This window comes from Euleptes europaea, chromosome 3 (genome assembly GCF_029931775.1).
Source record: "Euleptes europaea isolate rEulEur1 chromosome 3, rEulEur1.hap1, whole genome shotgun sequence".
NCBI classification, from domain to species: domain Eukaryota; kingdom Metazoa; phylum Chordata; class Lepidosauria; order Squamata; family Sphaerodactylidae; genus Euleptes; species Euleptes europaea.
Genome location: NC_079314.1, coordinates 41,804,433 through 41,876,322, shown reverse-complemented (window position 1 = coordinate 41,876,322; position 71,890 = coordinate 41,804,433). Strand labels below are relative to the sequence as shown.

Below are 71,890 nucleotides of genomic sequence, written 5' to 3'. Positions count from 1 at the left end.
GCCCCTCCGCCCCCCCGGAGGGTGTTCCTCCCAGCCGCCCTTCTCACTCCCAGCAGCCGGCTGGCCGGCTGTCCCCCGCGGCCCTCTGGAGGGGCCCACGTGGAGGAGTAGGGTGCGCGCGTGCACACACACACATGTGTCAGGGGGGCTGGACTCCCCGCCTGCCAGAAGGCCCCCCACCCCTCTTCAGTTGGGCCGGTTCAGGGGCGTCTGCCCTTTTTGCCTTTGGGGAACCTGCGGGGGAAAGGTAGGTGGTGGGGGTCGGCTCCTGGCTGGGGATGGTGTCGTCGTCGCTTCGCCCCCCTCCCCCCCGGCCAGGCGCCCAACTGTGGAGGTTTGTCGGCGGGCGGAGGAAAGGACGGGTGGGAGGGGCTTTTATCCTGCCGTCCTGACCCCTTTTCTCCCCCCGCGGGTGGTGGCTAGCCCCCGCCGGTGTCTGGGAAGTCCCGAGGTGGCCCTGGGAGGCCTGGGCTCAGGACAGGGGTTATTAGCCATTTGTGAATGGGAGGTTTTGCCTTGGACTTGCCACTGAGATGCACATTTACCCCATCCAGAGTCTCAAAACTGCATGGGGGGGTGTCTATTTGTGAAAGAGAGGTTTTGCCTTGGACTTGCCACTGAGATGCACATTTACCCCATCCAGAGTCTCAAAACTGCATGGGGGGGTGTCTATTTGTGAAAGAGAGGTTTTGCCTTGGACTTGCCACTCAGATGCACATTTACCCCATCCAGAGCCTCAAAACTGCATGGGGGGGTGTCTATTTGTGAAAGAGAGGTTTTGCCTTGGACTTGCCACTCAGATGCACAACTCAACAATAAGCCCCCCTGCAGAGTTTTGAGAATGCAGATGGGGAAAATGGTGTTTGTCAGTCATTGCCATGATTTAATTTTATGGATGACAAAGGATAGTACAGTTAGTTCTGAAAATGAAATCCTTAAAGTGTGGAATTCTCTGCCAAATAATTTTAAATCAATTAAAGCACTTGGGATTGCTTTCCTTACTTTGTTTGAATCATTTTATGCTTGTGAGCATAAGATGTTAACGTATGAGTTTTTTTTTTCTAAACTAAAACCTCAGTATTCAGGTTAAATTGCCGTGCTGGCACTTTACGATGAATAAGTGGGTTTTGGGTTGCAGTTTGGGCACTCGGTCTCTAAAAGGTTCGCCATCACTGATATAGTGCAAGTATAATAATACTGTTCAGACAGTTGCTGTAGCATAGCTGTTAACAGCACAAGTTATTAGCTAGAAAGTTTATGGTTCAAATCTGTCTTTGACCATGAATTCATTGGATAGCTTTAAGTGAGTCAGAGGCTAGCCATTTTAGCCTGATGTAGCAAAAATAAACAGGAGTCTTGTGGCTCCTTAAAGGCTAACAGGATTTTATTCCTGCATATGCTTTCATGGACTAAAGCCCACTTCATCAGGTGCATGTATTAGGTCCCCCATTAGGCCTATATTTATATATTATGTTAGAATAGCCACTGTCTCTAGGCCTCCACCCTTCCCCTGGCTCCAATCAATATTAACTGGTCTAAGTTACATAGGTGTTAATAAGGATAATACTTTCAGCATTTAGAAAAAACTGCTCTTAAATGAAGTTGCAGGTAATTACATCAGTCCAAAGGAAAATCCAAAAACGAAATACATGGAAAACCTTTTATTAGGCACAAAACAAGCCCTGTTCAAACGTTACAGTGAATGCATGCATAATCTGTGTACACTAGATTTTTCTTTATACATCTGTTGAGTAATTCTCATGTTAAATTCAATCCATATACAGTGGAGTGTATGATTTGAAACCCCATGTTTATCCAGGTACTGGTCCCCAGTTCCATTTGTAAAGTGAATGAATGTTGAGTCTTTCTTACAGTGTGCCACTAATCTTTATAACCTTTACAATATGGACTTCAGTGTATATGATATACTGATTCTACTCTATGCTTTTATCCTTTTGAAGATTGGGATACTACTCTCTTCTCCCCATTTCCCTTTTCTCGCCCCCCACTTCCACCCCAAAAGGGTAAATGTTATTAAGAGTAGAACTTTGAAGCTGTAAATTAGTCATGCTTAATACGCCTGTTTGCAAGTCTTGCTCCTTTGGTATATTAAAATGTGTTTTGTGATGTAATTAAGGATACCGTTCCTGAAGTCAACCAAATATTACAGTGCACTTTAGCATAATTCATTATTTGTATGAAGCTACTAAAGGTAGCTGTACATTATTAGGAAAATTATGTCATTGGTAGTAAGCCCAGATTTATTTCCGATATGTGGTATATGCTGTTGTGTAAACTGTTTTAAATTAAATATATGTTTTTTAAAAATAGTCTTTCTTAAAGGCAGGTATACACATGCACATGCAGGCTGTATGTGTGTTCACTATAATGAGTGACCAGGGTTACAATGTGCAATCTTTTGAGGTCTCCGGGACTCTCTCTTCATCAGGATGGATGTTTCAAAGGGGTGAGAGGGGATGTCTCATTCCACAATCAAGATTAAGATCATAGGTCACATCTCTCCCCCTCCCTCCTTTTTACACATCCACCATGATGAAGAAATCTGGAGAGCTTAAAAGCTTGCACATAATTTTATGTTATTTTGGTGGGTCCTAGTAAAAGGTGTGACATGGTTTTTGTTTTGGGGTTTTGCTCTCAAACTCTGACTCTGTTAGGCCTTTTATGTTCTGAGTAAGTTACTGTTGAGAGCCAGCATGGTGTAGTGGTTAAGAGCAGTGGACTCTAACCTGGAGAACTGGGTTCAATTCCCCACTCAACCACATGAAGCTTGCTGGGTGACCTTGGGCCAGTCACAGTTTTCTCTGAACTCTCTCAGCCCACATGGAGGCAGGCAATGGCAAACCACCTCTGAACCTCTCTTGCCTTGAAAACCCTACAGGAACAGCATTTTCCTCTACCACCAAGTTACTCTCATAACGTAAAACCTGGACATTTCTTTTAAAATTAGGTTCACTGCCTAGATTCAGAATGTTCCATTAATTTATTTACCATTATTGCTATGTAATTACCATATCGTGATTTTAAAAAGGAGCAAAGCAAGTGCTGGATAAAACTCATTTGCCATTCTGATCACAGATCCGGATTTTTTCCCCTTTCCAGATTCCCTCTTTGAGCAGTAGAGGGCAGTGTAGACAAGTCTTGGAAGGTATTCTGTGACTCAGCCAATCTGTCCCAGGGAGGTGATGGTTCTTATTATTAGCCACTGAGTATGTAGGCTTGCCACTCTCCTCTCTCCTGATGCCTCATTCAAAGAAAGCATTTGAGATAATTACTGTGAAGACAGTGCCGAACATTTACCACTAGCGCTGGCATTTCAAGCATTATTTTTAGATCAAAAATCAGTTGTCAGATACTCAGTATCAATTTAAAGATTTATTTTAAATCCTCTCTACTTGCTCGCAGTCCAATTTTTGCCTACTCTTCTGAGAGCAGGTTGTAGCTTGTGTTGGAATAAATAGTACTGTTTTAATGCGATCCATAGTCCATTAAGTTGTCAACGTCTTTTCTTTGGGCCGCTTACCATTTCACTCAGATTTCTGGGACTCCCCCCCCCCCACTGAAAATTTTAAACAGTGAAGTTTATTACTGAATGGGACAGGGGACCGGGACTGTCATGGGGGCCAAAGGGCTGGATCACTTAGAACCAGCAGGGACAGTGGGACGACCCTACAGGAGCAGGGAGTATGGCCAGGAACAGCTACAGCCAGAAGAGGTTGGCTGATCCATGCCGCTTCCATATGGGATAAAGGAATTTCCCTGGTTCTGTGGGCTCATTGGGGCCACAGGCCAGCAGGGCGGAAACCGAGGGAGGGAGGGTGGGGCCAGTTAAAAACCTGCCACCCAACTTTTCTATGTGTACTTTATATGTTTACCTCAGTTTGTGTTTCTTTTTTGAATAACGGTTGTTCTGGTCCCCGCCAGTTTGGCTAATCCCTCAATTATTAATCCAGGCTTGGATGGGGTTTATAAATCTGGATTCCTTGAGCCTTTTTATTTCCGCTGGAAATTCCTCAAAGTAGTAGGGAAGGTGGGATCATGGCAGAAAATTCTTCGGGGTATTGTCTGGAACCAGGAAACTGTTACACTGGCAAGGGAATGGAAATAGACCATGATTTTTGTCACAAGTTGGAATGGAAATGGAAAGATTGCTAAAGAAAGACTGTGAGATTGCAGAGAAGCTGAATGAATTTTTCACCTCTGTCTTCACTGTGGAAGATGTGAACAACTACTCACCCAGAACTGCTGTTTTCAGAGAGGATGTTAGGACAATTTAATCAAACAGAGGTGACAGGAGATGAAATTCCAGGGTTAATCAACAAACTAGAAACTGCAACATCATCAGATCTAGGCTGGCACAATCCCAGGGTTCTTTCAAATGTGAAATTATTGATTTCCTGAAATTCAGCTTGTCACTAAAACCAGCATCCCTACTACAGGATTGGGAAAGTAGGCAATGTACCCTTTGGATCCAACCTAGACAGTCCTAAAACCAGCATCAAAAGCCTATTACCACAATACAAGGTGTAATGTGTATGGCTATGGTAGTTTAAACCGTCTGTAGCAGGTTTAAAACACTTAGAGAAATTTTTTAATAACTCTTTGCCTGGATGGAATCAGAGCATGGATGGCTGTGGTCAAATCTTGGTTCTCATTATAGGACTGCTGGGACCTGCAGAGGAGATCTGCTTTGGATTAAAAAGCACCCCAGTTGCACACTTGCTCCCTCCAGAACAGATAAACTTTGTAACCCTAGTCAACAACAGCGTTTCAGTCGTGTACAAATTAAGCTTGAACTCATACATATGAAAACGTGAAGATGCCTTATTTTGAATCAGACTCTTAAGTGTATCAAAGTTGATACTGTCTACTCCGACAGCTCTCCAGGGTCGCTGACAGGTCTTTCACATACATGCTATCTGATCCTTTTGACTAGAGGTGTCAAGGACTGAACCTGGGAACTTCAGGATATAAGGAAGATGGTCTACCACTGAATCACAGCATCTACCCTTGAGTTTATTAGTCCTCATCCATCCCGTTACTGCCTTCAGACACTACATCAGGACATCCACTATCTCACCTGATCCAGATGAAAAAATTAAGCAGTGCTGCATGTCATACTGGTGTGACCTCATTCCAAATTTTCCAACTGATCTTTCCAGCTGGTTTCATATAGATATTAAACAGCCTGGGGGACAAGTTAGACCCCCATGGGACCCCGTATTTCAAATGCTAAAAGGATCAAGCAGTGCTCCCCCAGCATCACCTTCTGAACTGATCAGATAGGTAGGAATGGAACCACTGGAATATGGTGCCCCTGCTACCAGTCAGTCCAGGAAGATAACACGGCCAATGCGATTGAGGGTTGCCAAGAGATCTAGGAGAACGGTGAGCGGTGGAGGCTAATCTGGTGAACTGGATTTGTTTCCCCGCTCCTACACATGAAGCCAGCTGGTTGCCTCGGCCTAGTCACACTCTCTCAGCCTCACCTACCTCACAGGGTGTCTGTTGTGGGGAGGGGAAGGAAGGTGATTGTAAGCCGGTTTGATTCTTCCTTAGGTGATGGAGAAAGTTGGCATATAAAAACCAACTCTTCTTCTTCTACTACTCCCAAGAGCCAGCTATGCAGTCTGCTTTGGCAAACTGCTGTAAGCCAAAATGGGCAAGGTTCAAGCACAAGTGTGATGGAATGCAACTCCCCAAGCCACAAAAGCATTTTTCCCTATCTGAAATTATATTGTGTATGAGCTCTCTATCTCCTCAGAGCCTGAAAAGGGAATTTTTTAAAGATCATAAAGACCGGACTAGGGTTGTCAACCTTAGGGTTGCCAACTGCCAGGTAGTAGCAGGAGATCTCCTGCTAATTCAACTGATCTCCAGCCGATAGAGATCAGATCACCTGGAGAAAAATGGCCGCTTTGACAATTGAACTCTATGGCATTGAAGTCCCTCCCCTCCCCAAACCCCTCCCTCTTCAGGCTCCACCCACAAAATCTCCCGCCGGTTGCGAAGAGGGATCTGGCCACCCTAGTCCACCTCCAGGTGTTGTCTAGAGATCTCCCAGAATTACAACTGATCTCCAGGCTACAGAGATCAGTTCCCCTGGAGAAAAAAAAAGGCAGCTTTGGAGAGTGGACTCTTATGTCATTATAGCCTGCTGAGGTTGCTCCCCTCCCCAAACTCCATTCTCTCCATGCCACATCCCCAAACCTCCAGGAATTTCCCAGAGGGGCATAATGCCATCGATTCCACTGGGTTTGATTCCCCACTCCTCCACATGAGCGGCAGAGGCTGCCATGAGCAGAGGAAGCTGCCATTTCCTCCAGGGAAACTGATCTCTGTTTTATGGAGTTCAGTTGTAATTCCAGAAGATCTTCAGACCCCACCTGGAGGTGGGCAATTCTACTCAAGGGGCAACTCCTCAGGTCTCATAGAATCTCCTCCATTTGGCCTACCTCCAAGAGTCTGATTTGACCCATCAATGCATACAGAGTCTTTCTCTGTGGAATTTCCCCTGAGTCTCTCTCTCCCCCTCTCAAATCTAATCTAATTTCCATTCTAACTTCCTAAGAGATATTTATTTGGTTTGGCTTCTTTCTGAGCTTTGTCTTTCAGCTCTTCCCTAGATTTTCCTGATGAGTGAGTGAGTGAGTGAGTGAGTGAGTGAGTGAGAGAGAGAGAGAGAGAGAGAGAGAGAGAGAGAGAGAGATGCCCTTCTGTCCCAGACTCCTTCTGCTGGCTTATTAATTCTACATATAAACACCAGAGCATTCCTCATCTTCATCAAGAAAAATACTTTCACTAGCATGATCCTGAGTATAAGACAAATGAGGGCCAATTATGCATGGCTGTTTCCTTCCAGTCACCCTGCTGACTACTTCAGGGCTTTGCCTTGATTATGCATGAATTTTCCGATCATCAGAGGTCGCCTTTGCTTTCCCCTCACATTTCCGCGCATTTTGCCCACGTTTTCTGGATTTGTGCTTCGCCAGGAACAATGTAGCTTTGCATCACTTCCTAACTCTTGCCAGAAAACATGCTCCAAGTGCCTCCTCTGGCAAGCCAAAAAAGTTTGCCTGGAGATGACAAGGATAAGTATTCATCATGCCCCAGGGAGTGATGGCTCGTTCATACTCCCAACTTCTGCAAAAAGCTATTGTCTGTTTGCAGTCTTGTTTGTTGAAGGAAGAGACAGTTTTGGGCACAAGAAAGGAGAGAAGAGAATTGGCCACCCTGCTTCTAGGAGTTGGAAATGTCACCTTTGCTTTGAAGTAGCTATAAGGGGGTATGAAGTGGCATTAATACACATTGTCATGGTTTACTACTTTACCCTTTTACCGTGAGCCACCTGTGTGAGATCAGTTCCCCTGGAGAACATGGAGGCTTCAGAGGGTGGACTCTACGTCATCACATCCCTGCTGAGCTCCCTCAACTCCCCAAACTCCGCCCTCCCCAGGCTCTACCCCCAAAGCTCCAGGAATTGCCCAAGCTGGAGTTGGCAACCCTAGCAGGACCTCAACCCTTGTGTAGGGAAGAAGACTGGGGAGTCCTTTTGGATGTAGAGGGGTCAGACCTCAAAGAAGGAGGCCAAATAAATTGTGGGGAAAGAGAGACACAGGAACAAAAACTGGAAAACTTTAAGATCATTCTGCCTACCTCTTAATTCCCCTTCCTAAGGGGTAAATTTTAGACCACAGGAGGAAGGATATTGTCAGTTTTTGCTCAACTATATGCTTTTCTGTTTTGTAACCAGTGACTTCCTATACAAATAAAGTTAAATGTTTCTTTGTCTGAAGCCGGTGTCCTGGTGGTCAGTCTGTACCCACATAACAAACTAACTTGGCTCGCACTGACCAAGATACAAAGGCAAAGAAACACCTGCCCAGGTCTGAATTACTCTGCTAAGTGGAATTTCCAAGTTTTCCCTACTTCCATTGTACTTTGGAGTCGGAGGATGACTCTTAATTCGATGAAAAGTCCCTTAAGCGATAGCGGTAGTGTGTCTGGGATGCAGTTACTGCCAGCAAAAAGGAATCCTATGAGTATTGGGGTGGGGTGGGGTGGGGTGGAATAAAGCTGGAAAGGTCAACTCCTGATTGAGGTCTAGTGGCATGGGACCTGGGCCAGAGCAGTAAATTCCACATTCCCCATGGTAGAACAAGGACCTATTTTGCCCCACTCCATGGAACTAAACTTCCCTGGACTTCTATGCCTATCAAACCAATTTAAGCCTGTGGTATTAGAACCTACTTAGAAATACTCTCCTGAAGCATTTCAACTGGAACACTAAACAGAAGCTAGATTCCGTTGCAATACAATTTACCTGATGGCGGCACCGTTGTTTTGTGAATTGACCAAGGCTTGCATTTGTCACTGGGAAGGAAATTAAACTCAGCACACTTATGGAAGCCAAGCCACACACAAGAATCTGCTTAAAATGGCATTCACACCTGCCAGTGCCCCAGTCCACTATTTTCCAGATTTGCTGTGGTTCTTGGGGTAATCAAAATGACAGATTTATGCAGAGTTGTCCTTCGGAAGAGTATGTGCCCTTGGGCATCACTTTTATCATTTTTTTTTAGTAACTCCTAAGCAGAGGGATCCAAGACTTCTGAAAAAGGCAAAGACTCTGCTTTTTTAAGAGTTTGCAGCTGTTCTTAGCAGCTGGGACAAATTTAGTTTCACTTACAAAAAACTTCCCCACAGTTGGGATGATTACTAATTTTGGTGTTTTCTCTCTCTATGACATACAGCACACCCCTAGCTGAAACAGAGGGGAGGTGGGGTTGGGTTAAGACCAACTGTTCTGTGGTTAAGTCAAAGACAAAAACAACAAATGTGTACAAAAACCATGTACAAGTTCCCATTAGTGCAACCAATGTGTTAAAAAGCTAAGCATGTGTGACGCGGTATGTTTTGCACTTACAATGGCTACCACAAAAGTGTATGAGGTCTGAAAAGCAGGCAGATTCGGGGTGCTAAAACACCTCTGGAGCATACTGAGCCAATCGCCCCACTGCTGTACTTGGTTCAGACAGGTGTAACAGCCACGGTAAGAGCAACATAGGGTGGTGAGCGTAGCTAATATGGACAGGAAGAAAGTAGACTCTTTTGAAATGTGGTGTTGGAGGAGAGTGTTACGGATACCATGGACTGCCAAAAAAACCCCAAATCAGTGGGTTATAGATCAAATCAAGCCTGAACTGACCCTAGAAGCTAAAATGACTAAACTGAGGCTATCGTATTTTGGTCACATTATGAGAAGGCAGGAGTCACTGGAAAAGACAGTCATGCTAGGAAAAGTTGAGGGCAGCAGGAAAAGAGGAAGACCCAACAAGAGATGGATTGACTCAATAAAGGAAGCCACAGCCTTCAATTTGCAAGATCTGAGCAAGGCTGTCAAAGATAGAACATTTTGGAGGACTTTCATTCATAAGGTCGCCATGAGTCGGAAGCGACTTGACAGCACTTAACACACACAGCTAAGATGGAACCATTTCGTCTCAGTGTTCAACAATCTCCAACCAGAAGGCACAAGAAGATACCGACTGATAAAGTAACACTCCATTCTGCCCATATTTAAGAATTTATGAAACATTTTGAGTCTGCCACTGATAGAGTTGCCAGCTCTGTTCTTCAAGAAGGCTTCTGTGCATTTAAGACTTGTACAGAAGACAGACTTTCACCAGGTGCAGCTTTTCTCATTACAGTGGCCCAGCAATGTGAGAAGCCCTCCCAGGTGATACCCACCTTTTTATTAAATGTTTAAAGGAACAGAAGCTTTCTCTGGGGTCGTTTATGCATGGTTAGTATGTCCCTGGTTCGTCCCTCTCTTGTCTCACACTTTTATATCTTGAGATTGGGGGAAAAAAACTATGCATGGGTGTTGCTTATTGTGAAGAAAGTCCTGGGAGTCTCAGGAGCAAAGCATAATCACATGCAGAAATCAGGAAGCGCCTGAGTCCCTGCCCCTTTAAACACTGCGTTGTCATTGACAATAGTGCTTATTCTGACAAAAAAGCCAGCCTGCCCCCTCCCCCCCCCCGTGAGGGGTCATTTCACAACCCCTTCTCGCAAAATGGAGTACAGAATTGCATCCACAAAAGTAAAAAGGGAGTGGGGTGGGAGATTCTCCATCGTATACACACTGCTGAAACTGACGAGAATAGATGGTATATAGAGGCAAGTTCTCCTTTCGTCCCTGTGTCTGTGAATCACACACAAAAAAAGGAAAGGGGGGGGAGATTCTCCGTTGCACACGCACACTTATACACACACTTGCTGAAACTCACTAAAAAGAAGCCTCCTTCACTGGGCTCCCTCGCCGTGATTTCCCCCCCGTTCCACTTTGATTTAATATCAATATATAATCAAATCACCCAGAAGAGTATTCAAAATTGTAGAGAGAGCCATGCGAAGCCTAGGATTGTGCACTCACCCCCCCATGGATAAGTCATCACCCAAATGCGGGGTGGGTGGGGAAGGAGAGAGCAAACGTACAATCTTAGGCTTCACATGGCTTTCTCTGTGATTTTGAATAGTATTTTGGCTGGTTAGATAATATATCGATATTACATCAAAGCTGCAGGGGAAAAATTAAAAATGCAGTGAGGGAGCCCAGAGAAGGAGCTGCCCATGGCTGCCTCCATCTCTGATATGGCTTCTTGGGGCATTGTGGGGGCGGGGGGGGGTAGGTGAAGGAGGAGTTGGAAGGAGTACTTGGAAGGAGTACTTGGAGAATGGGGGCCTGTCAGGATGTGGGAGGAACTGTGGCTCAGTGGTAGAGCATCTGCTTGTTATGCAGAAGGTCCCAGGTTCAATCCGTGGCATCTCCAGTTAAAGGGACTAGGAAGGTAGGTGATGAGAAAGACCCCTGGAGAGCCGCTGCCGGTCTGAGTAGACAATACTGACTTTGATGGACCAAGGGTCTGATTGAGTATAAGGCAGCTTCATGTGTTCAAAATCGACCTTTGGCTGAACTATGCACCTACTCACATCCGACATAATCTCGGAAGAAAACTTAATTGCGGGATAAAATAGGGATTGGAAAACCCTAGGAAATCGTGGAAAGGAAGTGAGCTGAGCCCCAAGGGAGGGGAACATCATGCATAACCCCCGTGGAGAACGGAGACAATCGTGGGAGAACTGTGAGATAAACAAACCATGCATAAATGAAATGGGTCTCCCCCTTACAACTACAATATGAGGGCACATTAGGGGAGAGGCTGTGGCTCAGTGACAGAACATCATAGCATGCAGAAGGTCCCAGGCTCCCCTAGCCTCTGAAATCTCTGCACCAGCCTGTTTCCCCTCTACAAAATGGCAAAACAGCGTCCACTAGCCCCTCTTCTTCTACCTTCCTACCACCACCTTAATGCCAGAAGTCTCACTGCTTGCATTCCCCCTTCTGGAAAGCTACAAAGCAAAAAGACCACCTAGGCGTAAGCATTTCTTCTGGGGTGGGAGGTTTGTTCTTCCCCCGCAGGGCTTCTGGCTTTGCCAGATGCAGCCCTCCTCTGAGGCCCCATGCTGGACTCCCCCTCCCCAATCCCCTCCTGGAGTACAAGAAGGTACCCTATACTCCTTTAGGGTTGGCTGGAGGTTCTTTTGGATCCTGCTTTTGCTCCAGACAGAAGGGACATTTTAAAGCAGTCGGTGAGGCTGGAAAAACTCTCTCAGACAATGTACCCAGTTGACTCTGAGGCAGCTGGAATTCTGGAGGGGTAGCAAGAGATTCTGATGGACAGGGGGAAATACCTGGCCAAGCTAAGGGGGTAGCCAGCAGGCTAACAAGTGATCCCACCTGGGGTACTCACATGGGTGAAAGTAAACAAAGCAATGCAGAGCTGCCCGCCTCAGCCAGGCACATGTGGTGGAGAGGGGGTGCCCCCAAATGGGGGGATCATTCCCCCCAGGAGCCTTCTGAAACATTGGCAAAGGAACACCATAAGGCAGCCCTGGCTCTGTAATTTCAGCGCAGACTTGAAAAAAAGCTCCTAATTAAAGGGATTCATACATCAAGGTTTTTTTCTAGGGCAAGGGGGGCTTCTAGTAGCTGCTCTATGTGGGGAAAGGCCCACGGTTTTTGGTCTTGAGAAGTGTTGAACCTGAGTCCAAATTGCCAGCCAACTCATGTTTAACAAGCTTCACAAATCAAATCGGCTGAACTTCTGCCAAGGAAAACAACTCGGAGGTTTGAATGTTACCTTTATAGGCTGGCAGAGGAAGAAATATTTTACAGTAGAGGGAAATCACCCTTCTTTTTGTGGGTGATAAAAACATCACAATATGTTAATCATTTTGTTTGCTGTCCTACATTAATGTAACTGTGGCTTCCTGAATAAGAGGCGATATACTTTCTACTCCCCGAAACAGAAAGATGTTCTGGAGGGCCTCACTGGGGAGTTTAATTTCCTTTGGCTGCAAAAGACCAGGGGGGGGGGTGGCTTTTACTGTGCTCTACTGGCACATTTATAAATAAACAAAGATTACGGACTCCTTCAGCAAGCAGACAACTGCTAATCCTTCCTCAGATTCTCAACGAACAACTGGAGTTGAAGGATGCATCATGCTTTAGCCAACTACAGCACAGAACTCCCAGCTCTCTCTGCCCGTGTGTGTGAAAATTCAAAGGCCAAACGAGTCCCATCTCTTCATCCCTGACCCAACCTCCGATGGCTGTGACACCCATAAAGCCAGAGGGACACATTTTGGGACATTAAGAATCATCAAGCTCCTTTTCTTAAGTCTCTGAACACCATTCAGCTTAATGACTGGCTGTCTTGTAGGTTTGCCAGGTCCCTCTTTGCCACCGGCGGGAGGTTTTTTGGGTGGAGCCTGAGGAGGGCAGGGTTTAGGGAGGGGAGGGACTTCAATGCCATAGAGTCCAATTGTCAAAGCGGCCATTTTCTGTAGGTGAACTGATCTCTATTGGCTGGAGATCAGTTGTAATAGCAGGAGATTACCAGCTATTACCTGGAGGTTCAAATAAGACAGTAGTAGGCTAAAGAATATAGCATAATAAAGCAATAGGCAATGGAATGCGAGCAGCAAAAACAGCAAAAGCTGTCACTATATTACAAGTGAAACGAAGTACAACGAAGCTAAGCAACTGAGGTTACAAACAGGAGAGTGACAATAAGAAAAGGAACCAGCACGGTGCTGATAACTAGTTACGAAAGTTCATAAGATACGTTGAGTGACTGTCTAGTCAGTTTCAGTTCGTCTTCAGGCAACAGAGATGCAGGTGGCAATGCGGCTCCGGACGTTTTCCAGCATTTTCCCTACAAAAGTAGCTTCATCAGCCACAAAGGCTAAATATTTCTATTCCTAGGATTAATATGGAGCTCCCTAACGGGCTGCTATCTTGATCAATCAAGTGGCTTGTACAGCATGATGTTGTGGTTAGAGTTTGAGACTAGGATCTGGGAGACCCAGGTTCAAATCCCTACTCTGCCATGGAAGATGGCTGGGTCCCCTTGGGCCAATCACACCCATTCCCCTCAGCTACCTTGCCGGCTTGCTAACAGAATAAAACGGAACAGAAGAGAACGCTATAAGCTGCTTTGGGTCCCCACTGGGGAGAAAGGCAGGGTAAATAAAGGAAGTAAACATGGATTTTGCCCATAATGCAGTACAATGCAAGAAGAAGGTGTTTGGCCCTGCGAGGGGTGAACAGAACCACAGCTCTATTTCCCCAGTCCTCTACCCCTTCCTTTGTTCACTTCTGAGGTGAAGAAGGCTTCCCCCCTAACAAAGTTGCAGTGCAACTAGGCGGCCAAAAATCCCTGGGCTGATTGACTCTTGAGGCCCTCGTCGTGGCCTCACACAGCTTTGTGTCTCCGCAGAGAGTCCTATTCAGTTTTCAGCTTCTTTGCCAGAGGAAGACTCGATTGAGCCCTCTAAAAATCACACTTGGGCTTTCTAAATTGGAATTCAAACCATGACACTCAGGTTCTTTGTATATTTTCACAACAGTTATGAAAGAGCATTTATGAGAAGGGCCTGCTTTATCTGATACGGAAATACCACCCGAAACTGATAATATGAGAATCCTGAAGAAAATATAACAAAATAGCGGAAGATGACTTCCTTTTCAAATGTTGACAGAGCCAGTTAGTCGGCTTTGTACATTCTCAGGTTATGTGTGTGTGAGGAGGGAATCTGGGATTGATATTTTGTACCCCAAACTACAAAGGGATGGATGCAGATATGGAAATGGAAGACAGTGGGGCTGAGGTTTCAGGTCACCCACACCCATAAAAAAAGCCAGCATCCGGTTCCTGAATACTGTACTTCCATTGTTTGGTACCTGGGCTTAACGCTCAACATCATGAAGGCATCAAAAGCAAAGTCACTCCAAAATCACCTGCATTGCTACAGAAACAGGGAAGGAAATGCTAAAGCCCCAGGGGAAGAAATGTTTCGTTTACATATCGATAAAGATGTGAAAGAGAAAAGTAGTTCCTGCCTGGGAAAAAACATGTCTGTTTCCCACTTATCTGACAAAAGGAAGGGCATGAACAATCTCCCCTCCCATGCATGAATGGCTAAGCGCATTGGCCCAGCAGTAATTGGCTCCGTTGCATTTATTCTGATTAGCGAGTTTTGGCTGGCAGCTCCTTTGTCAGAGTCATGCTGAGTGCAGATGGGAGTGGCGTAGATCATGCCAGCTACACAGAGGAATGTCTCAGATCAGCCTTCAGATCCCTTGTGAAGAAACAGCAAACGCAGGGTTTGAAAGATGGGTTTGAAAACCTTCACTTGAGATTGCTGATATCTTAATGGCCAGGGCTAGGAGAGGAAATTAATTTATGTTCAGAACCCTTTGGGGTTGCCGCACTTTGTATTCCCAGCGATATATTAAGAGTTTGAAAATGTTATAAAAACATCGCTTTAAAAGGTTTTTTTTGTTACCACGGCTTATAAATGGTTGGAAGATGTCTTCACAACTAAAGGGGCCAAACAAAGTGCGAACAGTATTTTTTATAACATTTTCAAACTCTTAATACATCACTGGGAATACAGTGCGGTAACAACCCTTGTTATACTGTCAAAGGCTTTCACGGTCAGAGTTCATTGGTTCTTGTAGGTTATCCGGGCTGTGTAACCATGGTCTTGGTATTTTCTTTCCTGACGTTTCGCCCGCAGCTGTGGCAGGCATCTTCAGAGGAGTAACACTGAAGGACAGTGTCTTTCACTCACTCTCAAGGGTTGACACTGTCCTTCAGTGTTACTCCTCTGAAGATGCCTGCCACAGCTGCTGGCGAAAGGTCAGGAAAGAAAATACCAAGACCACAGTTACACAGCCCGGATAACCTACAAGAACCAATGAACCCTTGTTATGTTTAAATATGTTTAAATGCACTGATGAAAGGGGGTGGGGGAGAGCTGGAGCCAAAATGGAAAAGGCCCTGGTTCTGGCCAATGACAGACAGGCCACTCTAAATGGTGGGATAGCCAATAGATGCCTGCCTAACAGCCAAAGTTGCCACACAGGGACATATGGAAGGAGACGGCCCTTCATATATGTAGGTCCCAGGTTGTGAAAGGCTTTAAAGGTCATAACCAGTACCTTGAATTGAACTTGACAACAGACTAGCAGCCAATGTAGTTGTTTCAAAACCGGAAACACATGTTCTTGGTGGCTAGCTCCTGACAATAGCTGGAGAGTCACATTCTGGACCAGTTGTCATATACAGTTGTCTTCAAGGGCAGCCCCACGTAGAGCATGCTGCAGTAATCCAACCGTGAGATTACAGAGTTGGGGGATCAGATGCAGCTGATACAAGGTGCTCTTAGCCACCATGCCATCCTGCGTTTCAAACAGTAAGGCTGGGTCCATGAGCCCCTCCAAGTTCTTAACCTGCTCTGTAAAAGCCAATGTCATTCCATCTAGGACATATGGATTCAGTCCCTCTAGAATATCAGCCTTCCTAACCTCTGCCTTGTCTGGATTCAGCTTCAGTTTGTTCTGCCTTAGCCACCTGACCACAGCCTCAAAGCACCAGTTCAGGACCAAGATGGATGCATCTGGAGTCCTGGATAATGAAATAACAGAGCTGAGAGTCATCTGCATATTGGTAACACCCAGCCCCACAGCTCTGGACGATCTTATCCATCAGCCTCATATATGCACCTCCAGTGGAGACCCTTAGTGTCTGGTCAGACAGAGAAGAATGAAACCACTGAAGGGTTTCAGTGGTTAACACCTTTAATACCAACTCCATATTCAAGCTGGGGAATAAGAATGGAATGGTCAACCGTGTCAAAGGCTGCTGAGAAGTCCAACAGTATCAACAGGAAATATTGTCCCCTGCTCAACTTTAAATGAAGATCATCCAGAAGTGCAACTAAGGAGGAGGAGGAGAAGAGTTGGTTTTTATATGCCGACTTTCTCTACTACTTAAGGAAGAATCAAACTGGCTTACAATCACCTTCCCTTCCCCTCCCCACAACAGACACCCTGTGAGGTAGGTAGGGCTGAGAGAGTGTGACTAGCCCAAGGTCACCCTGCTGGCTTCATGTGTCGGAGTGGGGAAACCAACCTGGTTCACCAGATTAGAGTCTGCCACTCATGTGGAGGAGTGGGGGAATCAAACTCGGTTCTCCAGATTAGAGTCCACCGCTTCAAACCACCGCTCTTAACCACTACACCACGCTGCATGCAGGGATGTTTTCATGCCGACTGCTTCAGGGCTTCCTTTTGATTATGCATGCCTTTTCTGCCCGTCAGAGGTTGCCTCGCTCTCCCCGCGCGTTTTGCCCGTGTTTTCTAGATGCTGTTTCAGACAGCATCCCCCTGCACTTTTCACCGCACCAGCACTAATCCCACTACCACTACTTTTCCCACCCTGCGCACCATCTCGATCCTAGATGCAACAATGCACATGCAGCCAATTCAACTTCCCTATTCCAGATCTTCAGAACTACCATTTTAAGCGATGAGACAGCCACTATCCAACCCCAAGCAATAAATCCAATATAGGGTTTTGCCAGCATCCCCACCCCCACAGAGGGACAACCCAGAGGGACAGCCCCCTCTAGTGTCTCCCTCACTCACTACAGGAAGGCTGTGCTATAAAGACCAGCTGAGCCCCACGGGGCTGGCTGCTGGCAGACCTGAATCAGGGTCAGTTCTCCATCCAAGCTATCCAGGCAGCTGCTTGGGAGTGGCACAATGAGGAGGGCACTGATGAACCACAGGGGCGTGGCTTGCTCCCAGCCGTCAAACTGGTATTGCATCATGAGCCCATGCCATTCGCTAGGTCTGTGCCTAGCCCCCGTGGCAATGGTACTGGAGGTAATGGGCTGACAAAATGCCTTGAACAAACCATGTGTGGAACCTCCATGTATAGAGACAGTCTATCTCTGAATAGCATTTGCCGGGGACAAACAGCAACCTTCAAACCTTTCTTGCTAACACCCAGAGGCAAGTAGGCTCCTTTGAAGGATACAGAACAATAGGCAGAGGGACCTTTGACAGCAGCCGTGCATTTAAAAGCTCAGTATCATGAATAAATATTGGAATGTATGACTTTCAGAATGAAGGGGGGATCACACAACGCTGTCCTCTGGAGCTATGATTTAGAAATGTGAAGTGCAAAATTAATTAAAAGAGCACTTCGTGGCTTCTATGATCAAGCGTAACGGAATTCACAAAAATCTTGGGGGAGGGAAGCTGAATGAAGATGACATTCAGCATGCACCAAATTTATACAGAAAGAAGCAAGAGGCACAGCTAGTTTAATTTCTTACTGTGTTTCTTCCTAGTCCTAACAAGCAGGGGCTGTGGAGAAAAGAGCAAGGGTGAGTCGATGCCCAGGAATGTGCCAGCAGCAGCCTCAGAAACTGGCAGGCTAGCGGCACCTCAGAAGGAAGGTGGGGCTCAGCCATCAGCCTGCACCTGGGAACCAGTTCAGAGAAGGAGGCTGCTAGCCGCTTGGGCCTCCAGGGGCAAAGCAGCCTCTTTAAACGTCCGGGGAGGGCAGGGCAGGAGAAGAGAGGGCCCAGCCAGGGAGGCTATTGCCCCAGATTCACTTCCATCACTAGAGTTGCCAGTTCCATGGAGCATCTGGTTGGCTACTGTTAGGGTTGCCAGGTTCCTCTTCGCCACCAGCAGGAGGTTTTGGGGGCAGAGCCTGAGGAGGGCAGGGTTTGGGGACGGGAGGGACTTCAATGCCATAGAGTCCAATTGCCAAAGCGGCCATTTTCTCCAAGTGAATTGATCTCTATCGGCTGGAGATCAGTTGTAATAGCAGATCTTTGGCAATTGGACTCTATGGCATTGAAGTCCCTCCCCTCCCCCCGTCCTCCTCAGGCTCTGGCCCAAAAACCTCCTGCTGGTGGTGAAGTGGGACCTGGCAACCCTACACATAAGTGAGTGGGTATCCACTTGTACCTAGTAGCACCAACATCAAAACCACTGAACAAGGAATACTTTTCTCATGACTCCACATGACTCAAAAGCATTTCCAACGGCACTGTTTTATAATTTTTTAAAAACACATCCCGTCTTCCTGTGAGAGTTCTGCTTCCGTAAGCCTCAATGTGTAAGGTTGCCAATCTCCAGGAAGGACCTGGCGATTTCCTGAAATTGCAACTGATATCCAGACTATAGAGATCAGTTCCACTGAGACAATGGCTGCTTTGGAGGGTGGACTCTATGGCATTATACCCCACCGAGCTCCCTCCCCTCCCCTCCCCCAACCCCACCCTCCCTAAGCTCATAAGAACTTAAGAAAGGCCATGCTGGATCAGACCAAGGCCCATCAAGTCCAGCAGTCTGTTCACACAGCAGCCAACCAGGTGCCTCTAGGAAGCCCACAAACAAGATGACTGCAGCAGCATTATCCTGCCTGTGTTCCAGTGCACCTAATATAATAGGCATGCTCCTCTGATCCTGGAGAGAATAGGTACGCATCAAGACTAGTATCCATTTTGACTAGTAGCCATGAATAGCCCTCTCCTCCATGAACATGTCCACTCCCCTCTTAAAGCCTTCCAAGTTGGCCACTATCACCACATCCTGGGGCAGGGAGTTCCACAATTTAACTGTGCTCCATCCTTAAACCTCCAGGAATTTCCCAATCCGGAGCTGGCAACCCTACGTCATGTGTGAACATGTTCATTGGCCAAATCCTGAAATCAATGAGGGATGCCCAGCTTCGCTCTGTGCAGGACTTTGGCCTAGAGAGCTGCCTGTCACATCTGCTAAGGAACTTGGGGCAACATCCATGATTCTGTCCGCCTACATTTGATCCTCCCACCAACCTTGTATTAAGGGAAGTATAATTTGTCCAGGCTCCCCCAACAAGCATCAGGGAAGGAGATTGCCGTTAGCTAGGGTTGCCAGGTCCCACTTTGCCACCAGTGGGAGGTTTTTGAGGCGAAGCCTGAGGAGGGTGGCGTTTAGGAAGGGGAGGGACTTCAACGCCATAGAGCCCAATTGCCCAAGCAGCCATTTTCTCCAGGTGAACTGATCTCTATCAGCTGGAGATCAGTTGTAATAGCAGGAGATCTCCAGCTAGTACTTGGAGGTTAGAAAACAAAGGTTAGCCTGCTGTATGATAGTTATGCAATAGAATCAGCAGTAATTGCCAAAAAAATTCTACTATAACAATTTTGTAAAATGAAATATTAGTGATATTATATTTTCATATCACACACACACACACACACACACATATATATATACGCAATTCTTGGAGGTTAGCAACCCTATCATTAGCAGAATGGATCTGCCGGATCCGACCCTCACTACTTGTTTCTGTTCATTCTCCCTTGTCTGTGCTCTCTCCTTCTGAATCAGCTTGTCTCTTCTGATTTCTTAAAAACTGCATTCCCAAGCCTAGATCCGCCAGCCTCCAACTTCCCCCTTCCTTTGGTTCCTTTCCCCTCCGTTATGTCTGTGAGCAGCATGCGGCTCCTTTTCATTCTTCCTTGCTTACTTTGTTTTTAAGAGCCCAAGAAATAACACTGAGAAGGTTGGGGATGAATCTGAGCGTGGGGCGAGCACCAAGCCACCTCGATACTTTCTGCCCTCGATCCTTCCTTTCCAAGGCTCATTAACGGCACAGGATTCTTCCCCTGCCTCCAGGACTTTTCTGTCTGAGAGGAGAACAGTGTCAGCACTGCTAACTGCTACCCCAACTGCCACCGTTCGCATGTGAGCGCACACAGCAGCCCACGGCTTTCTCCAGTTACCGCTCCACCCTTCCCTTGAAGAGCAGCTCCAATTGGTCAGGAGCTACACCCATGGCAAGCCTTAGGCCCCCTCCTCTTGCCAGGGATCCTGTTTCATAAACTGAGCTTCACATTCCTTTTTTTTTTATTATTATTATTAAGTACTTGGGGAAACTTCAGCATCTTGCTCGTGTGCAGTCGGCATCCTTCTCTCCTGTTCAACATGCTGCACAGTTTGCTGCTGCTGCTGCTGCTGACTCTCTTGTGCCTCGGGACGCTGCTCCACCCTGGCCTGGCCTGTCAGCTGCCGTCCGACTGGCGACCCTTGAGCGAAAGCTGCAGGGCTGAGCTGGCGGAAATCATAGTCTTTGCCAAAGTCTTGGCCCTGCACCAGGATATCTACAGCATGTACAACTACTTGCCCTGGCAGTACGAAGCCACCGAGGGGGGGCTTTTCTACTCGGCCGAGATCGAGATGCTCTGCGACCAGGCTTGGGGGAGCATGCTGGAAGTGCCCGCGGGATCCAGGATGAACCTGACGGGGCTGGGCTATTTCTCCTGCCACTCCCACACAGTCATGCAAGACTATGCCTACTTCTTCTTCCTCAGGTGAGTACCTCTGGCAAGCGTGCCGGTGCTTCAAAACCATCTACAAAAGTTATTTCCTCCCCTCCATGTAGGATGTCACCTGTGGTTTAACAACGCACTAATAACATCACCTCACATTTATGGATTTATGTTTTAGAATGTTTGCAGCGCTTCACTTTCATAATCCCACCAAATGTTTGCAATAACCCTGTAAAGCAGACCATTGTTATTATCTCCATATTGGAGACCTGATATGAATATGGTCATTTTACTACCAGGACTTCTATATGTAAGAAAGCCTGAAGTGGTATAGTTTGGCTAGCTCATTCCACATAGTGTGGTGTTTTAGTGTGGTGTAGTTAGGGTTGCCAGGTCCCTCTTCACCACCAGTGGGAGGTGTTTGGGGTGGAGCCTGAGGAGGGTGGGGTTTGGGGAGGGGAGGGACTTCAATACCATAGAGTCCAATGGCCAAAGTGGCCATTTTATCCAGGTTAACTGATCTCTATCGGCTGGAAATCAGTTGTAATAGCAGGAGATCTCCAGCTACTACCTGGAGGTTGGCAACCCTAGGTGTAGTACGTAGAGAAGTAATGATCTTTGACTATGGAGACATGGGCCGGCAATGGCCATTCACTGTCTCTCAGTCTAACCTACCCTCCCGAGCTCCGCCCCCCCCCCCCCGCCAGTAGGTGGAAATAAACTCTGTACATGCAGCCCTAACTCTTGGGGAGGAATGACATGAAGAAAAAATGTGATCAAAAGCCAACAATCTACAATTTTGCTCTCAGTAAAGACTCTCTTCTGAACTTGCCTAAGGCAGCAATCCTAATTAGTTTCAAAAAGTCAGAGTAATTCAGTTGCCAGCAAAATGTCGTCATGACAAGCCTAGAGTTTGATTTGAGCTTGCGTCCCTGCCAGGGAAAAGTGCCTTTGAACAGATGAAGAGTGTTTTTCTGTAACCATCTTTTTTAAAAAATTAAGATTATTCTCCTCTTTTCTCCACAATGAGGCCCCAAGGTAGCTTCAGTTGCAACACAGTCCTCCCTTCCTCCATTTCATCCTCGCAACATTATCCCTGTGAGGTAGGTTAGGCTGAGAAAGAACGTGACTGGCCCAAGGTCACCCAGTGAGCTTTCACGGCAGAGTGGGGAATCTGAACCTGGGTCTCCCAGATCCTCGTCTATCACTCTAATCTCTCCACTATCCAGACAATCTGCTTCCATACCCTTTGGACCAGGTTTTTCAGGGCATTAGGCTAGCCAAGGAGATTTGAAAACTGACCTTTCTCATTTTATAGACAAATCTAATGATAAAACTTTGTGGTTTCATTGCACAAAGTTTTTCTATATAATCTTAGTAATTAGGGTTGCCAACCTCCAGGTGGGGTCTGGATTTCTCCTGGAATTACAGCTAATCTCAAACTACAGAGATCAGTTCCCCTGGAGAAAATGGCATGTTCACAGGACAATTTTTCTAGGTGAAACTTCTCCCCAAATTCCCTCCTCCACCGGCACTGCTCTCAAATCTCCAGGAATTTTCCTGGCTGGAGTTGGAAACCCTAGCTGTGCAGGATATTATCTTCCCAAATTGCACCAGATGGAGGGCTGAGAGAAAGTGGCTTGCCTGAAAGCAACCTAATGAGTTTGTAGGAAGAGGCGTAATTTGAACCGGGGCCTGCCTGGACCACAGCTCATTCTCTTAGCTACATCAGTGCACCAGCTCTGATCGTATCTGTATATAAGGCTTGTAGCTCCGCTGTGACCTCCCTGCCAATGTTGATACAGTGAGTGAACTAGAGGCCTCTTGGCCGTCTTCCGACGGCTCTCTCTGGCTGGTGTTGACAGAGTCCTATCTGCTGTTAAACCAACCATTTGCCTCCTTGATCCATGCCCATCTTGGTTGGTTAAGGCCAGAGCAGGGGGAGTACAAGGTTCCCTGGAAGAGATTATCAACCTTTCCCTGAGTTTCGGGGTCTTTCTGGGAATGCTGAATAAGGTCATGGTGAAGCCAACACTGGATCCTTTAGATCTGGCCACCTATTGCCCAGTTTCGAATTTGTCATTCCTGGGAAAGGTAGTTGAATGGGCAGAAGTGAAGCAGCTCCAGGCCTTCCTGGAGGATGCATCGGTCCTAGATCCATTCCAGTCTTGCTTTCAACCTGGCCAAGGGACAGAAACTGTGCTGGTTGCCCTCACAGATGATCTCCATCGATAGTTGAATCGGGGAGGTTCAGTGCTGCTGCTGTTAAATCTCTCATCAGTATTTGACATGGTCAACCACGATCTGTTGACCCACTGCCTGGCTAACACTGGATTATGTTAGACAGCCTTCCTAAATAATAATGTCCTCACAAATCTCTGGAAGCCCAAGAGCGAGGAGCCACATCTGAGACTCCTAGAGAAGGGATTGTACAGTCTGGGGACCACAGCTGAAAAAGCCCTGTTCTGTGTGTTCACCGAGTTAATTTCAGCTAGTGCAGGAATGTGGAACAAGATGCAAGTAGTATACCAGCTACACACTGGGATGCAAAGGATATAGAATCCTCAACCCAGAGACAGAAATGGTCAAGATCTGCAATGTGGTCTACATCGATGAAAGGGAGAAATCAAGAAATGTGGAGAAAGCAGACACTAACTAATCTACACCAACAGAGGAAAATAAAGCACAGCAAATAGAAACAGTGCATCTGAGCACCATGGACAATACACATGATACACCTGAGGAACCCAGACAAACAGAAGGGGATTCAGAAACAAATGTCAGACATTCAGCCAGATCAAATAAAGGAGTGCCACCAAGAAGGCTTTCCTACCTGGCAAAAACAGAAGCTATACGTGAACCTTCCACATGGGAAGACACAGCAAGAATGCCTGCAAAGCAAGCAGAAAAATGGAAAAAAGCTGCAGAAGAAAAGCTGCAGAAGAAGAGATTGAATCTCTGACCAAGAACCAAACATGAACCCTTACAGAACTACTGCCAGGGAAGAAGGCAGTAGGATGCAAGTGGATCTTTAAAACCAAGCGTGATGCAGAAAGGGAAGTACAAAGATAAAAAGCCAGATTAGTTGCTAAAGGATACTCTCAGAAGTATGGAGAAGATTACGATAAAACCTTTGCACCAGTGGTGAGCCATACCTCAATAAGAATGCTCTTCAGCATAGCAGCAGCAAGAAAGATGCATGTGGACCATCTGGTCATAAAGACTGCCTTTCTACACAGAGAAATAAAGGAAGATGCTTACATGAAACAACCACCAGGCTTTGAACAATCCAAAGACAAACAACTCATGTGTAAAATTAAAAAGAGCATCTATGGGCTGAAACAGGCTGCAAGATGTTGGAATGAAAAATTCCATCAGATGCTAACCAAGGAAGGATTTGAGCAAGGCAAGGCAGAATGTTGCCTATACTCAAGATACAGAGACAACAAATGGACTTACACTCTAACTTAAGTGGATGACCTGATTTTATTCTATGAAGACAAGGAGGACTGTGATGAAATAGTTCAATTGTTATCTTGGAATACATAACAGAAGGAGAGGAAGATGGAAGCTATCTTCTCAACCAAAAGCAGAAAATCCTAGGATTTCTGGACTACATAAAAGGAGAAAAACCAGCAAACACACCTATGAAAATAAACTACCTGAACCAACAAGGAAGTAGTGAACTTCTGCCTGATAACAAGCAATACAGAGAAGCAATTGGAAAACTGCTGTACGTAAGCAAATTGATGCATCCTGACATTACAGCAGAAAGATGGAATCACTGAGCAAAAAGGGACGGGAACACAGTCAAAAGACTTGCAAAGTACCTGCGTGGCACTGTGCATCTGAAACTAAAGTGACAATCCCAGACTAGTGGCATACATGGATGCAGACTGGGCAGGAGATACTACAGTCAGAAAGTCAACCAGTGGACACATATTCTTCTGTGGCGGCAGAGCAGTCAGCTGGAGCAGCAGGAAGCAAGGAACTGTAGCTGTGTCCTCCACTGAAGCTGAATATGTATCCGCAGGAGAAGTGTGCAGACACCTGAAATGGATACTGCAACTAATGCAAGACTTTGGGATAGACGAACCCAAACCAGTACAATTCCTTGAAAACAACTGGGGAGGGGCTGTCGCTCAGTGGTAGAGCATCTGCTTGGCATGCAGAAGGTCCCAGATTCAATCCCTGGCATTGCCATTTAAAAGGACTAGGCAAGTAGGTGATGTGAAAGACCTCTGCCTGAGACCCTGGAGAGCCACTGCCAGTCTGAGTAGACAATACTGACATCGATGGACCAAGGGTCTGTATCAGTATAAGGCAGCTTCATGTGTTCATGTGTTTAATGCATAAAACTTGCACAGACAGAGAAAATTAACCCAAAAACTAAACACATGGATGTGAATAGGGTTGCCAACCTCCAGGTAGTACCTGGAGATCTCTTGCTATTACAACTGATCTCCAGAGATCAGTTCACCTGGAGAAAATGGCTGCTTTGGCAATTGGACTCTATGGCATTGAAGTCCCTCCCAACCCCTGCCCTCCTCAGGCTCCGCCCCATAAACCTCCCACCGGTGGCGAAGAGGGGACCTGGCAACCCTATATCAGACACCTGGACACATGCACTGCTCCCCTGTGGTCCAACACTACAGATTTTGGGCAGCATATGTGTGGTCAAATCACAGGGGAGGGTTTGCACTAATATATTTCTTGTTCCCATTTGGCCACCAGTACTGCCAGGGGGTAGGGTTGCCATTGGCTGCCTTGGCTAAAGCAGTTCAACAGTAGGGTTAGCACACTGAACCTGGCAACTGGCAGGAGGGCTGGGCGGGGACGTGGAGGGGGTGCAATGTCGCTGACATTTCTCTGTTAGGGAGGGGCTGTGGCTCAGTTTGTAAAGCATCTGCTTGGCATGCAGAAGGTCCTAGGTTCATCCCCAGCATCTCCTGTTAAAGGGACCAGGCAAGTAGGTGATGTGAAAGATCTCTGCCTGAGACCCTACAGAGCCACTGCCGTCTGAGTAGACAATACTGACTTTGATGGACCAAGGGCCTGATTCAGTATAAGGCAACTTCATGTGTTCATGTGTTCATGCGTGTTCATCTCCAGGTTAGGAAATTCCTGTGTGGAGCCTGGGGAAGGAAAGACCTCAGTGGGCCTTGACTGCGATAGAGAGCAGGATACAAATGTATGATGATGATGATGATGATGATGCCATATGGTTCATCCTCCAAAGCAGTAATTTCTCCAGGGGAACTAATTTCTGTAGTCTGAGGATTTTTTAATAGTGGGACATCTCCAGGACCAGCTGGGGATTGCCAATCCTACCAGGAGGAATAGCAAAGTAGTTAAATAGGTGACCTGATCTTCCTAACAGTACCAAGGTGATGTGAAACTACCATGACATATGATCCTGTAAAATACTGTTCAACAAACCTGTGAAGAAACAGCTATTCAGAGAGACAGCAACCTCTCTGCTTTTTAAACAGCCTGTTTTGAAAAATTAGCCAGGAAATGGGTGCCAGTTTAATTACCAGAAATAGTTACTATAAGGGCATGGTTGCCACCCCCCGCCCCCTGGCTGCACACCCAATGCTGCTCAAATACCTTTGGGAGGCACAGAAGGGCCTCATTTTTGTGGTTATGGTTCTGGCCTGCCACCATATTCACCCAGGTATGGACCAACAGGGGGTCAGGAGACTGCGTTGTATTATAATAATAATCATCATCATCATCTTTTATACACTGCCCTCCCCTGGCCAGGCAGAGCTCAGGGCAACTACCAACACAATTAAATATACATTACACTTGATAAATAAATTAACAATCGATCACATTTAAAAACATTCTAAAACAATAAAACCTTAGCACGCTGTAATTCTATAATTCTAGCTTTGGCACCCAGTTTCCTATGTAGGGAGCAATGTTGGTATGGTTATTACATCATCATGCGTACTGTACAAATCTCAGGGAGGGGGGCAGTGGACCCAGGATATATGGTGGAAGGATAGGGTTGCCAGGTCCCTCTTTGCCACCGGCAGGATATTTTTGGGGCGGAGCCTGAGGGGGGTAGGATTTGGGGAGGGGAGGGACTTCAATGCCATAGAGTCCAATGGACAAAGAGGCCATTTTCTCCAGGTGAACTGATCTCTATTGGCTGGAGATCAGCTGTAATAGCAGGAGATCTCCAGCTACTACCTGGAGGTTGGCAACCCTAGGGGAGGAAGGGTTGAGGATAGGATTAAATCAGACCCAGAAATGAGAAGGGGAAAGGGGAAAAAGGGGAGAGAAAGAAAAAGGGAGGAAAGAGAGGTGGAAAGGGGGGAAGGAAAGAAGGGGAAGGGGAAGGGGGGAGATAGATGAGATGGATGTATGGAGAGGGGATGGACCTTGCAGTTAGATATGTAACTACAACCCTGTACTTTGTTTCCAGAATGGATGAGAATTACAACCTCCTTCCGCATGGAGTTAATTTCCAGGATGCAATATTTCCAGATACCCAGGAAAACCGGCGGATATTTTCGAGCCTCTTCCAGTTTTCCAACTGCACTCAAGGGCAACACGCTGCAGCCTTTGCCAGCGACTGGGAGATACAAGAAGACAACAGGGTAAGGATGCGTGGGTTTCTCCCTTTTCCCAGCAGGCAGCCAGCCAAGCAAAGGTTACCATATGGTCCACAGAACCAACACTGTAGATTCCCTTGCCTTTCTTTATCTGTAGTGCTCAGGGCTTGAGCAGAATGACTGGCAAAACACCGTTTCCCCCTTCCTCTCCTACACCCTAGCTGGCATGGGATGCAGCTGCCTTCAAGGTCATGGACATCCAACGTATTTTTAATCAGCATGCATTCAAACAGAGATATCATTTGTAGGAATGCTCCCAACATCTGGATTTGGTGTATCCCCCCCCCCAACCAATAAATCAAGGCTTTAGAATCATGGAATGATTCTTTGTAACCGTGCTGGAGAAAGAATGGCTATGACGTATTTTTTAAGAAACGGTAGCTATGATATTTATCCTTATACAAGTGGGGACCCCGCAAGAAAATTGCGGGAGCAGCTACCTTGTTCCCCCCACCTTTGCTTCCTCCACTCTCCCCCTACTTCTCTCAGGCACTCACTCTTTCTACCTCCTGCCACCCCTCTTCTTACTCTGTCTCCTCCATGCCTGTCACTTTCTCTCTCTTTCTGCCCCCCACCACATTATTCTCTCTTTCTAGCCTCCCTCATCCTCCCAGCCACCCACCTGCTCCCCGCCCCCACCAGCAGCAGTAGCTGCAGCAGCTCTCCTGGAATCATAACGGATCTCCCAACTACAGAGATCAGCTCCCCTTACGGTTGTCAGCACCAGGTTGGGAAATTCCTTGAGATTTGTGGGGTGGAGCATTGGTAGGGTTGCCAACCTCAAGGTAATAGCTGGAGATCTCCTGCTATTACAACTAATCTCCAGCCAATGGAGTACAGTTCACCTGGAGATAATGGCCGCTTTGGCAATTGGACTCTATGGCATTGAAGTCCCTCCCCTTCCTCAGGCTCCACCCCCAAAACCTCCCGCCAGTGGCGAAGAGGGACCTGGCAACCCTAAGCCTTGGGAGGGTGAGGTTTGGGGAGGGAAGCAACCTCAGCAGGGTGTAATGCCATAGAGTCCACCCACCAAAGCAGTCATTTTCTCCAGGGGAACTGATCTCTGTCACTTGAAGATCAGTTGTAATTCCGGGTGATCTCCAGCCCTCACCTGGAGGTTGGCAATGCTAGTTCCCCTAGAGGAAATGGCTGCTTTAATGGGGGGAGTCTATGGCATTATAGCCTTCTGAGGTCCCTCCCCTCATCAAACCCCACCCTCCCCAGGATCCGTCCGTCAAATCTCCAGGAATTTCCCAACCTGGAGTTGGCAACCCTATCTCCTTCCCACCCAACAGCCAACCTACCTTTATCTGCCCCTCTGTCTTAAGCTTTCCATCTCCTCCCCCTTGCAGCCTCTACTACCTTGGTGTTTCTTCACAGTGGTTTCTTCACAGTTTCTTCACAGCTTACATTAGTCTCCTCTCCTCCTTTTTATCTGCACAAAAACCCTGTGAGGTAGATTAGATTGAAAGTCTGTGACGGGTCCAAAGTCAACCAGTGATCTTCCACAGCAAGATGGAGATTTGAACCTGGGCCTCGAAGACCCTGCTCTGAAGCTCTAACTGCTGCACCACACTGGCTTTCATACGGTGGCTGCTGTTGAACAGTAGCAAGCAGCCAGGCCTAGTTGAGTCATGCGAGTTTGGTGGTATCAAGTCACCCAGAGGTTGCTGCCAGGCCTAGGGTTGCCAAACTCCAGGTGGGACCTGGAGATCCCCCAGAATTACAACTGAACTCCAGACTATAGAGATCTGTCCCCCTGGAGAAAATGACTGCTTTGGAGTGTGGACTCTATGGAATTATACCCTGCTGAGGCCTCTTCCCTCCCCAAACCCTGCCCCTCCTCAGACTCAACTACAACATCTCTAGGGATTTCCCAACCTGGAGCTGGCAACCCTTGCCTGGCCCCAATGAGTCCTACCTCAAGGGTAGGGTTGCCAATGTCCAAGTGGTGGCTGGAGATCTCCTGCTATTATAACTGATTTCCAGCCGATAGAGATCGGTTCACCTGGAGAAAATGGCCACTTTGGCAATTGGACTCTATGGCATTGAAGTCCCTCCCCTGCCCAAACCCTGCCCTCCTCAGGCTCCGCCCCAAAAACCTCCCACTGGTGGCAAAGAGGGATCTGGCAAACCTAATGGCCCCCCTTGCAGCCATTTCAGCTTGAGTAAAGGCATGTGGGGGGGAGACACTGAAGGTCCTCCTTTCCCCCCACACTGCACTCCTGAGTTCAATCTGACCCCGGAGTATTTGGGAATGTTTGTTCCCTGCTCTAACATCTAGTTTGGCCCTCATGATCTGTCCTCAACTCCCAGCCCTGACCTGGTCCTCCCTATTGTACAGGCCATAATCTGTTTTGATTAATCTGTACTATATTGCACTATAATCACTTCTTAGTTCTTTTGCTAACAGATACGCACAGCTATTGTATTTTTAGTAGGGTTTTAATTATCTCATGAAACGGGCTCTTTAACCTATGAAAATTTATGCTGGAATAAATCTTGATCATCTGTTTATTTTTATGCAATTGAGTGAGACTGGTACCGGGCTGGAAGCATGCTGAAGTTTCAAAGTATATCAAGTTTTTGTGGTCCTCAAGTTAGCATCGCAGTTTACTGTGGCTTGCAGCTTCCTTTTCCTTCTAAAGACTCCCCAGTGAAACTTAATCCTGCAAAAAAAAAAAAAAAAAAAAACACCCCTATTTGTGTGAACAGGGGGAATTTTCGTTAAATTAGTTGCTGAGCCTTTGAAGCTGAATTTGTAGCAATCTGCTGTTCTTTCCTGGGCTCCTTTACAGATTTTTCTAATCCCCCTCCTTTAGTTGCAGTTCCCGGGGGGGGGGCGGGGGGCGGGGGGGCATGGCTTGCTGGCTGGCTGGCTTGTCTCCAGGACAGATTTGAGAAAGAGATAACATACAGTAGAAGTGCCCCGGCATTTCTGTCTTAGGCCTGGTTTAAGCATGCTGGAGAGGCAAAAGAATGCTCTGGGGAGGTGGACTTTGCGATCACCTGGAGTCTCCTTTAAACGGGGTTGCTACCCCTTGAAAAGTAGAATACTTTTGCCTCACTGCCTGTGCCACAATGAAATCAAACCTTACTTGCTGGGTTTTTTTTTTTAATGGTTGGATGATTGCCCTTCTGAGCTTTTGGGAGGAATGGCCAGATACACAAACCTCTTAGGTACTGTGTTTGCTCTCTGGAGATCTCATGGAATTTCAACTGATCTCCGAACTAGAGATCAGTTCCCCTGGAGAAAATGGCTGCTTTGGAGAGTGGACTCTATGACAATATAACCTGTTGAGGTCCCTCCTCTTCCTGCATTCCCCAAGCTCCACCCCACAGTCTCCAGGATTTTCCCATCCCCAGACTTGATGACCCAGGGACAAACCTAAATGCCTCTGCAGAACTGACGGCAGTGCTCAGTTCCTTTGTTCTCCACCTGGTTCCCTATAAAAACTGATCCCCAGACTCTTTAACCTGCTTCCTAGGATATATCACACACTGGCAATGCTGCAAAGGACTGCTGCGAATGATTTCTGCAGCACTATGGTGTATTGATGCAGCCCCAGGGTGGACTGAGACCGCTGGTGCATGGCGAGGTTTTAAATTTTTTGTCCCTCTTCTGTCACACGCCTTTCGATCACGTGTTCAAAAAATTCAATGCATGGGGTGATGGGTGGAGGCGAGTGGCAGCGGTGGCAACTGGGCTGCCAAGTGGAGAGGGGGGAGGTGGAGGAGGGCACGGGAGGGGGAGGGAGGGAGGGAGAGAGAGAGAGAGAGAGAGAGGCCTGGGGTCCGGCGCTGTCCCTCTGACAGGTGGAGGCGGGGGTGACTGGACTGGAAGAGCATGTGCGCTCTTCTTGCTGGGCTGTAAAGTGGAGAGGGGAGAGATGGAGGAGGGGGTGGGAATGGGGGGAGAGGGGGAGAGAGCTGTGTGGGGTCTGGGGGCGGAAAGGTGCCGCCGCAGCCACTGCCGGGTCCGGGCTATCTCCCGGTGGGGAGTTGACCCAGGCGCTGAAAACGCACCGGTGAGCTCTGGAAACTGTTGCGAACTTTCCTTTTAAATTGTGACAATGAAGCAATTGGAAAACCCAGAAAAGTATCGAAAGGAGATGGGTTGATCACGCGCACAGGAGACGGACATGCATTTTTACTTTAGAGATTTGAAGCATTCGTGGGAGAATCGCTGGACAAAATGGCCATGCGTTTTTGACCTGAGTCTCATGCCGACTGTAGTCTCTTCCTTTCCCTATAAAGATGTTGTCCAAGCTGGCCGGGGAGGATGTTTCTCCAGATGTTTCTCTATGGGTTTGCCTCCATGGCAGAGGCTGGGCTTGTTCCTTCCACATGCCTAGGCAATATGCTGCTGGCCAGCCCATCAGGCACAGTCTGCTATGCAGAGAGCTTTCTCAAATAAATAAGGTCAGTCCCTCCTGAAAGCTTTTTTCATAATAGCCGTGCTGAGAGGCCATTTCATAAATATGCTAATGCTTCTTTGTCTTCAGAATGAAACAAACTCAGCTAAGGCAATGGGCACTCTTAGGGGGTCCTCTGCTTTCACAAAAGGAAAAGGAATGAACTTGGAAAAATAAGCACGCTCGGAGTCCAGTGGAAACCAGGCATTGATTTGATGCAATATCACCAAGGTAGCTGGCCTTAGCTATTATAACCACCTCCATTAGAGAAAAGGGCAAAGCGTTGTAGCTCTGTACTTCCTTTATGACTTGACACCCGATCCAAAATACTTCGATTATGCTCCTCAAGCAGTGCTGGGTGTGGGGGTCAAGCCCACTGCCGAGAAGAGCTCTTTGGCGAACCACTTCCTGTCCTGAGCATTGTTTCCTGCCAGGCCGAGATCCCCACTTCGGATGCTGTGCCCATTTAGTAGGGTTGCCAACCTCCAGGTACTAGCAGGAGCTCTCCCGCTATTATAACTGATCTCCAGCCAATAAGAGATCAGTTCACCTGGAGAAAATGGCTGCTTTGGCAAGTGGACTCCATGGCATTGAAGTCCCTCCCCTCCCCAAACCCCGCCTTCCTCAGGCTCCACCCCAAAAACCTCCCGTCGGTGGAGAAGAGGGACCTGGCAACCTTACCGTTTAGCTACTTGGTTAAGTGAAAATGAAAGACATCAGTGACCACTATAAGGTTAGTGGGAGAAGGCGTGCAGAATCAATGTGATTCTCACGCATGCGTGCCTTTTTCTGCTAGTGATCCATCGCTAAGAGTGCATGCCTGATCAAAAAAGGGGGTGGCAAACCGCATAACAATGACGACATCACATCGGTGACCACATTCCTCTTGGTTCACATGCTCTGCATTTTCATTGGTTCATGCAGAAATTTACTTCAAGTAATCCCAAATACTAGGGAATTTTTTCGGGGGAAAAGCCCCTGTGCAGAGTGATTTGCGAATTCGACTCCAAACACTGTGCATCGAGAGAGCAGCGTATCCAGCGGAAACAGCCTATGCATAAAAGGCCAATGTTTCTAATATCACAAACAGAGAGCTGTGGTATGATATCAAAGCCAAATGCCACACACTTGACTAATGAAGCACACACCCTGTGCCACTGTTAATGGGTATGGAATTTAAAAAAATAATTTTCAGAGTACAACAGAGATGACAAAATCTTCATTCAGGCTCCTCGCCTTTTAGCCCCCTTCAGTTCTGCCCCTATCTCCGACCCACCCAGTGTATACTTCCCCCATTCATATACTCATATACGAATTCTGTCATTTCTGGAGATGTGGCAGACATGATACATAGACACCAGGAAAGCCCAATGATGGCTGAATTTTGGAAGGAAGGACATGGAAGTACTACTTTGGTAGGGCAAACTAATTGGATGTGGTCTTTGAAGTGTTTGTTTTTGGGGATATCACAGCTATATGTTGCCAAAAAGGGTCTGGATCAGCAGAGTAGCAGCCATTTTTGAGTAAAAGGAAAGTGAAAGCTGTGATGAGATATGGTGAAAACAGCAACTACTCGATGTTGATGTTTTTCAAAGGCTCAGAAACCCCAAATAAAAGAATCCTCAAATTTATTACATTTTATAGCTTGTTATGATTTCAGAGCCAATCTCATGAAGTTGAATGTTGGAAACATTAAATACCATCTCTGGAAGAGATAAACTGACACATTTTTTTCCTAAAAATGAAACCCGTACTTCCTAATTATAAAATTGTTGTTTAGGATTTGAGCAGTATTCTCGCATAACTTGGCCAGTTAAGGATTGCAGGTAGCAAATGAAGGGAAAGATCCATCTCTGCTTCAGACTCTGCGGAGCAGCTACAAGCCAGAGTAGAACATGTGGGCCCAATGGATTTTGCATGTTCTTAGTGGCCATTTCCTTAATGTTGGGGCATGCCTCCCACTCCCTGGATTTCACAAGGAGGGTTAGTTAAGGTCCCTGAAATGTAGCATTGTGCAAAGTTTTAGGCAGGCTGCAGGCCTGTGCACTAGATAGGGCCACTCTTGAAAGAACTGGGGTGCCCACAGGGCTGGCTCATGGTACTTTGATGACCCAAGCAAAATACAACTATCTCCTGCTAGGCCACCCCTCCCCTGTGATGTTGCCCCTGTGTTGTTGGCTTGGCTTGGACCAGGCCTGAAGGAGATGTCCCACTTCATTGTGACACTCAAGTGGCTTGGTTGGAGACTGATCTGCAAAGCTTTCTGGATCTTAGGATCTCTTTTTTGGGTAACAGTTCTGTACCAAGATCAGTGGCTTTTCCCAACAGTTGTAGTCAGGGGTGAAAGTAAGCTCATATGAGCTGGTGCAGAGTACCAATAAGAAAGAGGTCAAAATGGTACCTCCTATCTTCTGCTTTAGGCCACCCAAGAAAGACGCGACCAGTAAGAATTATGTCAGTTTCACCCCTGGTTGTAGTCCTTGAAAGGATCAAGGAGCAGCAGGCATTCTACAAATGGGTGGCAGGCAACATAATACTTTCCAGTAGCTATTACCTGTCACAGAAGGTGAATCCAGGACAACAGACAACCGATTTAGCCACAGAGACATCCATCACAATGTGGGTCATTTGTGGAAGTCCATCTGTCCCCATCACCTCATCTCTGCATTGTGACACAGATCATTGGGTTGTGTATTGGATGGGCTGTGCCACATGGCACTGGGCAGCAGTGGACAAGTGCAGGCTCTTTGTTAAATTGAGCCACACCTTTGTTCCATCTTACTCAGTATTGCAGGGAATCCTCCAAGGTCTTAGGCAGAGAGAGGGAGGCCTTTTGCAATGCCTGTAATTCCTTTCATTGGAGATGCCAGGGATTGAACCAGGCACCACCTGTAGGCCAAGCACATGCTCTAACACTGAGCCACAAGCCCTCTTGACCAAAGCTGGCACAGTGTGCCAACTGCAATATCCGTGTGGATGTTTTTTAATGCTTCTGAAATGAAAGCTACTAAGGATCCCAGCTAATTCTCTTGGCTAAGTTAAAATCCAGTGGCCTTGAGAGAAGCTAGCCCACAGGCGCTTCACCCTAACCAATACTTAGCCTCTGGAATGTTTGCAATTTGCAGAGCCAGCAGCCAAATGGACGACTGCTCCTGAGCACTCAAGCACACATACCAATACTCCAGCTTCAAGGGGTTAATTGGCAGCCCTTTCATAAGCCAAGAGGGAATGGCGGCATGCTGCTTCCTTGCTTCAAAGCTGTTGGTAATTATCCAAAGCTGCAGTTTGAACACGTCCTGCCAAATGTGCTATGTCATTCAGGGTCTCTTGGCAGGATCTGCTGTATTGGAGCTTCACGATAGGAATCCTACCCCTGCGTATGGGTCTAATTCATACAAAGCAGGCTCGCTTTTCATCACTGCAGAGGGTGGGAAAGTTGAGAATGCTGCAGATGGTACGATACATGTTTGTGAGAATGGGGTTCAGTCTTTCACTTTTAAATGTCAGTTATCTCCCCAACTATTTAAAAAGATCAGAAGTCCTTCTAGCACAACTCTTTGCTTCCAACAGTAGCTAGGGTTGCCAACCTCCAGGTACTAGCTGGAGATCTCCTGCTATTACAGCTGATCTCCAGCCAATAGAGACCAGTTCACCTGGAGAAAATGGCAGTTTTGGCAATTTGACTCTATGGCATTGAAGCCCCTCCCCTCCCCAAAACCAGCCCTCTTCAGGCTCCGCCTCAAAAACCTCCTGCTGGTGGCGAAGAGGAACCTGGCAACCCTAACAGTAGCCAACCAGATGCTCCATGGACGGTCACAAGCAAGGCCCATGGAGACAGTTATCCCCATCAGCTCCTGGTACCCAAAAGTTATGCTACTATTTGGAGCCATGGTGAAGAAAAATTAATAGACTTTCTAAACCAACTTAATAATATCCATCCAAACATTCAGTTTACCATGGAAAAGGAAATTGAGAGTAAACTCCCATTTCTTGATACCCTTGTCATCCGTAAAACAAACGTTCAGTTAGGTCACAAGGTCTACCGGAAACCAACTCACACAGATCGCTACTTACACAAAAACTCCAACCACCCCCCCCGACAGAAAAGAGGAATAATCAAAACATTAATGGACCATGCAAGACGGATCTGTGAACCACAGTTTCTCAAGGAAGAAACTAAACATCTAAATCACGCACTGCTAGCAAACGGCTATTCCAGAAATGAAATCAGAAGGGCCATTAAACCAAACAAAAATCAGAAAACTCAGAAAAAATAGTCTCCCATAGGAAAGGTATTCTTGCCATTTATTAAAGGAGTCACTGATAGGATGGAGAAACGTTTGAAAAAACATAACCTACAAACAGTGTTTAAACCCACCCAGAAAATACAACAGATGCTACGATCAGCAAAAGACAAAAGAGACCCCCTCACCTCTGCAGGAGTATATCGTATACCTTGCAGCTGTGGACAAGTTTACATCGGGACAACAAAACGCAGCATACAAACAAGGATAAAAGAACATGAAAGATACTGCAGACTTGCCCAACCTGAGAAATCAGCAGTGGCTGAACATGGACTGACCCAAACAGAACACAGGGTCTTATTCCAAGACACTGAAAGACTGGACAATTCTACCAACTATTTTGTCAGATTGCACAGTGAAGCCATTGAAATTCATAAACATCAGCACAACTTTAACAGAAAAGAGGAGAGTTTAAGAATGAATAAGGCTTGGCTTCCTGTTCTGAAAACCTCCAGACTAACAAAGACATTCAACAATAGCCATGCAGATTAGCTTTGGATTTCACACATTAACAGATCACTTCAGGATACAATGGTTCCATATTAACATACCACACCCTCATTAGCACATTATCTTGATACTTACAGGACAATGATTAGCACATTACCTTTGATGCTTTTTGCAGGACAATGATTCAGCTCAGCCCAACCCCTTTCTGACTATATATCCTGTCCTTCAGTGTTACTCCTCTGAAGATGCCTGCCACAGCTGCTGGCGAAACGTCAGGAAAGAAAATACCAAGACCACGGTTACACAGCCCGGATAACCCACAAGAACCAATATGCTACCTCTGTTGACCATTCAGAGTTCCTTTGCAGCTTGATGGCTAACAGCTACTGATACTGATCTTCCACGTAGTCTTCAAAGCCATCACTATGTTCCAAATGCTTCTCTTAGTCTATCTAGAGCAGAGGCCAGATCCAGCCCCTTGAGAGCTCTTATCTGGCCCTTGAGCCAGCCAAGGTAGCCACCCCCAACTCTCGATCTGGGCTGACAAGGCATGGCCCGGCCCGACCAAGTGACATTTATGTCATATCCGGCCCTCATAACAACTGAGTTCGACATCCCGATCTAGAGCATGTCACTTGGTCCTGTCCTCTTCACTCTGAGATCCAGTAAGGTTGAGAGACATTGGCCAAAGCAGCACTGGAAGCACTGTGGCTTGGTTGGGATTCAGGCCTCCTCAGGCTAAGCCCATTCAGTGCTCTTTTTATGATATACTGTGTCACCTCAATGTTTGTCCTGTCATCCTATTCATGATGCCAGCAACACAGGGCCAGTTCTTGAGCCACTCAAGAGCTTCTTGGGGTGGCATGAGAAGGGGGGCAACAATACACTGCAGATGCTTAGCTCACACCCAACAATCAGCAACATCCCGAGGAACTAAACCATAGTATATACTGTCTTAATTTGAGGAGTAGGGATACCAGCCTCCAGGTGGGACCTGGGGATCCCCTGGAATTACATGTCATCTCCAGACTACAGAGATCAGTTTCCCTGGAGAAATTGGATGTTTTGGAGGGTGGACTCTATGGCATTGTACTCCAATGAGGTCCCTGTCCTCCCCAGGCTCCATCCCCTAATCTTCAGGAGTTTCCCAATCTGGATCTGGCATCCCTACCCCCCATCCCCCACCAGTGGCCAGGGGGGACCTGGCAACCCTATGAGGAGTGGGCTGGCAACCCTAATGACATGGAAGTTGGCAGGCATCCCCTCCTGTACCCATGCCTCTATCAGCACACCTGGCCCAGCACACCTGAAGCTGCCTGGAGCAACAGGAGAAAAAAAGGGGGGATTGGCATCACGCTGATGCCAGAGATCGGTTCTGGCACGAACACGGAAGTGGCATCACCACCTCAGGGTAATGCTCTAGGATGCACCCAAAACCCTACGGTAAAACCATCCTCAGGCTTTGCCTCCAAATGTTCCCAGGAGTGGCCAAAATATCTTGAATTGACCTGTCTGTAACACCACTGCATCGTTAATGTTACTGAGTATTCAGAGATTAATTGCACTAATTTCTCTACTTTCAAAAAGAGTTAGAAGCATCAAATCCATTTCTCCAAGTCATCTTTGTTGTTTTATAGTTAGAGGTTTGTTTGTTTTTCTCCAAAGCAACCGGAGGGATCAAAGACCTGCAAAAATATGCAGGAAAAGAGAGGCCAGTATCCTTTATCCCCAAAAGGTTTTTTAAAAAGGAAACTTCCCTTGAAAGAGAGTATCCTTACACTGCCACCCTAAGCCGAGGTACAAGTCCATTGGCTAATGCGGCTGTTCCCAAACCTTTTTTGTCATGGAGCCCTATTCAGGAGAGACCGAATGACAGTAGTATTTTTCTTTCCATGAAGCACTAGGAGATGTTTCACGGAGCACCAAGTGCTCCGTGGAGCACAGTTTGGGAACCGCTGGGTTAATGGATTTAGAACTCTGCTTAGGGGAGCTTTTGAAATTAATCAAGAAAATCAACACCTGGCTTCTTTAATATCAACATATCTGACCCAGGTTCGAATCCCCACTCTGCCATGGAAGCTTTCTGGGCCAATCACACAATCTCTGCCTAACCTGCTTCACATTATACTGGGAGTGTATGGGGTGGGTTCTGTTCACCACACAGCCTGTTAGACATCTCCTTTGGCCCTAAGATACAGAAACGCAAGCTTCAGTTTTGGGTAATGTCAAAACGCACACAGGCCTGGTTCTCATTTTATTTGTACTGTTCCCATAAGTTTATATAAAAAGAAGATTTTTGTGATACGCTCATTTAAGGAAAAGCACATGTTAATTTATTATTTTAACAGATTGTTGGGTAATAGTAGGACATCTGAAAAACAAGACTGGTGCAAGAAGGGAACAGGAAGATGCCTACCCACTGCTCCAGATGTGAAAATAAAGTAGGATTAATCTAGACTTAAAAGCATGGCCATCATAGCTCTGCCCTCTGTCCTGATTTGTCCTCTTTTTCCATTTTTTTGCATTGCCCTTTTTCGAGTGCTTAGATTTTGCAGAAGCAAAGAATGCAGCCAAGCTCCTGAAGTTATGCGATTTGTTCTTAACTGAGGACAATAGAAAAAGGAAATTAGTTGGGGGTTAAGTTGGAAAGTGTCCTCTAACAAAGTGTGTTCCAGGTTTTTAAGAGGTTCCGTCTGTATCTTCCATTAGAGAGCTCTCATGTGTGCCAAGCTGGATTGCAAGAAGTTTAAAGAAATGTCAAAATATATAGAGCAGGTTAAAATATTCTGGGGCTGAAAGATCACATCTTCCTTAAGCTACAAATGACATTGCGGGTCCTGTTTACTGGCAGCCGGCTGGATTTCAGTTGTTTTCAGAGACATAATATCCTGCCTGTGCTTTTGTGCTTCACTAGATGCTCTGATATGGGCAAAAAAGGCCAAAACAAACCTATGAACTGAAGAGCAGCAACAGCTCAAATGAAAAAACAAAGGCTTCCCATAAATAACAAAACCGAGCCATATTGTTGAGTCAGAATGAAACACATGGGGGAAATGAAGAGAGGCGGACCATATATGTTACCTTCAGCTCTTTAGAGGAAGGGCAGTAGAAAACCGTGAGAGATAGATAGATGGTGGTGGAAAGTTCCATCAGGTTGCAGCTGACTTATGGCAACCCTAGCATTTTCAAGGCAAGAAACAAACAGAGGTTGTTTGCCATTGCTGAGTTGCCAGCCTCCAGGTACTAGTAGGAGATCTCCTGCTATTACAACTGATCTCCAGCCAACAGAGATCAGTTCACCTGGGGAAAATGGCCGCTTTGGCAATTGAACTCTATGGCAATGAAGTCCCTCCCCTCCCCAAACCCCGCCCTCCTCAGGCTCCACCCCAAAAACCGCCTGCTGGTAGCAAAGAGGGACCTGGCAACCCTAGCCATTGCCTGCCTCTGCGTAGTGACCCTGGATTTCCTTGGTGGTCTCCTGTCCAAATAATAATCAGGGCTGCCACGCGGCACACCCCTTCCTGCTTTGCTTCCGAGAGCTGATGAAATCAAGTTAGCCTGGACCATCCAGATCTGGATGGGTGGATGGATAAGCAGATACACCACTGCCCCCTCCTCAAAGTAAGACCCTATAGATAATAGTTCCTCACAGGTGACGTGATGTTAAAACCATTCATTGCTGCCCACAACACCCAGTCATTTTTTTCCTCCCTGTTACACCATGGTCTTTGGTCAAGCAGGTTTTGTGAGGGCTTTGTTAAAGAACTTACAGAACCAATTTGACCAAGACTACAGAAATAGAAAGAGAGCATGTGTGCACCTGTACACAGAGACTTTCCAGAGAATTTCTTCCATAGCCTCAAACAAGATTGGGACAGGCAAAGTAAGAGGGATATCAATCCTGCCGCTCCTGCCTTACACCAACTCATTTCCACAGCATTGTTAATCTCAAAAAGAGTACACAGGCAAAGTTTACTATTAAAAAACTGTCAAGAACACAGTGGCCACTGATCCTTAAAGAGAAGATACTGTTATTTTAAAGGTGTAGGTCTAGAGATTAGATGAGGACACAGAATTATGGGTTGAATCCTGCAAATTTGTTCCCCTAGCAGGGGCCCTTTCCTCAGGAGAGAACTCCTTCCACCGAGTACAGCACCTCTGCTAGTGGAAAGGATTTGCCAGATCCAGCCCATGGCTTTACACTGAACTCTTCCTGCTCCATTTAAAATGTTTCACAATAAAGTTCCCTGACAGAAACGTTCTATATTAAACTAAGCTTCTGAAATACCAACGTGAGCGGTCTTCATTCTTCCAAGTCAGTGGCATTCTCGAGCCACTGGAATGCCTCCCACCCATAATAAATTATCCTTGTTCTTGAAAACACCTAACAGATGTTAAAGAAATGAAGAAGCAGCTCCATCCTTTCTACTAAACTGGGACACTTATTTTTAAAAAGCCACCAGTGCAGGACATTCTTCTGGCTACAGGGAGACTATTTCTGCTTCAGAACTTCCAAGCACAGCTTATTTTTACTTTCAAAGTGGCAAAATGCTTGTCCTTAGGAGGGGCAAGATGTGTTGGTAGCGTATGTGCCGCAAAGGCCAGAGTCAGCCCTTGGGAGGATGCAATGACATCATAAAGTCACATTTCATAATCTAGTGGCAACTGCGGCAGCAAGGCCTAGCCACTCAAAGCTACAGGTGCGTTCACACTGTGACCAATATAGGTCTGTCTGTGAAGGATAAAAGTGCAACTTGTTGCCATGTTCTAGGGTTGCAACTTGGAGAAAATGGCTCCTTTGGTGGGTGGACTCTGTGGCATTATAGATGGCTGAGGTCCCTCCTCTCCCCAAACCCTGCTCTCCCCAGGCTCCACCCACCTCCCAAATCTCCAGGAATTTCCCAACGTGGAGCTGGCAACTTAATAGGACAGTGTCACCCTGTGAGAGTGTTTCTTTCCAAATAATACCATTTTCTTTGTTTACTACGTAATTTGTTTTCTGCCTTCAACTAGAGCCATTGTGGAGTGGTGGGTGGAGTGTCAGACGGAGGTCTAGGAGGTAAAGGTCCCCTGTGCAAGCATCGGGCCATTCCTGACCCATGGGGTGATGTCACATCCCAACATTTACTAGGCAGACTTTGTTTACGGGGTGTTTTGCCAGTGCCTTCCCCAGTCATCTTCCTGTTACCCCCAGCAAGCTGGGTACTCATTTTACCGACCTCAGAAGGATAGAAGGCTGAATCAACCTTGAGCCGGCTACCTGAAACCAACTTCTGTTGGGATCGAACTCAGGTCATGAGCAGAGCTTGGACTGCAGTACTGCAGCTTACCACTCTGTACCACGGGGCTCCTGATTCAAATCCTCACACTGCCATGGAAGCTTGCTGGATGTGGATGACCTTGGGCCAGTCACGCCCTCTCAGCCTAACCCGCTGCAGGGTTGTTGTGAGCATGAAAAGGGAGGAGAGGGGAACGATGTAAGCTGTTTTGGGTCCCCATTGGGGAGAAAGGCAGGGCATAAATAAAGCAAATAAAAGAACATATATACAAATGCAATTTAAGGATCCTAGTTTTGGGAAATCGAGCTCCAATTTGCCACAACATCTGAATTCAGGCACCTGGGCAAACTGAAGTTTATTTTCCCCACCACAAATCGCTTAAAATCCCAACTGAAGGGATGGACCAGTTTGCCTGCCTGCAAGTCCCCAAACTCAGAAACCATCAACGGTGCCCCACAAGGAGCACATAAGCACATCAAAAAGCTGCATCTGTTTCTATCAGAACTTTCTGACAGTGAGGGCGGTTCGTCGGTGGAATGCCCTGCCTCGGGGGTGGGTGGGTGGGTGGAGTCCCCGTCTTTGGAGGTCTTTAAGCAGAGGTTGGATGGCCATCTGTCGGAAGCGCTTTGATTGTGGGATCCTGCATGGCAGGGGGTTGGACTGGATGGCCCTTGTGGTCTCTTCCAACCTTGTGTGATTTTGTGATTTATCATGGATAAACCTGAGTTTATTGTAAATGCAGCAATCAGAGGAAGGTCTTACTCTCCCCTTAGCAGCGTCCAAGTATACCCCTTTTCAGAGTCAGTGAAAGATGACCACTAGATGGCCATCTGTCAGCAATGCTGATTCTATGAACTTAGGCAGTTCATGAGAGGGAGGGCATCTTGGTCATCTTCTGGGCATGGATTAGGGGTCACTGGGGTGTGTGTGTGGGAGGTAGTTGTGAATTTCCTGCATTGTGCAGGGGGTTGGACTAGATGACCCTGGTGGTCCCTTCCAACTCTATGGTTCTATGAAAGACAACCACTCACTCATATGGGATGAAGGAAATGGCTGTACTTAGAGGTGTTGTTGGGGTAGGCAGAGCCAAACACCTGTCTGTGTGCTTCAGGTATTTGCAGTCGTAGGGATCAACACCATCTCTATATATACAATAGGAACTGATGATAGAGGAGAGGGTTTCTGTGTGTGTTTGTTTCTTGGTTGCTTGCTAAGGGTCAGGGGATATTCCCTAATGGATGGGGACATTTCCTGAATGGGCAACATACCTGCCAAGTGAGGCTTCAGCCTGGTCCTCTATGTATGTATGACAAATAGCTGTTTTGCACATGTAATAACAGCCAGGAAGAGAAAGAAGACTGTTTTCCCCCCTTACAGCTGGTATAACAATAGGATTTATGGTATGGGGCGGGGGCCCCCCTCCAAAGTCATGCTGTTTCCTCTGGGGAATGGAAGGGGGCTGCTTTACAGCCAGGCACTAATGAGGTGCTTATGTAATCTCAAATGTGCTCCTTTGGTACATACAGTGATCCCACAAAAGGCACCCTGAATCTCTACCGCTAAGACACAAACCCTGTAAAGAGATTTACTTTGGAACTTCCTGCTTCTTGGAAAAGGTTGGGGGGGGGGTGAGCAGCCCTTTTAAAACAAGACTAGATTCATTCTACAATCATCTAGACTAATAATTCTTTGCCAGAGCTAGAAAGAATGGGATGTATGGCCTCAATAATGGTCACTCTGCCGCAACACTCAAGGCATTTCCTACTCTTACAGAAAGCAACTCCAAAAAGAATTGGAGACAGTGATTCTGCTGTTTATTGACATGGTTTCCTCGGTTCCTCCCCTTGTCCCGTGTTGAATGCCATATTAGGTCGTCTCGCTGCAGCAATTCGCTCTCTAAAAGTGATTTTTAAAAAGACAAAAAAAAAGAACCCAATTCCTCAACAACAGCGTCACAAGCCTTAAGCATTCTTTAAAAGGCACACAACAATTTCAAAAGGACAAAGGCATTTTTTCCAGGTAGGGTAGCAGGAATAATCATGGGCTGCGTCTCTGTTTTTAAATATTTTTTCCACTCTGTTTTTACTAGGCGACCAGATATACTGGGCACTGTACAATCATCAGATGCAGCTTGATCTACAGCATGGCGAGGGGTGCCCAGGGCCCCCTTCTTACAGTTGCCAACTCTGGCAGGATGTAAGCCGGTTTGATTCGCCTTAAAAAAAAGGGAAAGTCAGCATATAAAAACCAACTCTTCTTGTTTCTTTTCTCTGTCCTGATTAGGAATGCCAGCACATGCCTGGTAGCTGGTGGGAGCTTGGGGGACACGCATCATCGCATGTGCCATGCTGCTACTTCATGGTGCATGAAACACCAACTTAATTCCCCCCCCCACCGCTGCTCTGCATGATGGGGGGCAATGAGGGTTGCCCGCGGGAGGCATCCCACCTTGCTTCCATACCTGAGTCTACCATCCAATTGGGATCTTGGAATTCTTACATGCAAAATTTGTATTCTAGCACTGAGCCCTAGCCCTTTCCCATTTCATTTCACTTCAGGAATTGTTACTTAGTACCTCTTTATCCCACCCTTCCTCCCAGGAGCTCAGGGTGGCGTGCATCATTCTCCCATGCTTCATTTCCTTTTCATAACAACCCAGTGATTTGATTACACAAAGAGTGTTTGGTCCAAGGATCCCCATCAAATTTAATTGCAGAGAGGAGATTTGAACCTGGATCTTCCAGATCCTAGTCCAACACTTTAACCACTATACCACACTAGTTAAGCAGAGGAGTAAGAGTAAGCCTTAGTACAGCTTTTAGTCTGAACTGAAAAGGGCATACAACTCTTGTGCATGCACCCTTATAAGCCTGGCTCAGAAATGAATTATATGAACATTTAGTACAGCATCCTGTGGGAACAGAGCTGAGGGTGTAGTTTATGGGGACAAGTGGGAGAAGGGTTGCCAGTTTTGGGTTGTGAAATTCCTGGAGATTTGGGAGCAGTGCCTGGAGAGAGCAGAGTTTAAGAAGGGGTGGAAGCTCAATGCAGGTGTTATGTCACTCTAGAACTTCCATTTCTGTTCGACTCTATAGTATACCAGAGAGTTTCCTCCCCACATCTGCCATTTTTTCCAAGGAAGCTGATCTCTGTAGTCTGAAGATCAACTGTAATTCTGGGAGAACTCCAAGTGACACCTTGTGGTTGGTAACCCTAAGTGGGAGGGGCTGAAATTCAGCAGAGTTGAGGGATGGTGTGTGTGGATTTCATTAAGGGTCATGCAGCTGATCAGTGGCTCAGGAGCTGAACCCCTTGAGGGTGCGTAACTCGTCCTTGGAATGATGGGGGTGGGGAAAGGCGGCATGTGATCAGGGTTGCCAAGTACCCCTTGGCAACTAGTGGTGGTGGTGGGGAACTTACCGCCATTGGAGGAGGCCTACTCTGGTATTTCAGCCATGTCGCTGGTGACACAGTGACGTCACTGGAAGTGACACCATGTCACTAGTGATGTGGTGACGCTGGTATCTGGGCAAAAACGCTATAGTAGAAGCTGTTTTTACCATAGAGTTTTTGCTCAAATACCAGAGCATTGCGTATTACCAGTGACGCGATGACATCACTTTCGGCATGCACCAAAAGTGAAGTCGCCATGTGCATCAAGTACGCCATCACGCCCATTTCCCATGTGAACGAATGGCAGAAATGATACTGAGCCTATTGTGGCAACTGTAATGAGGGCTCGGGGCTCTGTTGTAAGGAAGCACAACATGTCAGAATGGTCTGTTCACAGGGCATGGAAGTTACCTTACATTTTCCGGGGCCTGGATCCTACCACTTTGATCAGCAACGTCTGAAGCCTTCCTCCAACTGAAATGGCTCTTGACCCATGTTTTTGTTGGTGCACAAGTGAAGGCGCAAGTGCCTTACCTCCTCTCCTTACTTGAAGGTTTTTCCATTTTCGAATTTTATAGTGCTGCTCCCATCATTACAATGGGAAGGAAGAGGAAGTCCATAAATCAAAAGAGGCCTGTCTCCAGGAGGTCTTCTTTAACAGGTCCTTTTAAGGAAAGGCTGGGCAGCATCTCTATGGAGACCTTCCAAGAGCTGATCCTGAAACCCAGTTAAACTCAGTTCCTTCCATGTCTTTGGCAAGAGAGAGATCTCTGGCAACAATAAGACCTTTGATTTTGGGGTCCAGGAACTCTCAGACAAAGTAGGAGCGACTATCAGGAATTAGTCATGAATTTAATGGCGAAAAGCTACAGCATTATGGATGAAATTTGCACATTATGTGCATTTAAATCCAGTAATGCCCTATGGCAAAGTATTTGTTTTCTGTTGTATATATGTCAGCTTTATTTATATTCTAACAAGCAACTCTTCTGCTGCATGCTAGCAAAAGTTTAGGAAATGACCTAACTCTATAAACAAAGTCAGATTTTTAAAACATGCAAGTTTAAAAATGCATATCACACCGCCTTATAAAAGACAATCCTCCTTTATTATTTTTTAAATTATTGTTGGGAAGAGTTTTGCGAAATAATCTCCATGTGGTATAAGGTTCAAAGCTAACTTTCTTGCCCAGGGAAACATTATGTATGAACCATCAGAAATCCATTTATGCACATCCCAGGCTTGGACACAGACAGCTCAGGTGCTAGTCCAGAAGGGGATGCCAGTCACCTCCTGTATGGCTGGGGACTGGGTGGGGGTTAAGCCCCTGTGACATGTCAGTACCCTCCCCATGGTGCCATCCTACGGTTGCCAACCTCCTGGTACTAGCTGGAGATCTCTATTTCCAGCCAATAGAGATCAGTTCACCTGGAGAAAACGGCCGCTTTGGCAATTGGACTCTATAGCACTGAAGTCCCTCCCCTCCCCAAACTCCACCCTCCTCAGGCTCCGCCGCAGAAACCTCCCACTGGTGGTGAAGGGGGACCTGCAACCTTTTGCCACCCAAGCAGTTGCCAGGCGAGCGAACCAGCCTAGCAGCTGCCGGTCACATTACTTTTATTTACTTCATTTATACCCTGCCTTTCCCCCCAGTGGGATCCAAAGTGGCTTACATCATTCCCCTCTCCTTCATTTTTAACCTCACAACAACCCTGTTAGACTACAAAGCATGTGCCTGGCCCAAGTCACCCAGGACGCTTCCAAGGCAGAGAATGGGGATTCAAAGCTGGATCCACGCTAACTACTATACCAGGCTGGCTCTCAGTTTAGGCAGTGCTGACCTAGATGAAGCAATGGGCTGACTTTGTAGAGGGCAGCTGCGTATGTTCCTATTTTCCCCATGGTCACAATGGTTTTATGGGCTCTGTACAGCAACTGTAGAGGAGAGGTAAGCATGACCTTAAAAGGCTGTTCAGGTTTGCTCATTGAAACAGAGACCAAGCATGCCTCCTCCAAGCTGTTCTTGGAGAGCATTTAGTTTGTTGGGTTTGCCATTGAAAACAAATTTACCGCTGAGCAACATCCGCAACCTAACAGAGAGGTCAATTCTGCCTCGTAAATTCCACGTACGTAAAAGGCCCAGCATTGTGCTATTTTAAGGCAAAGGGAAAAATTCACTCCAAGGGCCTTCTGCATGACAAATGTGCAAGCATTATTTAGTTATCCCAGCTGACCCAGAAGTTTTCCCTTCTAGAGAACACTTCTGTAGTGAGATGTTGCATTTCTCCCAGTATTTAAAACAAAGATAACAGTATTTTCATAAGCCTGTTTTTTTGGAGATGCAGAATTACTTGCTTTCAAAGCTTCTGTACAATTTGCTGGTGGAATGTGCTTGTTTCATGATCTTGGCTGGAGCCAGTAGCTACAGAAATCGTTGTCTTATCTCCAACTCCCTGGCTGGGTGCTGAATTTAGCCATTTGAGACTGAGCAGCAGGAAAAACACACTGTTTGGGGAACTGGATTGGCAAGTGGGAGGCTTGGCTGGCAGAACGGTGTGCTGTGCAGTTGGGGAAACAGATGCTGCTCAAGTACTCCACTGGCATATGTGTAGAGATGTGACAGAAACATGGCAAGTCTTGAATATTGTCTTCATGCAAGGAAATTGTCTCTACCTGCCTGAAGCTGATGCAGCTGGAAAAACAGGCTATTTTCTCCCCAGGTCGCAGGGCTCCTGAGAGCCACCATGGGCCCCTGGACAAAGATTCCACCTGGCCCCCCTCCATGGCTCTGATCCAAACAAATATCATAACAAAACAAATCTCTTGGCTTGCTGTTACCATTAATTTATAGTAATAAAAGAATCACCCTGTCTGTCCATCTGTCCATTTGTGGCAGGCATAACTCATCAGAGAATAAACCTAGGAGGCTCAAAATTGGCCAACATCTTCAGGATGATTGCGGAATTTCCAGGGCCAAAACTGAACATGGGAATATCCTGGCCCAGGTGAGATACCCCCTCCCCATGCTATTTGCAGTGGAAGCTAAGGGTTTCTGTTTGTGGCAGGCACACCTCATCAGAAAATAATGCTACATTTTGAAATGTAGGAATTTCTTGCAGGCAGTAAGCCCCACTTTTACTGCCATGGATTACCTGCAAACATTACCGAGCTTTGAACACGTTAAGGTCTTTTTAATAATACTAACACAAATTTGACAGGAAAGCTTAGCTCTCTGGCTGCAGAAGGGTCACTCAGCTGAGTCAAAGAAGGAACAGAAGTGGAAGGGGGTTATTAAAGAACATAAAAACTTGACTTCTTGGAGAATCAGTGCAGTCATGAGATGAGTTTTGGGAAGCATTAATCCCTTTCAGAATTTTGTCTCACTTGCTTCTTGCCCATAAGAACATTCTCTACAGAATTAAAAGCTGATCCGTCCATTCCTTTGCTTCTGCTACTTCATTTATATTTTGTATTTAAAGCTTAAATTATCAGCAAGAAAACTTCCATTCTCTCGATTTAGGAAATGTGTCTGGATGAAGCCTTTTGCCCCCAAACCCCTATAACAATTATTTCCTGACTTTGAGTAAAATAACCTCCCCCCTTCTATTTAAGGCCGCAATTCTGTGCAGTTTCATGGGAGTAAACCCCAAGAACTCAGTGGGACTTACCTGGAGTAAACACACATAGTTTCAGAATACCAGAAATTAGCAATATCACGAGTTTTGTTGTATCTATCAGCATGTCTAGAGCTTAACCATATGCCAACTGCATGTCTACTGCACTAGCTAAATGTATATATTTTTCAATTTTTAAAATGTTATTACTCAGTGCATATTTAGATATATTTCTCAGTTAACTGACAAACTGAAGAACCCTCTAGCTCAGTGGTTCCCAACCTTTTTCGAGTCGCGAACCCCTTTTACAATTGCCAAGTAACCTGCGATCCCCGCCACATTTGCATAAAGCCATAAAAGGACATTTTCAATAGGATAAAGAAAACACATTAAAAATAGATTTTTCAGAATATAATTCCAATGTAATATTTAATTACGTAATATTTAATTAACGTAATATTTAATTAACTAATCAAGGGCCCATACGGCCCCCTTGCCATCGGGCAAACTCACACCCTGGCCGCAATGGCGGACTGGCCAGAATGTCCGCTTGCCTGATGGCAAGTGGGCCCCCAATGAAGTGGGGGGGCCCTTAAACATTAGATAATATGTTAAAAATGTTAATGGCCTTTTAGTAGCTTGAAAACATAATAGAAGCTCCAATACTATTACGGCATGCATGTGCCTTTTTCCCACTTATGTATTTTTTGAAATTTTTTATTTATTTCTGATACAAATTAAATGATAGCCTTATAGTTGTGGGAGGGGCCCCTTTGTCTCCTGGCAACCAACATTTTTAGACCCCCTCTGCCACTGGCTACGACATCAGGAGCCTGTTCTGGACTAGCACGAGATGGTGTGTGGGGGATGACTCCACGGCGAGGGAAGAGCGCTCTGTACATGCTCAGAAACCCATGGCGGTCAGCACTTCCCCTAGCAGATGCCTTCACCACCTCTAGCGGCCCACCCCACCCACCCGGTGTTGGTCCTCCCGCAGCCCCCGCCATGCCCCCAGCAGGAACTCCTTGCACCACAGATACGCCTTGCGGCGGTGCGGGGGTCAGTCTGGTCCTCGAGCGGCGGGGAGGGAGGGGTGGGCGGCAGCGGCAGAGCGAGGGGCTGCTGGCCCCGGAGCCCCAGCTCCTTGGCTTCCACCTTGGCGAGGGAGGGAGGCAGCGACGGTGCAGAGGAGGGCGACTGGGCGAGGGCGGGCAGGACGGAGCCTGGGCTGCAGCCCAGCAGGATCCTCAGTGGGGAAGGGTCGGCCTCGCTGCCGTTACAGAACTTGGTCTTCATGGCGGAGGAGCGGGCGAGAAGCAGGAGGAGATGACGGCGGTTGAGGGGAGAGCTGCGCGCGCACCACCGGAGCTCCGCAGAGGGTCTGAGGCGCGTGCAGCGCCTTCGGGGCTCTTATACTATAACGTGGCGACGACCCCCCAGAAAACACTTTGCGACCCCCTTGGGGGTCGCGACCGACAGGTTGGGAACCACTGCTCTAGCTGCCTGTCTTCTAATTTTCATAAGCTTCTAGCACCCTATACTCACTTACTTGGGAGCAAGTCCCAAGTTTGGATATCTCATAATTACTAAGAAATATATTTCTTATCTGACTGTATGACAGATCTCTTGTTTCAAAGCTGCCAAATTGGTTGGAACCAGAGAGGTGCCAACTAAGTCTGCTCAGGAGACATTGCCCCATCTTTGGTCAATAAAGTTAAAAATAACTGCCCTAATGCTTGGTCTTGTTAGCAGAATATGTCATTAATGTGCATAAATATGTATCAGTGAAAAGTGCCAGTCCACTGATTTCCACCCACCACTCCCCATGGCTTTCCCCCCTCCATAATCAAATATGTCCTGTGCCAAAGAATCCTGCCACATTTGTAAAGTAAGAACAGAGTCAGGTGCAACAGGAACTCTGGATTTTGGTTTCCATCAGGTCATATAAAACAATTCTTGGATTTGATTTGCTTAACTATTGGTAAATGTCATTTTAAACGACTATCCCTATTCTTTATCTTCTATGCTGTGCTAATGGTAGAATTATACTTACAAGCCATCAATCAAACGCCAACGACACTCTCTTCTCTCCTTGGTAGGGTTGCACAAACCTGGAGGTAAAATGTCCTGCACCTTTAACAGAGGCTTAACGCTTGGAAATGGGCACTTGAAGCTTTTCATGGCAGGGAGGTAAAAAACACCCCATTAAACCTCTGTTAAATGAGCAGGATGTCTTTTCTCCAGGTTACTGGCAACCCTACCCTTTGAAGGAGCCCCGTGGCACAGAATGGTAAGCTGCAGTACTGCAGTCCAGGCTCTGCTCACAACCTGAGTTCAATCCCAACGGACATTGGTTTCAGGTAGTCGGCTCAAGGTTGACTCAGCCTTCCATCTTGCCAAGGTCAGTAAAATGAGTACCCAGCTTGCTGGAGGTAAAGGGAAGATGACAGGGGAAGGCACTGGCAAAGCACCCCGTAAACAAAGTCTTCCTAGTAAATGTCACAGCCTAGTAAATGTCAGGATGTGATGTCACCCCATGGGTCAGGAATGACCCGGTGCTTGCACGGGGGATCTTTACCTTTTTACCATTTGTTAGTTAGGCAAACTCATGCTTAGGTGTTTCTGAACTCAACATTAAGGGGCTAAAATGGATAAAAGTGACACAATCTAATGTAAAATATGTGATGTAATATAGATAGTTATCAATAAACTTTCCATATCATACATATTTTGGCGATGATGTGTGTGTGTGTGTGGGGGGGGGGTCCGACAATTTTTTTTAATCAAGTGTGTCCAGTATTTTTCTTAAAGCTGTCTGGCAACCCTAGAAATAAGATCTTGTGGGGGGCAGCAAGCTCTAGCTAAACAGAACTGCAGGGGGAGCACCTTCTTTCTAAAGGGGCTTTTCCTTATCTGTCTGCAGTATGCTACTGTTAGGCTTTTCTTCTAGAACAGTCTATAATCCTCTCTCAGCTAGTAAGACAGCTAGGAGTATCTCTTCTCCTTCTATCCAGTCTGTCAGTTCCACAGATAAAGCTTCCATTACTGTTTAATCATTTCAGTGTCCTGACTGCTGCATTGGCACTCTGCCAACAGTGCTGGCTACTGAAAGTTGCTGCAGCAGAGATGTGCTGCCTTGGTCAGCCAGAGTCATAAAAGCACAGCATAACTACACCACCACAGATTACCCTAAATGTGGGCGAGCAGTGGCATCCTAAAAGAATGATGCTGGATCATTCTAGGGGAGGGGCCGTGGCTCAGTGGTAGAGCATCTGCTTGGCATGCAGAAGGTCTCAGGTTCAATCCCCAGCATCTCCAGTTAAAGGGACCAGGCAAGCAGGTGATGTGAAAGACCCCTGCTTGAGATCCTGGAGAGCCACTGCTGGTCTGAGAAGACAATATTGACTTTGATGGACCAGGGGTCTGATTCAGTGTAAGGCAGCTTCATGTGTTCATGTGGAGGCAATTGTTGAGCTAGGGGGGAATAAGCAGCCTAGAAACCTGCATTTCCTCAACTGAAACACAACAAAATCAATGGTCTCTCCAGCCCAGTACCTCTCTGTGAAACAGCCTAAAAATGGTGACTCTGAAGTTCTGCTTCAGGCAATACTACATGCTTGGCTAACCTGTAATCAGATGTTCAGGCACAGAACAATTATCAGGTTTTAGCAATGAAGGCACAAATTGCTTCAGTTTACTATCTGGATTGCTTTATCCCCCCCTGCCCGGCTGAGTCTGGATTTCTGATTTTTTTCTTTAACCCACTCTTGCTTTAAATAATAAACAGGAGGCAATCCCCCTTTACTGTATGGCTCACAAAACAGGGCTCCAGAGACCTTCTGAAGGCACCTCATAAAGTAAAACAAATCCAACAAGAAAGTCAACAATATTAAAGCAAGCCATAAAATCAACCTTGAAGCACCTTAAAATTATACTTATAAAAGAGCCTCAGATTAGAAGCAGACCATTAAAATTGTTTAAAAAGATGGGAATACTTTCAGTTCTATTATTATTATTTACCAGATTTATATCCTGCCTTTATGCCCTCACAATGGCCACCAAGGCGGCTAACGATTTAAAACATTCATGATAAAATCACATTTTAAAAACATTAAAATCAACCCCTCCAATATGAATCATCAAAACAAATTGAAAACAAAGTTAAAACATGTACAAAGACATAAAAACAGCAATACGAACATTGGTCAGGAAGGATGGATCACTGAGGGAATGCCAAATGGAGCAAAACAGACTCCACTTGCTAGCAGAAGATGGCAAGAGAAGGAGACAGACATGTCGATGTGAAAGAGCACAGGAGACAAGATCAAACTGTGTGGGACCTCCTAGGCTTGGGTAAAGGAAAATGTTTTGGCCTGGCACCTGAAAGTTAGTGAAGTAGGTGTTAGGAGAGCCTCAAGGGTGTGGGCAATCCAAAGGCATGGCACCCCCACTGAAAATGCCCTGGTTGCCACCCACCTCACCTCTGCAGACAGGGGCACAGAGAACAAGGCTTAGGAAGAAGATTTTAACTGGTGAGCTGGACAGTACAAGTGTTTCTTCAACCCCCTGCCAGCCCAGTGCTGGAAACCAGCAGGAGACTAGGGTAAAAGCGGGGACCTGGTAAAATGGCATCTTGCAATGCTGCAACATCACTTCTAGTTACTTAACCCAAAGTGATACCACTGCATCATACAACACTGTAGGGTTTCCCTAAAATTCTGTCGTAAAACCACAGAGATTGGAGAAGTTCCTAGATTATAGTGTGACACAATGATGTTGCATCTGGGTTCCTAGCTGGAAGTGACAACCTTACCCTCATCTAAGCTATTTAAAGACTTAAAGGCAAAGAGACAGCACTTTGAATTGTGCCCAGTAACAAACAGGCAGCCAATGTATATGTTTCAACACAGTGATACGATCCATGTATTCAGCCCGACAGTAGTGTGGCTACTGCATTTGGAACCAATTGAAACCTCCATATAGTCTTAGAGTTGGTTTGTTTCAGGTTTAAGTTTTTTGTGGATTCTCACATTTGACTTTGAGATTCTCATATTTTAAATAGGTTGAAATGTGTGCATTTTACATAGTTTCAGATTCTCCCATTGTACATTGGTTGGGCTTAGCAATAGTTTCTATAGCAGTCCTATGGGGGGAGATTCTTGGGTTTTACAGTTTCCACTTCCCCCCTCTAGCAAACAATAAAGTATGGGTGGGGGCACCTTATTCAGGGGCCCATAGAATTGGACCCCTTGGACCAATTGACTTGACATTTGGGGGTTTATTTAAAGGACAGGCACCAGCAGCTCCCCTGCATATTTGGTGCCAGTACCTTTAAAAACACCCCCCTTAGACCCCTGGAAAGATTCTCCATTGAGAATAATGGAACTAAAAAATATGAGAAACTGAAAAAGAACCTGGATCTGAATACCATACCACTATTTGGAACTCAGGAAACACTAACATTTTTTGGCTACAATATATTTGGATCCAAAAATACCAATTTTGTTGCTGCTCCCCCCCCCCCAACAAGAGATGGGTTGTTTGGAGTCTTACCAACAAGCCTAAGGAATCATGTTCTTACATCTCTGAAAATGAACCAGACTCCATATTCAGAAGAAATGCTTTTGGTGCAACTTTGCACAATGTTATCTTTAAATTGGAGCACAGATTCAAAGCACCCAACAACATTTGTTTTATATTCAGTCTAAAGATATGTGACATTAGATCTGAAGGAACTGGAAGAAGCTTCACAAGCTTCCTCCAGATCTTCCTGAGATTTTTCCTTGTGAAAAAGTTGCATCTGAAAAAAACTGCCAAGTCTACTTTTGGAAAAGAATATGAACTACCCTCAATTACAGTTTAAATTTAAATAGAGAATGCCCTTCTGTGCCCCATGATTTCTGTTTAGGATTGCACTGTTATCATACTAAGTGAGATTTACAAACAAACAAATCTGTAGCTAATTTTCAGTGAAGTCTGTCACTTTATGGATTTTTTGTTTTGCTCACTGCCAGTAACTGTGGGCCCTGACCTGGATGGCCCAGGCTAGCCTGATCTCATCAGATCTCAGAAGCTAAGAAGGGCCAGCCCTGGTTAGTATTTGGATGTAGGGCTGTCAAAAAAAAAAAAATTCGGTACAGTTCGGATTCGGCCGAATTTGGCCCTTGTGGGTTCGGTACGTGCTGAAGTCCGAACTCCCCCACTTCGGATCCGTTCAATTCGGCGGGAATTCAAAGTTCGGAAAAAAAATTCGGCCGAATAAAGCCATTAAAAACACAACCGCGCCTTTCCGCGGCTCTGGGGGGGCATTTTTGGGCTTAGAGGTCCCAAACTTTCAGCAGAGCTTCAAAGGACGTATATTGAAAGACTCCCCAAGTTTTGTAAAGATTGGGTCAGGGGGGGCTGAGATATGGGCCCTGAAAGGGGTCCCCCCCACCCTTAATGTGTATCTCTCAGCAGAGCTTGCCGCCCAGGCACAAAGCTCCCGGCCCGACAAACAGCTGATGAGAGCAAGGGCGGGGCAGGTGCTAAGAACTTTGCAAAGCAACACAACTGAAAAGCAACACCTTTGCAAACATGCAAAGGGCAGGGCAGGTGTGAAGAATTTTGCAAAACAATACAACTGCAAAGCAACACAAGCACGCAATGCAACACCTTTGCAACAGTGCAAAGCAACACCTGACACCTGGGAGTTTGCATACCATGGAAAGGGACAGAGGCAGCTAGCTATGCATAATGAGCAGGAGGGGGTGGAATTTCTCCTTTTGCATTGGACTTGGGACCAGGCAGATGCATTCTTTAAGTCACCATTTGAAAACCAGTTTTGAGCAAGCATCAAAATAACCTAACTGATCTTATGAATGAAGAAAAACCTGAAGAATAAAAATGAAGCCCCCCCTCAAACCAGGGAGAGAGAGACTGGAGGGGGAACACACACCCCAGGCAGAACCGGCAAAAGCCCCCTTTGGCTCCCCCCCCCACCCACAGAAACTGCTCCCTCCCCACACACACACACAGACTCTGCTTTCCCCCCCCACACACACACAGAAAAGAAAAATTACAGATTAAAGCCCCCAAAGGGGTCTTACTGTGGCTGTCTTCTGTTCCAGCAGGAGGGGCTGGGAGGCTGGGTAATCCAATATGATTCCATTTGTATCCAATATAAGATCCATATGTATGCATCTCTCGAGGGTGATCCATTCATCCCAATAGGGAAAAGGGGAAAGCCCATATCTCGGGGGGCCCTGACCCAATGTTTACAAAACTTGGGTGGTCTCTTAAAAAGCCTTGACTGACGCTCCGCTGAAAGTCTGGGGTCGGCACACCCAAAAATGCGCCCCCTGCAGCCACGGAAAGAGAAAAGGGGGGGAGCCGATATTTCAGCCCCCACTGAACCCATCTTTACAAAACTTGGGTGGTCTCTTAAGAGGGATTCTCTGAAGCTATGATAAAAGTTTGGGGGCTGCACCCCCAAAAAAGCGCCCCCTGCAGCCACGAAAATGGAAAAGGGGGGAGAGGAAAAAGGGGTGGAGCCCATATCTCAGGGGCCCCTGACCCAATGTTTACAAAACTTGGGGGGTATCTTAAGAAGCCTTGTCTGATGCTCCGCTGAAAGTTTGGGGTCGGCACACCCAAAAATGCGCCCTCTGCAGCCATGGAAAGAAAAAGGGGGGAGCCCATATCTCGGGACCCCCTGACCCAATGTTTACAAAACTTGGGTGGTCTCTTAAGAAAACCTGTCTGAATATCCCCTGAAAGTTTGGGGTCGGTACCCCAAAAAATGTGCCCCCTGCAGCCACGGAAAGGAGCGAATGTGCACAAGCACCCCCTCACACACACATGAGGATTTCCCTCTCTCTCTCTCTTTCCCCGGCCGGCCGCACATCAGCTGATTCCTCCAGTACTCAATCCTGACTGATTGGCCAGAAGAAGACCCAGCTTGGCCACCGATTGGCCGGGGGAGGAGAATGCTGCTTACTGAAGGTTATGCTGCTTACTGACGGCCCCGAATTGGCCGAATTTATTCGCGAACTCCCGAACTCGCTGAATTCGGCCCCCCCGGTTGCCCGCCAGTTTTGAGTTCGGTTCCTCCCGAACTAAAAACCGCCGAATCAAGGGAAATTCGGCTGATTTTCAGTTCAGGCCGAACCGAATTGACAGCCCTATTTGGATGGGAGACCACCAAGGAATACCAGGGTTGCTGTGCAGAGGAAGGCACTGGCAAACCACTTCTGTTAGTCTCTTGCCATGAAAACCCCAAAAGGGGTCGCCATAAGTCTGCTGCGACTTGACGGCACTTTACACAGACACAGTAACTGTGGAGAAGATAAAAGACTTTCCAACAGGCTCACACTCATCAAACAATGCACAGTTCTGCTATGAGGCAAGAACAGTTAAGTCACTTGCAGACAGGGATGACAACCTCTAGGTGGGGCCTGAAGATCTCCTGGAGTTAACACTGATCTCCAGACTACAGAGATCATTTTTCCTGGAGATCGTGGCAGTTTTGGATGGTAGACTATATGGCATTATAGTAGACTGAGGTGGGGCTGCCAAACCCTGGTGGGGCAGAGATCACCCACCCTGGTGATTCCTACAGCTACCAGAAAGCGACAAAGGGTAGGTCTAGGAATCACCGAACTCTTTATGGTAAGGTTTCAAGCAATTCCTATAGCTACCCTTTGTCACGTCTGATCCTTGTCTTGAAGACCCACCAGGAACTCTGTGGCAAGAACTACCTGTAAGTAGATGAGGCCTTATTTTTCTTTCTAATTTTTCTCTTGGGATGTTGCCCCACACAACCCTCCTGCAGGTTGACAGACTCTGCCTGGCAACCCTACACTGAGGTCCCTCCCCAAACACCACCCTCCCCAGGCTCCATACCCAAATCTTGAGGCATTTCCCAACCTGGAGCTGGCAATCCACTGCAATCCTAAACAGAGTTATACCTATCTAAGCCCACTGAAGTAAATGGGCCTAAGAAGGCTGTGATTCTGTATAAGAATGCAGTGTCCTATTTGTGAGAGCCTATCTATGCAAAAAATTACCCTAATAGTTGTGGCTTTCCCTATAGAGGTTTTTGGGTGAGAGTGCTGAGACTTTGGTTGGAGAGCTTCCCCCTCCCCTCTCAGCCTGTGGGACAGAGGAATTTAAACTCATGTAAGTCCCTTGTGTAATGATACCCTTAATCTTTCCAGATCAGACTAAGAGATTTCTTATTAGGAGGCTGTTTGTTACCCTGGAGGGACATTATCAAGTCCATCAATTCCAGTCGCCTGAGAACTGACTTGTCTAAGAAATTCTGATTCCTGCCGCAAGCCTGTTTCCAACAAGAAAGCCCTTCCTTTTGCTACTCTCACTCTGAAATGCTCTCCTATCCCACAAAGAAATTTCCACTCACAGACCTTGAGGCTCGATGCTTCTTCTGGACTGCTTTGGCAACCCAGAGAATGCTTCAAATCAACAAGGCATCACATGTTCTTTCTTATACTATTCCTATGTGTAATTGCCTGAAAAACATTAACTTTGAAAATGCCAAGCTTGCCCAATATTGCCAATGGCTGCCATCCAGTATTACTAATTGTATGAAACAACAAAGCTTCCAGAATGGAAAAATAAAACACTGGGAAAAACTTCTCCACATCTTGGGATTTATCCATAGATGCTCGGATGCAACTATTCTCCACAACTGATACCAGCTCCTTGTCCTTCTCTGCAAAGCACTCCACCATCTCTCCCTCATACTTCCCCATGACAATGCCTGCCTGCAACATCCCTTGGCTGCTCCAACTCTAACTCCTCAGCTGCCTGAAGCTTTCTAACACAAATCTGCACATTCTCCCTCCCTCCCTCTCTAAATGTGTGTGTGGTATGCCCTCACTCTGTGTTCATTTAAGCCTCTCTTCAAAACCCAGAGTTTACAGGAGGCCTTCTGCTCAACCCCTCAACCTTAATTCCCAACTGAAACAAAGCTGTGTTGAACCCCATTCATCTCTTGTTAAGCAAATTTCTCCTTCCCTTTCCCTTGCTATCTGTTATGGACTGAAAAAGTGGAAAAAGGCATCCTCTTGGCAAAGGCATGGCCCAAGTCCTGCACTGGCTAACATAATGGGAATGTCAGGGCACTTGCAATGGAGGACTAGCAGGCGGACCAAGGGCTTCACCTGTCCTGTGCCCACCAATTCTCCCTTGCAAATTCCCTCCCAAGGCTGATTGTCCCCCCACCCCCCACCCCCGGGTTCGCTTCTAGTTTTAGAGCAGGCTTGTGCAACCAGCGGCCCAAAATCGTAAACTTACTGAAAACATTATGTTAGTGTTATGTTCGTGTTTTAAAAGCCCCGTGGCACAGAGTGGTAAGCTGCAGTACTGCAGTCCAAGCTCTGCTCACAACCCAAGTTCGATCCCAACGGACGTTGGTTTCAGGTAGCCAGCTCAAGGTTGACTCAGCCTTCCATCCTTCCGAGGTTGGTAAAATGAGTACCCAGCTTGCTGGGGGTAAAGGGAAGATGACTGGGGAAGGCACTGGCAAAACACCCCGTAAACAAAGTCTGTATATGTCATCACCCCATGGGTCAGGAATGACCCGGTGCTTGCACAGAGGACCTTTACCTTATGTTAGTGTATTTTATGTGTGGCCCAAGACAATTCTTCTTCCAATGAGGCCCAGGGAAGTCAAAAAATTGGACACCCGTTTTAGAGCCTGGCTGGGTACAAAATAATTTAAAAGTGCTGGGGAGGGGCCTACAAGAGAGGGATTTGGCAGATAAAGGAATATTTAAATTCCAGCCTGGTGATTTGCTTCTACAAGAACATCCTTTTTAATGCAGCTGTAGTTGTTTCCCCTCCCCCAAAGGAGGTTTGTGTGTGTGTGTCTGGAGAACATGCACATGCCTCAGGCATTACATTAAGTGTATGATGATTGGGAGGGGGATCTACACAAACAGTGTCCCTGGCCAGTTGATAGGTACAAACTGGGCAATCCTTCACCATTACCTTTCTCTGCCCTCCTTCTAAGGCTCTCGGGTCTCCTGAAGCTTTGCATTAAGCAGTCTCAGGAGGGATTCCGAATCGTTTCAGGAGGGAATCCAAATGACACCTCAGAAACCATAAGCTCCACAACAGCCCTTAGTTTTGAAAATTTAACCAAGCAAGCGACTCCAAGACCTCGGCCCTCTCTGAAAATAGAAATTTAAAAAAACACCCCAGATAAAAGTTCTCAGGAGCTTTGATTCTGTCTCACAGACATCTGCCATAGGAACCTTTTCCTGGCATACTGCCAAGGAGGAGAAGGTGACACATTTACCCAAATTATCATCCTGAGTAGTCTTTCTGTTCTGTTCTGTCATTTTTCGCCAATTCTTCTCTCTCCAAACGCTGACAGCATAAGCCACATGCAAACTAATAGGCTGTTGAAATGCTTGGTGAAGATCCTCTTCCCCCGTCCCTCTCGGCTTCCTGAGTTCATCATTTTAAAAACATCCATGTTGTGGAGAGTGAGGTGCTAAAACAGATTCCAGTGGCAGCACATTCGCAAGGAAAACACATATGCTACTTGGGGAAACAGGCTTTGCAGCTGCAACCATTTAGACAACGGTAGTCGCTGTAACAGTGAGAGATGAAAATTGCTAGAAAAACAGAGAGATCTGGAAACAGTTCAGTGGATTCCAGTTAAACCTGCTGCACGAACTGAGGACAGGTGCAAAGAGAGTTGTCCTGTGGCAGTGTTTAAGTTAGATTTATCTTCCCCTTTCACACAGCAGCTGAACTATAAACAGGATTAAAAAAAAACCCAGCCCTCTAGTTCTGTGTGTTGAGTAACAGGTGCCACAGGCGCTGGGTTCTCTCCCAGCCCTCAGTGGCAGGTAGGATTGCCAACTTCCAGGTACTAGCTGGAGATCTCCTGCTCTTACGACTGATCTCCAGCCAACAGAGATCAGTTCACCTGAAGAAAATGGCTGCTTTGGCAATTGGACTCTATGGCATTGAAGTCCCTCCCCCTCCCCAAACTCCACCCTCCTCAGGCTCCACCCCAAAAACCTCCCACTGGTGGCGAAGAGGGACCTGGCAACCCTAGTGGCAGGGGAAGGGACTGGCATCCTATCCTGAGCTTCTGCCACCAACAGCTGGGTCCAAGCCTCTGACTTGGGCCCGGCTGGTGACAATACAGGCCCAGGCGGGTATGGACGTGCCTTCCACAGGGGGGCAAAATAACCTTGGACTGTTCTTACATTAGACCCCTCCTGCGTCCAAACTAACTGTTTTAGGCCTCTATCAGTCTGGCCTTGATCTCTGGAACACTGCAGCCATTCCTGGTCCCAACCCAATTTACAGAGCACAAGAAGAATTAGATAGTGGGTCCCTTTGGTCTCTCTGCCCCTCCCCTTTCTCATTCGGACACCTTTGAGCCAACAACAACAGCAAATGAAAGTTTTGAGAACTGAAATAGAAAGGAGAGCGGACATCCCATTCACAAGTAACAATGAATGCACATCCAATCCATGTACAGTCTATATCTTTTATACGTGTGTTGAGTAATTCTCATGTTACAATAAACACATGTACAGCTGAATATATGATTGAAATCCCACACTTATCCAGTTACTGGTCATGATTTCATTTGTAAAGCAAACACTCGTTGGCTCTTTCTTACAAATGGGTATACACACATATGTGCCGGTTGCACATGTATTCACTGCAACATGTGAACAGGGCTAGATACTCTTACCATTGAGGAAATTGGGGGTCTCCCCTTGTGACAGCAAATTCACTTGATCTCTCAGCTGACTAAACCTGGCAAAGGCATTTGTTTCCTAGCCTTGATTCTTATTCTCAGTCACATTAAACACATTCTGAGGCTGGTCATATGGGGCCTCATTTCCCCTCCATAAACCCCCGCGTAAACTTGCCCAACTTGTCTGTCCAGTCTCCCCTTCCAGCAGGGCCCAGACTTAAGATCAATTGGCTCTCCACTCTCATACACACTACGGCCCTTTTACAAGTTTCTAGAAAATAGGAACGAGAGGGGAAAAGACAGCTTCACTCCACCCTGTAAAACTGTTGTTGTTGAGCCTCTGGCATTATGGCTTTGGGTAGAGAGCCTGTGTGCAGCAGCAGACTGGGATCTGGGAGATGTCAGTTTGAATCCCTGCTCTGCCTTGCCGGGTGACCTTGGGCCAATCACACACACTCAGCCTAACCTACTTCAAAGGGATGCTGCAAGGATACGGTTACCAACCTCCAGGTACTAGCTGGAGATCTCCTGCTATTACAAGTGATCTCCAGCCAATAGGGATCAGTTCCCCTGGAGATAATGGCTGCTTTGGCCATTGGACTCTGTGGAATTGAAGTCCCTCCCCTCCCCAAACCCTGCCCCCCAAACCTCCCGCCGCCGCCAGTAGTGATGAGGGACCTGGCAACCCTATGTATGGATAAAATGAGGGAGAGGAGAAGGCACTTTGGGTTCCCACTACAGAGACGGGGAGGGGCTGTAGCTCAGTGGCAGTGCATCTGCTTGGCATGCAGAAGGTCTCAGGTTCAGTCCCCGGCATCTCCAGTTAAAGGGACTAGGCAAGTAGGCGATGTGAAAGACCCCTGCCTGAGACCCTGGAGAGCAGCTGCCGGTCTGAGCAGACAATACTGACTTTGATGGACCCAGGAGGGTCTGATGCAGTATAAGGCAGCTTCATGTGTTCACGTGAAATAAATAATAAAAAAGATACTGAGAACCACAGATTGCACTTAGACATCACAATACCTGGAATTAAACTGGGCATTGTGCATGGACTTGTTTGCTGGATTCTCTCTGCACAGCAGCAACATAAGTGGAATGCACATGCCACAATCTAAATATGGACTATTAAGAGTACTCCAAGTTTTGATTTGAAAACAAAACAAAACACAAAGCAAAATGTTGTGTTGAATTACACACTTGATACTACACTTGATCTTAGCTGATAGGCCGAGAAGCGATGTGTTGAATTATCCTGCCATAAATTTCTTTCTCCAGGCAATTCTAAGATGACAGGTCTCAATTAACAGGTTTGTATTGTAACAGACATCAACCATTTCGCTTTAGGCTGGAACAGGTACAAAGACACCTCTTTCTGCATCACTGGGCCATCAATGAAGTCCCTCAAAACTGAAATCAGGGTGAAAGTCTCACAAAGGCAGAAAGTTTCTTAGAACGAGCCTGGTTACTCTGGCCTTGAGAAAGCAAATGATACATATCCCTTCATGCAAACGAAAAGGAAAAAAGGGGGGAAAGAGAAAAGGGGGAGGGGGAGAAAAAAGGATTGGTTGATTTTTCTATAGACATTCTATTTAAAAAGAAACACACTAAAATAAATTCTCAAAATACACCACTTCTTCACTATTTCGCACTAAACATATTCAAGAATGGACTTTTTATTTTGGCTGCAAATATTGCCCTCATCCACAAATGATGCCCCTAGGCTGTTTTAACTTTTTCCTCCACATCGGACTCAAAGGCATCCAGCAAGGAAGCACCCTGCCCTAACCAAGATTGTATTTTTAAATGAATGAACGCTTTCTGAAGAGAACCTTTTCTTCCAAAAACTGCTGAGCACTGTGGTTTTAAGAACATTTCCAAAGGGGGCTTCTGTTGAGTCTTTTTTCATGGGCAGACACGTAGAGCGTCTCCTTTCTGCTGAGTCAGTGACTCTCAGTTTGCACTGACACTTGCTGCCCAGACACTCACATAGCCCATTTCAGCAAGACACGCAGTGGCAGGAAATTCTTGGGATCTTTCCAGACAGTAACTAGGATGTCCGCGCCACGTCTTGGTAAACATAATTGAAGCTGAGGAGAAATGAGAGCAAATCTCGTTCCAAAACTCTTCTGCTGTTATGCTCTTAGCAAGCACCAGGCTTTCTTTCTGGAACAGTGGAGACAGTTATTTATTTTTCACATATAATCCAAAAGAAGGTCCAAGAACTCCCAATTGCTTGAGCCAATGAAGGGTAGGACTGCCAACTTTTTATTAGCCCTGCCTTTATAAGAGCCTGGCACAGGATCAAGAGAAGATTGGGATGTTAAAACAGATGTGGCATTGGAATGTACAGGGATGGGAAAGAGGCAGGGGTGACTGGAGGGTGTTGACAGGAGCCAGCGACTTAGAGAATATGCAGAGAGGCTGCTCATTCAAATTTCACATCAGCCACCAATTTACATGGTGGCTGCTGCTTTGCCTCAGTCTCCCATCTGTAATATGGGGTGATATAAGTCTACCTTACAGGGTTACTGTGAGGATTATTGACAATAAATGTGAACTTATTGTCAATATACCAATTTTAAGTACTACGATTCACATGAACTAGTGACTTTAGAAATAATGGGATGAGGAAACATATGCAATTGCCTCAAAAAGGTCCTTCAAAAAGAGCCACTCAGAAGCAGCATCTACATACTTTGAGCCAAGAAAAAGCTCCAAACGTAAACCCTTAAATCCCCAAGAAGGGGCTGATGATTCCCAGATTCTCATTCTGTCAAGAAAAGTGGCTGGGGCTTTGAAGGAGCAATACTTTGGGGCTTGGAGTGGTGTCTTGTGCTTCTGCTGAATAATCTCAGGTGGGTTGGTCCACACATGACAAAGCCCTTATGGATACTAAGCAGCATTTTGGTCTGAACCAGTGTGGTGTAGTGGTTAAGAGTGGTGGACTCTAAACTGGGTTTGATTCTCCACTCCTCTACATGAGTGGTGGACTCCAATCAGGTGAACCAGGTTTGTTTCCCCAGTCCTCCACATGAAGCCTGCTGGGCAACCTTGGGCTAGTCACAGTTCTCTGAGAACTCTCTCAGTTCCACCTACCTCACAAGGTGTCTGTTGTGGGGAGGGGAAGAAAAGGTGATTGTAAGCTGGTTTGAGACTCCTTAAAGGTAGAGACAATTGGGGTACAGAAACTAACTCTTCTTCTTCTGATGTGTGTTGGGAGTTTCATACCAGGGACTTAGTTCCCAAGTGGATTTGGGCCCAGTTCAGATCAGCACGGTGGCCCATGGGGAGAAGGGGCTTTAGCCATTTTCCTGCCCTGAAACAACCTGGGGGAGCTGCTCTTTGCTTTGTCAGGGAAACTTACATGTAGCCCATCCGTAAGTTACTCCGATGGGCAAATGGCTCCCCAGGGCTGTTTCAAGTGGGAAAAACAGTACAGAGAGGAAGACTTCAGCTCCTTCTCTATGAGTGCCTTGGTCCTGATCAGAATGAGGCCTCCGTGTGTCTGGGTTTTAATTTCCCAGCAGGGAACTCCTGGAACACATTTGTCCAAACTCCACATGGGGGACATGTGAACTGGCCCTCAGATTGTGCCTGCTCATTTTAGTCTGGAGAGCAAATCGAGCTCTCTTTACTCTTTCTAGGGGCCCAGCGACACAGCAGTGATTTCAGTACTTTAATCCTTGGCAGATCTAGCAATATGGTGCTTCAGAGGGGGCAGCTTGGACGGTACATTCTCCACAGAGAGTTAGGAAAGGGTCAGAACTTATCTGCTCCCCTCCCCAGGACATGGCCTGTGCCCTTAGTCGGGTTATATACCCCTCCAATCAAGCTTCCCCGTTGTCTTTCCTTCTCAGGTATGTTTTTTAAAAGCTGCATTTCCCCCTTCCTGCTCCCCCCTCCCAAATCTCAGGGTGGTCGGTTTCCCACCCTCCCCACTTCATGGCAGGCCAAACAGCTGCGTGGATGGCTGCCTTTCTTGGCTCTGCTCTTTGAGGGAGGAAGGGGCACTGTAATGCCAACTCAAACACACTCTGCTGAGGCAGGAGGAAAATTAGAGATTCTTCCATAAGGCCCTTGCCTGCTCCTCCAGTCAGAAGGATCCAACTGGAATATTGTTAGGTGCAAGTTAACAGCTGCATTCAACGCTCACCTTGGCCATAAATACACTGACTGGCCTTTGGTGGAGCTACCAGTTCTGGGTCTCAGATTCCCATTTGTAATACAGAGAGAGCCACCAGGGCAGTGTATTACCCCATGCTCACATAATTAAAAGCACCTGCCCAGGCCATCCAAAATCTGTGCTGTAATGCTTATTACTGTGACTTGCATCAACTAAGCAAATGTAAATGCTTTCTCTTATTTTGCATAATTTACTATACATTTTGAAAACTATTTTGTTTAATTTGTTCTGGTTTTGATAGATATGGGGAGCTGTAAGGAGCTATGCAGGGACCCACTGCAAATATTATTCAACCACCTCGTTCGCTTCCAGGGTTCAGTAGTTGCTCAGACACAAATTGAAGAGTTCAGAGCCATAAGGGCCAATAACGTAAAGGCTTGGAACTTGACTTCCCACAGGTATGCGCAACCCTTCCCCCTGATAATTTATTTTGACATGCTGAAGTCAACATCTTTTTATTGATAATCATATCTAGGGTCACTGGATGCAAAGTGTTGCTGTGTTTTAACTAGGGGTGCCAACTTCCAGGTGAGGCCTAGAGATCTCTCAGAATTACAACTGATCTCCAGAAGAAAGAGATCAGTTCCCCTGGAGAAAAGGGCACAGACTCCAGGACATTATACCCCACTGAGGTAATTCCCCACCCCTAACCCCTGCCCTCCCCAGGTTCCACCCCTCAAATCTCGAGGAATTTCCCAATCAAGAGTTGGCAATGCTAGTTTTGGCAGATATACAGAAGAGGGATTTTCAGGAGCTGCAGCTTTCCCCACCCTGAATTAGAGGCACCTGCACTTGCATACAAAATGGGCAGGCACTGTCGCACTATTCCAAAAAGCATCCCGTCCTTGCTTCGTTTTAAAAAGTGGCTTCTGCAGGGGTACAATTCTTATCGAAAGCTCAGTCCCTGGCGAAGCCGCGTGGCAGATTAGGAATAATGACAGAGTCAAGTTTATCCACCACGGATGGCAGTTCTGACAAGTCATTCTAGAGTGGATGGTTAGCTACTGGTGCTTTCCCAAAGCAAACGAATTCTCCCCTCTTCCTCTGCTCCCCCCCCCCCTTCAGCTTGCTGGAAAATATGACAAAACAGAGAATGAAAAAATAGACACAATAACACATAATTATTCATTATTCATGCAGCAGGTGATATCATTTTGATTGGGGTCTAAATCTAAATCGCTGGGCCTTTTGAAAACATAAATAAACTGGGGGTGGGGGTGGGTGGGAGAGTTAAAATGCATAAAGGAATTCAAGAATCACCATGGGCAAATTTTCCCACCCATACATCAGTTGATCATTATATTGGATTAACACACTAACTAAGCAATTCTATAGTTTCAAAAATCAACTACAGAATAAGTACTTTCCAGATTCTTCTAAGAACTGAGTTCATACAGCAGTAATTCGTGAAACTTTTTACTAGGGAGACTTGCCAGGAGAAATGTCTAGACTGGCAGTAGGGTTGCCAGGTCCCTCTTTGCCATCAGAGGGAGGTTTTTGGGGCGGAGCCTGAGGAGGGCAGGGTTTGGGGAGGGGAGGGACTTCAATGCCATAGAGTCCAATTGCCAAAGTGGCCACTTTCTCCAGGTGAACTGATCTCTATCGGCTGGAGATCAATTGTAATAGAAGATCAGCTACTACCTGCAGGTTTGCAACCCTAACTGGCGGTCCTACTGCCCTGCTCCTGAGAATAAAACATCCAAATTCTCAATGGCTGCCTGGCAAGCCAGCAACAGACACACACACCCCTGGCTGTTCATGGAACCTGGCCCATACATCTGGATCCAGCATATGCCAGTGCCCCAAATCTGGATAGCCCACTATGCATATTATGTGTATTGGTTTCTAATCACGTCAGTGAAACACATTAGTTGTTGTCTTGGTCTACCTGCTGGCTTGTACCTCCTCCTGTTAACTACCTCAAAACAGTTGCAGAAGGAGAACCTTCAGAGATAACTTCACTTTCCCTGACCTTTACACCTGCCAGGATTTACTCAGCTTGTCTTCTGAGACAGCAGGAAAGCTTGCCTGGGAGAGAGGAAGCTGGGGCAGGGCCCTGATTCCCTCAGCAGAAAACTGTCCACACATTTTCTCTTCTGACTCCAGATTTAGAAGGCCTGAGGCTTTGCATATAAAAGGAGGGAAAGAGTTGAGAATCAAGGCCAATGTAAGGGCCAAACAATCACCAGGTGGAATGGCCAGACTCCTGGTAAATCCTGGCCAATTGGCCAATATGGTAACCTTAGCTTTTGCAGCGTGTGTGTATGCGTGCGTGCATCATTTTATCACATTCCAGGAAAAAACCTGGAAGTGACATAGGGTAGCTCCAGAAATTGCTGTAAACTCTATGGCAGTGGGGAGGGGTTTTAAAAAAACACACCAATGACATTGGCTGCATTACTGCATCCCTTCTGGAAAAAAAGGATTTAACAAAGCTTCCGTTTCATTTATTTACAGTCATTTGACAAAGCCAATGTCACATGCCCCCCATGACCCCGCCCCCATACCTCCTGCCAGTTGCCAGCCTTGGTTCAGCAACCCTACAGGCAGATGAAATACAGGAGAATAGCTGAGGGGGGGAAAGGGAGATACAAGCCTAGATTTACCACACAAATTGCAGACCTTTGGGTGAGACAATCCATAGGCCAAGACATAGAGAGTGCCACAGCACATATTCTTGCTATGAATGCTTCAAGTGGCCACTGTAGCAGTTATCAGATTTGAATCCCTTATCCGGCCATATTTCTGTAGCAACCCTGTTCCCAGGAGGAGGAAAGAAGAGCCAAGAAGGACAGATTGGCTTTGGGTCAGGGTATGATAATGTAAACACCTTCTCCTTCCTCACCTGATAATTCCTATTTACTAGGGCCCCTGTTTTCTGGTAAATCCCTACTCCAGTGTTTGCCTTTAGTGGATCTCTTGTTAAGCATGAGTTGCTAGGATTTCACTCTCTCCCCAACAGTCTGTAGAAGTGAAATCTCAGAACAAGAGTTCTGATGATTTATCTCCAGCGTCAATGTATACATTTGTACACAAAGGCATGAAGCAGTGCGTACTCTGCTAATTCACACAGGGCAGGTCTCTGGATACAGTTATGCGTTTCTACCGTATCTTTAACCAAAAGAACAAACACACATGCCTGGATTCTAAATTGATGTCAGGTAGGAGACTGTACAGCAATAAATTCAGCATACAGAAGGGAAGGCAGAGCCTTCACCAGGGGAACTTGAGAATTGGAACGTTTCAAGAGTATTCCTGTTTTCGTCTGTAAAATGTTAGAAGGTATGCCTGAGGGAAGAGCAAAGGAAACCAAAAGCAATGTCTGCATACTCCCCATTCTATAACATTTACCCTGTCCCAATGTCATCAAGTTTTATGCTTTCCTATACTTGCCAGCCATTGATGTAAAAGACAGGGAAATATCCAATGAGAGGAGACAACAACATTCATTTTACTATACTTTATATAGTAGTGGGCAGAACTTGACACAGGGCTGCTGTTTCGGTGGCAGCCATGTGTTTCTCTGACCTATAACAGTTGTACAGAAAAGTACTCAGGGATTTTTATTTTTAATTATTCGATAACATGATATTACCTGTGGCTATGCTCAAGAAGGATGAACTAAAGGCAGAGAAAAATGAATCATATGGCAATTATCAAGAAAAGCAGTACAGAACAAGACTGAGTCATTGGAGTAGGCTGATGCAGAGGTGGCTGTTTTAGTAAGGTGATAAGTGTTGGCGCATTTGTTTAAATATTTTTATTAATACTCTCTTCTTAAAAGATCGTTAATTGACTACTCTTTTAACTCATAAATAGTTGTCAGGATCTTGTCTTATGGAGGACTAGGAATTGTTTTATTTGCTACTGCCACAGTGTTGTAACTATAGATTTAAAAAAGGTAAAAACTAGTCCCCTGTGCAAGCACCGGGTCATTACTGACCCCAAGCGTGATGTCATATCACAACGTTTACTAGACAATGTTTATGGGGTGGTTTGCCATTACTTTCCCCAGTCATCTACACTTTGCCCCCAGCAAGCTGGGTACTCATTTTACTGACCTCGGAAGGATGGAAGGCTGAGTCAACCTTGAGCCGGCTACCTGAAACCGACTTCTGTCGTGATCAAACTCAGGTCATGAGCAGAGCTTTGACTGCAGCACTGCAGCTTTGATTTCATGTTCTGAAATGTTTTTGAGGATTGGTTCAAGGTGTGGCCTGGACACTACCTCTTCCCCTTCATGTGCTCATTCTCTCCTCCATTTGCTGGTTTGTTCTGACTGCAATTTGCAGTGTCCTCTGTACATGATGGATTGTGATAATCCAGTGGTTTTTGTACTGTCAGACAACCTTCCCAGGAGGCAAAAGGTAGGCAGACGGGTGTGTGAGCAGTTGCTGTAAGGCAGAAATCCTGGGCAGGCAAAGCACCAGAGATGTAGTACTGTATCGCAACCACCCAAACTGCTATGCCAGCCACAAAAGGCACAAATCGCAATCCTATCCACAGTTGCTTCTTTTCCCTCCCATCTCCTTCCTACCTTGATGGCTTGAGAAGGAAATCTGAATGGATGTTCTAACATCAATGATAAAAGACTGCCCCAGTTTACAGACCTTGTGAGAATGCAGCTAAGTGTAAGGGTTCTGTGCCTCTGCCTGTTGAGGAGTAACCTAAGAATAAAAGAAGACCAAGAGGTAAAAAAAAAAAAGAACCAGCAAGAATGCACTAACATTGAAAGTATGGTTACAATTTGTGGTTTCAAGTAAGGATGCAAAGTATGGCTTGGAGCCTCTTCTCCTTAGTATTAAACTGCAATTTGTCCGGGCCAGAGATCATGGTAAACTGTGGAAACCAAGACAGCTGGAGAGAATCAGTACATGGGCATTCTTCAGGCTGGGTCAAAATAGTAAATGCTAGGCTATACCTAGTCAGAAACAAGATATAATAAATAGTAAAAGCAACAGGAGGCAGCTGTTGGCTTGAGGAGGGCAAATATCTTCTGGGAGCGTTTGTTCATTCAGCACTCCTGTGGGTCTGTCATTTCAGCTGATGTGCTCGTCAATCCAGAAGGCCCTGTTCGATGAAGAAGACCGTGTGAAGAAGCTCCAGCAGACGGTCACAGCCCTGGAGAAACGCAACAAGCAGCTACGTGACCGAGTGAAGAAGGTGAAGCGGTCACTCCGGCAAGCCAGGAAGAATGCCAGGCACGTGGAGCTGATCAACCGGAAACTCAGCGAGAAGCTCTCTGCTGCCGGGAGCCAGATCCCCCATGCTAATTCCTTAAAACAAGCCAACTCGCATGCCACATACCTGAAAGTGTAAAGCCAAGATTGGTACTGCAGGTAGTGATCTCGGAGTTGACTAAGAGGCACATGCTTGTTCTCCCGGGTACATCTTGCAATCCAAAGGGAGCATTAAGCGTTCAGTGGCTGGCTGTGCGCTAGGCCCAAATCTAAAATGGAGATTTGCCTATAAATTCTGCTTCCGACCATAAGCCAGCACCCAAGGCTGTAAGATTTCTTTAAGTGTGTCATTTAAGCAGGTTTGAACCTAAAGAGTGCTTGGGTCGTTAAAAAGTCCCATATAAGCTGGTCTGAGCTTTCCAAGAAAGAGCAGGGTACGTGTGAAGGGGGGGGGGGGGAAAGCACTCCATTATTCCCGACAAGGTAGATACAAGTCTGTACAAATGCTGTGATTTCAGTCTCATCTGGATCTGATATGTGAAGGTGTTAAAACCTGATTTCAAGATCTTTCCAAACACTACCCGGAAGATTTTTTAAACAGGCACCCAACAGATTTAAAAACAGGCACTTATTTTGGCAGTCAGAATCTCCTAACAAGCAAATACACCCTGCCTTTTAAGCCAGAGCCTTTCCTCTTTAGTCTAAAATTTATCACACGGATTAAGTCTGTGGTAGAAATTTTAAAGGCTCCCCTTTCCTTCCATTTACCTCAAAATTCCAGCATTTTCACCCTTCATTTTCTTTAAATGGAGAAAATATGTTAACTTTTAATAATGTTAAGGGGATTTTATTTGTCCCCCCAGCCATTTCTGTAAAGCTGAGCTTCAAACGCTAATTTGTATAGAAAGTTGAAATGTGTTTATGTTGAAATAAAAAAGTAAATGATA

General features: G+C 46.3%; 1 protein-coding gene, 1 non-coding gene and 1 pseudogene across 2 annotated transcripts; 2 read left to right on the top strand and 1 right to left on the bottom strand.

The window, feature by feature from the left end:
* Positions 1 to 10,778: 10,778 nt before the first annotated feature.
* TRNAN-GUU (transfer RNA asparagine (anticodon GUU)) lies at positions 10,779 to 10,853 on the top strand. Its single transcript has one exon. It is a non-coding gene; the product is annotated as a tRNA-Asn (tRNA).
* Positions 10,854 to 20,422: 9,569 nt separating this feature from the next.
* CCDC3 (coiled-coil domain containing 3) lies at positions 20,423 to 71,164 on the top strand. The gene is made up of 3 exons (XM_056847230.1): positions 20,423 to 20,811; positions 27,206 to 27,380; positions 70,807 to 71,164. Exons 1-3 carry the CDS (start codon positions 20,426 to 20,428, stop codon positions 71,080 to 71,082), a joined length of 837 nt encoding a protein of 278 aa, XP_056703208.1. The 5' UTR covers positions 20,423 to 20,425; the 3' UTR covers positions 71,083 to 71,164.
* LOC130475880 (U2 spliceosomal RNA) lies at positions 62,671 to 62,819 on the bottom strand (annotated as a pseudogene).
* Positions 71,165 to 71,890: the final 726 nt, after the last annotated feature.

Excerpts from the sequence above, each read along its gene's own strand:
- CCDC3 (XM_056847230.1), top strand. The coding sequence starts at position 20,426 with ATGCTGCACAGTTTGCTGCTGCTGCTGCTGCTGACTCTCTTGTGCCTC. Across the intron at positions 20,812-27,205 it reads GCCTACTTCTTCTTCCTCAG|AATGGATGAGAATTACAACC; the intron begins GTGAGTACCTCT and ends CTTTGTTTCCAG. Across the intron at positions 27,381-70,806 it reads AGATACAAGAAGACAACAGG|CTGATGTGCTCGTCAATCCA; the intron begins GTAAGGATGCGT and ends CTGTCATTTCAG.